The sequence below is a fragment of the Odocoileus virginianus genome, chromosome 29 (assembly GCF_023699985.2).
Source record: "Odocoileus virginianus isolate 20LAN1187 ecotype Illinois chromosome 29, Ovbor_1.2, whole genome shotgun sequence".
Classification (NCBI taxonomy): Eukaryota; Metazoa; Chordata; class Mammalia; order Artiodactyla; family Cervidae; genus Odocoileus; species Odocoileus virginianus.
Genome location: NC_069702.1, coordinates 39,968,523 through 40,040,611, shown reverse-complemented (window position 1 = coordinate 40,040,611; position 72,089 = coordinate 39,968,523).

The following is a 72,089-nucleotide window of genomic DNA, read 5'->3' as shown; positions in this document are numbered from 1 at the left end:
TTTACTAGGAAAGTACCTTCCCCATTTAATTGAAAAATTAGATTTCTCAATGTCATTTCAGATAAGCTCTCTGTTCAACTATACTCTTTTAAAATATTTCTTTGCTTCTGGGCAAAATTGCACCATTTGCACAACAATTTCAGTTTTGTGGAGGTAGTAGGAAGTTGCCTAGTATTCCTTTGCCTGAATATGATGCTGAATATTCATTCTATTCATATGTCTCTGGCACTGGTGACAGAATGGTTAACATCATCAGAAAACTTTGTGTTTCTTTAAGTTAGTTGGATAAGTACTTTGGTAGCTTTCAATTTCTCATACAGAGTAAGTTGCTTTGCTTTGCTTATTATTGGCATAATAAATTCAGTAGTAAAGGCAATATCCCTGCTTAGCCTTCTTTATTGTCTGTCCTAGTTTTCATTTTAGTACATAGAAAATACCATCCTTCTGTACATTCTGAATCTTTAATGCTACTTACAACATTACTATAGATAGATCCTTTTGGTTTTGCTTGTTCAAATGTTTCTGTACTGTACTTGGCACCAAGGCATCAAGCCAAGTGGTTTGTGATTTCTATTTAGTCATTTTATTAAGGGGAAGCATCTATGTATTGCTCTATGCCAGAAATCATACAGTGCAAATTTCTTCTAGTATTTACTTTGGAATGTGTGTAGTAACCACACTGAAATAGCCAATCATGTCCCTTTGCCCCTCAGTATTCATATGCTTATGTAGTTCCACCTCACAGTGAATTGGCCTGATATAGATGGCTGTCTTAGTTTAGGATATTAAAATAGCATAGACTGAGTAGCTTAGACCACAAGCATTTATTTTCTCATAGTTTTGGAGGCTGGATGGTTCAAGATCAAAGTGCTGACAGAGCTCTAGGAAGAGCTATTTTCCTGCTTTGCAGTTGCCAACTTCTTGCTGGATTCTCACATGTCAGAGGAGAGTTCTAGTCTTTTTCTTTACTTTTAAGAACACTAATCTCATGACTTTGGTGATGGTGGCTTAGTTGCTAAGTCGTGTCTGACTCCTTGCGACCCCATGGACTATAGTCTGCCAGGCTTCTCTGTCCATGGAATTCTCCAGGCAAGAATACTGGAGTGGACTGCCATTTCATTCTCCAGGGGATCTTCTTGACCCAAACCTAGGTCTCCTGCATTGCAGGCAGATTCTTTACTGACTGAGCCACCAAGGAAACCCTCTCAAGACTTCATCTAAACCTAATTGCTTCCCAAAAGTTCTACATTCAAATACTATCATACTGGGATTAGAACTTCAACATACAAATTTTTGAGAGACATATTCAGTTGGACATGACTTAGAGACTAAATCATTACCATCATACAGTCCATAGCAATAACCATTAAGACATTGCAGAAATTGTTAGTGTGACCTCTGAAGGTAGGTCATAAAAGATGTGGCAGCTTCTGTCTTGTATTTTGAGAAGCAAGCTGCCATTGTTTCTAGGATATCCAAGCAATTTTGTGGAAAAGCCCATGTGATAAGAAACTGAGACAGTCTGTCAAAAGGCCATGTATTTGGGTCATTTTGGAAGCAGACCCTCTAATCCCAGTCAAACCTTCCCATTACATTGGCCTCAACCCACATCTTGACTGTAACATCACAAAAGACCCTGAGCCCTAACCACCTGCCTATCACATTTTAAGCTCCAAACCCACAGAACTGGAGATTAAAAAAAAAAAAGTTTGTTGCTTTAAGATATTAAATTCCAGGGTTCCTGTTCCAGAGCGAATAGGTGACTAATACAGATGAATCACTTAGATATATGCTGTTATGATTTTTCTGTTTGGCTTGAGAAAGAAAGAAGTCTTCCTCTTACACCAGGAAAATGATGTGATACAATATCTGCACCTTGGTTTTGTTAGAAGTTGGCCTGGCACCCACAGATGGGCTGTAGTGTTCTCCTATTGTACCTGAACAAACTCATAGAGCAAGAAAAAAATTTAAAAGACAGTCTTAAAAAAAAAAAGATGAAATTAATTGAAAAACAAAGTCACTCTGTAGTTTTGTCTAAGTACAAAAAAAGCAAGGTCATCATATAAAGTGCTAAAGTACCAAACTATCCCTATCTGGATAGAAGAGTGACTACCACTTCTTTACTAACTGTAAACTTAGCTTTTAAACATTCCCCTTGTCTTATAGAAGATACAGTTTAAGACATGAAATTTCACCTGTTGCCTAACATCCAGAGTAAAGAGCATAATGCCAATCTGTAGCAATTTTTGTGATGCCCTGAAACTGAGATGACCACGGTTCCCCATAGTTTATGGTCTCCTCATTTAAGCAAGAAATAAACTCAACTTTGTTTGATTACAGGTGTATACCTAGTTATCTTTTTCCTGGAGTCCATTGACAAGATCTTAGAAACAGCCGTCTATTCAATAATAATTAGCATTTGCCTTTACTCATTACATTGATGGATAACTTGGCTTCTTAAGCCCAGAAGTGAATATTCTATGAATAAGTGATTAATGATACTTTTCGTAAGGGCTTCCCCAGGGGCTTGGCAATATAATCCACCTGCAATGCAGGAGCCACCTGATATGTGGGTTCCATCCCTGGATCAGGAAGATCCCATGGGGGAGGAAATGACAACTCACTCCAGTATTATTGCCTGGAGAATCCCATAGACAAAGGAGCCTGGCAGACTATAGTCCATAGAGTTGCAGAGTCAGACATGACTGGAGTGACTTAGCACACACTCACGTACACACTATTTTCAACAATGAGTATAGGTTTTCCCTTTTCCTTTTTTTTTAAAATATGTTTTTTGAGGGCCAGTGGGGGGGAAAATATCTTGGTATAAAAAGTACACCAAATTGTATAGAAAGTAAAAATGAAGTTGCCCAGTCGTGTCCGACTCTTAGCGACCCCATGGACTGCAGCCTACCAGGCTCCTTCATCCATGGGATTTTCCAGGCAAGAGTAAGGGAGTGGGTTGCCATTGCCTTCTCCAAAACTGTATAGAAGGACCCATTAAATATTCAAGTTAGGATATTGAGACACCTACATTCTTGTTATCAATTGCTTTACTATTGCTAACTCTCTTCAAAAAATATAATCTTGTTAAGAAATACTCCACAAAATATTATCATTTTAGCCTTTTAAAAGTCATTATTCATTGACTAGTCTCTCGTTTTCACTATTATTTAGTATTGAATATTAATTATGTCTCCTTTTTTGTTAAATTACACTGCTAGTAATTATGTTTCATAATATTCATTGACTGTATTTATGTGGTGTGCTCCACTTTAAATGCTAAGTTAAAACATCTTATAAATTTTATGAAGTATTATTAAAGTTACACAGTTGAGTAAACTGAGGGATATAACATTTAAAAGCATTATACAAGTACCTGAAGGTATGAGTCAGAGCTTAAACTTGTGCAAGCTGGTATACTTTAATCACTGTAACCTATACAGCTTCTTCCTGGTTCTAATGTTTTCGAAGAATTAGCCATTGCAATTCTGGCTGTTAATTCATCTTGATTGGTTGCATATTTATTCTTTCTCTACTTTGAATAACTCTACATTTTAAAAGGTTACAGGTAATGTGTTTTCATCTGTCTACAATTATTCATATCTCAGCCATTAAATGTCTAGTTAAAGGATTGGTGAATTGAAGAAACTTGAATCATGAAAAAATTAGGTCATCATTTATTTTTGATGTTTTAAATGCATCAAGTAGACCAAAATAGAGGTTGTGAAAGTTAGAAGATTGTCTTATATAGGTAATACTTTAAGAAAAGTAATATGAAAATATCCTGTTTTTTTATTATACTCTGTTCAATTATCAGTCTACAAATTAGAAAGAATATCTCTACCTCTCAAAATGTGTTTGGGGAATATTTTTTGTGTTATTATCACCCTTTCAATGGAAAGTCTACCTAAAATATGTTTACCTTGGGTAAACTAATACTCTAGTATTCCTTTGAGCTATTAAACTTTTAAATGTTTATAGAGATTGTGTGTGTGTGTGTGTGTGTGTGTGTGTGTGGTGTAATAACATTTAAAATAGGAGATGGCCACAGAAAACTGTTGGTCTCATCATCAAGAAACGTTTCAATATTTTGCACATTTCAGGAATGTCCACAGAGTTTTGTACTCATTCAACTACAATTTAATTTGGATACTAGTGCGTACCACTCTTTACTATCAAAAATATACCAGAGAGTTCCAAAGAATCAGTAGCAAATCACTATTCTGGTACCAAAAGCAAAATTAGAAGTGTTCTTTCATTCATTCTTGCCTTTCTTACCCAAGAACCTATGCTATCTAACAGATTTAGCAATTGTAAGAATGGACATGAATTTCTTTCATATAGTTTATTTTTCCCTAAAAATTTCTGTTCATTCATTTGTTTTCCTTATTGCTTTTCAACAACTTGACTCCAGAAATTACAGGGATGCTTTGGGGAGTTGACTCCTGCTTATATTCTAGCAACTAGCCAGTGGCTTTGGGTCAATTGTTGTACCTGTCCATGTTCTAATTCTTCATTTATAAATTCTAATATAGTAACTCTTTACTAAAATAATTACTGTATGCATTAAACACTTGAATTCATACATAACCCTTATACCAAGCATTTGATAAATACCTAATGAACTCTTAGATAATTTGTCCACTTTGCCCTTTGATGGCCTTAAAAAGTACCTTCAGTTCAGTTCAGTTCAGTTGTTTAGTTGTGTCCTACTCCTTGCGACCCCATGATTCGCAGCACACCAGGTCTCCCTGTCCATCACAAACTCCCGGAGTTTACTCAAACTCATGTCCGTCGAAGTGGTGATGCCGTCCAGCCATCTCATCCTCTGTCGTCCCCTTCTCCTCCCGCCTCCACTCCCTCCTAGCATCACGGGCTTTTCCAATGAGACAACACTTCACACGAGGTGACCAAAGTATTGGAGTTTCAGCTTCAGCATCAGTCCTTCCAATGAATACTCAGGACTCATCTCCTTTGGCATGGACTGGTTGGATCTCCTTGCAGTCCAAGGGACTCTCAAGAGTCATCTCCAACACCACAGTTCAAAAGCATCAATTTTTCTGTGCTCAGCTTTCTTCACAGTCCAACTCTCACATCCATACATGACCACTGGAAAAACCATAGCCTTGACCAGATGGACCTTTGTTGGCAAAATAATGTCTCTACTTTTTAAAATGCTATCTAGTTTGGTCATAACTTTCCTTCCAAGGAGTAAGAGTCTTTTAATTTCATGGCCGCAGTCACCATCTGCAGTGATTTTGGAGCCCAAAAAAATAAAGTCTGACACTGCTTCCACTGTCTCCCCATCTATTTCCCATGAGGTGATGGGACCAGATGCCATGATCTTAGCTTTCTGAATGTTGAGTTTTAAGCCAACTTTTTCACTCTCCTCTTTCACTTTCATTAAGAGGCTCTTTAGTTCCTCTTCACTTTCTGCCATAAGGGTGGTGTCATCTGCATATCTGAGGTTATTGATGTTTCTCCAGGCAATCTTGATTCCAGCTTGTGCTTCCTCCAGCCCAGCGTTTCTTATGATCTTCTCTGCATATGAGTTAAGTAAGCAGGATGACAATATGCAGCCTTGACATACTCCTTTTCCTATTTGGAACCAGTCTGTTGTTCCATGTCCAGTTCTAACTGTTGCTTCCTGACCTGAATACAGGTTTCTCAAGAGGCAGGTCAGGTAGTCTGATATTCCCATCTCCTTCAGAATTTTTCACAGTTGATTCTGATCAACACAGTCGAAGGCTTGGTGTAGTCAATGAAGCAGAAATAGATGTTTTACTGGAACTCTTTTGCTTTTTTGATGATCCAGCCGATTCTGGCAATTTGATCTCTGGTTCCTCTGTCTTTTCTAAAACCAGCTTGAACATCTGGAAGTTCTTGGTTCATGTATTGCTGAAGCCTGGCTTGGAGAATTTTGAGCATTACTTTACTAGCATGTGAGATGTGTGCAATTGTGCGGTAGTTTTAGCATTCTTTGGGATTGCTTTTCTTAGGGACTGGAATGAAAACTGACCTTTTCCAGTCCTGTGGCCACTGACGAGTTTTCCAAATTTGCTGTCATATTGAGTGTAGCACTTTCACAGCATCATCTTTCAGTATTTGAAATAGCTCAATTGGAATTCCATCACATCCACTAGCTTGGTTCATAGTGATGCTTTCTAAGGCCCACTTGACTTCACATTCCAGGATGTCTGGCTCTAGGTTAGTGACCACACCATTGTGATTATCTGGGTTGTGAAGATCTTTTTTGTACAGGTCTTCTGTATATTCTTGGCACTTCTTCTTAATATCCTCTGCTTCTGTTAGGTCCATACCATTTCTGTCCTTTATTGAGCCCATTTTTGCATGAAATATTCCCTTTGTATCTCTAATTTTCTTGAAGAGATATCTAGTCTTTCCCATTCTCTTGTTTTCCTCTATTTCTTTGCATTGATCGCTGAGGAAGGCATTCTTATCTCTCCTTGCTATTCTTTGGAACTCTGCATTCAAATGGGAATATCTTTCCTTTTCCCCTTTGCTTTTTGCTTCTCTTCATTTCACAGCTATTTGTAAGGCCTCCTCAGACAATCATTTTGCCTTTTTGCATTTATTTTCCATTGGGATGGTCTTGATCCCTGTCTCCTGTACAATGTCATGAACCTCCTTCCATAGTTCATCAGGCTCTCTATCAGATCTCTTCCCTTAAATCTTGCACTTCCACTGTATAATCATAAGGGATTTGATTTAGGTCATACCTGAATAGTCTAGTGGTTTTCTCTACTTTCTTCAGTTTACATCTGAATTTGGCAATAAGGAGTTCATGATCTGAGCCACAATCAGCTCCCAGACTTGTTTTTGCTGACTGTATAGAGCTGCTCCATCTTTTTTGCAAAGAATATAATCAATCTGATTTCAGTGTTGACCATCTGGTGATGTCCATGTGTAGAGTCTTCTCTTGTGTTGTTGGAAGAGGGTGCTTGCTATGACCAGTGTGTTCTCTTGGCAAAACTCTATTAGCCTTTGCACTGCTTAGTTCCATACTCCAAGGCCAAATTTGCCTGTTACTCCAGGTGTTTCTTGACTTCCTACTTTTGCATTCCAGTCCCCTATAATGAAAAGGACATCTTTTTTAGGTGTTAGTTCTAAAAGGTCTTGTAGGTCTTCATAGAACCGTTCAACTTCAGCTTCTTCAGTGTTACTGGTTGGGGCATAAGCTTGGATTACCATGATATTGAATGGTTTGCCTTGGAAATGAACAGAAATCATTCTGTTGTTTTTGGGTTGCATCCAAGTACTGCATTTCACACTCTTTTGTTGACTATGATGGCTACTCCATTTCTTTTAAGGGATTCCTGCCCACAGTAGTAGATATAATGGTCATCTGAGTTAAATTCACCCATTCCAGTCCATTTTAGTTCGCCGATTCCTAAAATGTCAACATTCACTCTTGCCATCTCCTGTTTGACCACTTCCAATTTGCCTTGATTCATGGACCTAACATTCCAGGTTCCTATGCAATATTGCTCTTTACAGCATCGGACCTTGCTTCCATCACCAGTCACATCCACAACTGGGTGTTGTTTTTGCTTTGGCTCCATCCCTTCATTCTTTCTGGAGTTATTTCTCCACTGATCTCCAGCAGCATATTGGGCACCTACCGACCTGGGGAGTTCCTCTTTCAGTGTCCTATCATTTTGCCTTCTCATACTGTTCATGGGGTTCTCAAGGCAAGAATACTGAAGTGGTTTGCCATTCCATTCTCCAGTGGACCACATTCTATCAGACCTGTCCAACATGACCCGACTGTCTTGGGTGGCCCCTCACGGCATGGCTTAGTTTCATTGAGTTAGACACGACTGTGGTCCTGTGATCAAGTTGGGTAGTTTTCTGGGATTTTGATTTTAGTGTGTCTGCCCTCTGATGCCCTCTCGCAACACCTACTGTCTTACTTGGGTTTCTCTTACCTTGGACGTAGGGTATCTCTTTATGGCTGCCCCAGCAAAGCGCAGACACTGCTCCTTACCTTGGATGAGGGGTATCTTCTCACAGCCACCCCTCCTGACCTTGAACGTGAAGTAGCTCCTCTTGGCCCTCCTACACCTGCGCAGCAGCCGCTCCTTGGTTGTGGGGTAGCTGCAATCAGTATATAGGATGGATCAGGGCGTATCTATGCAACTTAAGCATGCATTTTAAGAGCTAAATCGGACTGGCCAATATTGCCCTTAGGGATAGATCTTGAAATTATCAAACTCATAATAAATGGATAACTCATCCTACTTTAATCATTATTAGAGAATGAATAAAATTCATCTTAATCATTTTTTGCAAAGAAATGGAATGAAACATGTGCCAAATCCCCTGGGTATTAATTGATTAGATGTTGTAAGTGTATTTCACTAAAATGTAATTCAGATTATAGCAATTACTGAAAATTTCCTTGTTCTGTTTTTATACATGTCTATGTGTGTAAGGACACTTGCCTCGGTTTTTACAGCAAGACAGCATTTTATGCCTTAAACACAGAAGATGAATCTCTAGGGGAGAAGGGACCTATCATTAATTAATCTAGTACTTCCCAGAGTGAATTATCTCTCATTGGAGTTCTTATACTTTGGTATCCTGTACTACAACATTAAGGTATCCCATTTTCACTCTATAATTTTACCTTATAAATTTGTACCCCAATTCTACTCTTAGTTCAGATTTAGCTCAGCACAAGTAGCCTATAAAGGTAAATAAATAAACAAATTCATGCTTTAATAAATATTAAGAAAGCAAGGCAGAAATCAAAGAGAGTATAAAAATATAGACTGGCTTAAAAAATACAAATGTGATGACTGTACCACCACAGAGAGCTTGTCTCAGGTTGAAAGGTTAGGTTATTTTTCTTATTGGGACAGAGTAACTTTGTTGGTGCCTCATAGAGCTGTCATAGCCTCCTAAGTGTCTTTTAAAGTTTCTTTTGCCTAGGTTCTGTCGCGTCTCTTTGCCCTCTCCCTTGATGGGTTTGGGTTTGTAACACACATTCAAAGAGTTAATTTACCTGGGTGCAGCCTGACTAGACACTCCCTCTGAAAACCCTGCTTCTCTTTCAGGTAACTGATACACAGTGAAAGTTCTCACCGCTTCAGATGAACCCCTGTGCCACACCAAGTGATGTAACTCAAACTCTATTTTATGTAAAAAAAAATTAACCTAAGCATTCATCTAATGGATATCCAGAAATAAACACTAGATTGTGAATCCCTGAAGAAAACAAAGCATTATACCCTTCATAGTGCCTTCAATTTATTTGAAACCCAGTGCAATTTTGAGAATGAAATGTTTAATCTGTTTTTAACTTTCTGCCCAAAAGATTCAGTGGCACCCTGTGTCAGCTCTGAGCTGTGGTTCCAGGTGTTAATTGGCAAAGTTACTCTGTACCAGCCACAGCTCAGTGTCTAAACATACAGTGCAGGGACCTTTTCATGTCTCCATCTCTGCAGGCTCCAATATGAAAGGACATGCAGTAAGAGAAACCAGTAAATCAGATTAGAAATAAAAAAGGTATACAGTGGTCTCAACTCTCAGTTTGAAGCCAGTTTCTCACTGGTGACTCCAGCTCAAATGTACATATTAAAAGTAGTAAGAACTAAGATAAATATTACAAGAAATAAATCATCCAGGAAAAACACAAAAAAAGGAAATGGACAAATGAGTAAACTTATAAGATGTATTCCATTAGAGAAATGATCAAGACATAAAATGAGCTGCTAGTGTCCTCCTTATGAAATGACACATTTTAAGGCAGAAACTAACCACAGTAGTCCAAGGATTAAGAAATGAGGTATCCTTATCCATAGCCAGTGGGATTATAAATAGGTGTGTAATTTTCTAGAGGCAATTTATTGATATTAAGCCTTATCCCTGAGTCCTTTCTTCTGCCTTGCCATCTCCCTTAGGTCATGGGGCCCCAACCTCCAGGATCGAGTGCGTGATGATCTGAGGTGGAGCTGATATAATAATAGAAGTGGAGCACACAATAAATGTGATGTGCTTGAAACATGCCTAAACCACCTCTCTCCTTGGTCTGTGGAAAAAGTGTCTTCCAGAAAACTAGTCCTAGGTGTCAAAAAGGTTGGGGACCACTGGTAGGTGACGCCAGTAGAGATGGCAGCTAGCTTTATCTAGCCTCACTCTTGTCTCCAGACATGGCACACAGTCATAAATCATGAACAGGGGGAACTCAAGTGTTCACCGTAAATCACATTGATACGAGAAAATAAAGAAAACTTACAGGAAAAAATTATGTGCAGATAACATGTAGAGGCAGATTGTTTAATGGGAGAGAAAAATAGCCAAACCAAATAGTATGATAAGAGTCAAACCTTACTGTAGAAAAATTGCTCAGATATTTCTCCTAAAAAAAAAAACAAAAATAAACAAACAAACAAACAAAAACACAGTTCTCTCTTGGGCTTTGATTATGGGCTCCTGTCATCTCTTTGAGGGATTCCCTGGTCGTTCATTGGTAAAGAACCCGCCTGCCAATACAGGAGACACACGTTCTATCCCTGGGTCAGGAGATTCCCTGGAGAAGGAAATGGCAACCCACTCCATTATTCTTGCCTGGGAAATCCCATGGACAGAAGAACCTGACAGGCTATAGTCCATGGGGTCACAAAAGTCAGACATGATTTAGCAACTAAAAAACAACAACCATCTCATTAGGTTTCTTCTTCGTGTCTTTGGATGTCGTTATTGTTGTTTAGTCATTATTTGTGTCTGACTCTTTTGCGATACTCCATGATCTTCTGTCCATGGGATTTCCTAGGCAAGAATAATGGAGTGAGTTGCCATTTCATTCTCCAAGGGATTGAACCTGCATCTGCTTTGGTAGGCAGATTCTTTACCACTGAGCCACCAGGGAAGCCTGTCTATGGATATAGAATATCTCTTTTTTTGGTAGGTCCCAATCTTATTTATCGATAGTTATACAGTAGTTAGCTGTAATTTTTGTTTTCTTGAGAGAGGAGTTGAGCTAAAGGCCACCCCGAAAGAAGGAAGGAAGAGTCTGCTGCATTTTTTCCTTTTTCTTCTCGTTAAATATGTTCTCTTTTGCATGGCTCACAGGTACTAATTGAGGGTGTAGACAGGAGGTCAACAACATTTCATAGTAAGCATCTCTTGAATTTCTAGCCCAGAGTATATACATTTCTCATTGCTTTGTGTGCTTATGCATATATTTCTTGATTCCCGCCCCGCCCCCCCATCACAGTATGTTTAACCAGGTATGAACCCAGAACTCATTCTAGGCCAATTTAATTTTTTCCCTTGGAAATTTGGATTCAGAGATATGTCAGGTTACTATCTTTTAATCTCTCAAAATAAAACTGGTATTCTGTGAATCCTTATGTATTTAAAAATGTCATATTTATGGAATATATATTTTTATTTTAGCAAACACACATATCACACTTGCTTATGCCAGTCAGTATTCTAAGTAAGCATGTGGAGAACGAAGAGATAAAGAAACCATACCAGTTCAGAGAGAAAGAGATAAATGACATGGATAGCTATTTGGATTCTTGAAATATTTCAATTTCAGTGTCTAGTTTCTCTTGGGCCTTGAATTCACCAAATAAAGTTTCTGCTATTGTTTTCAATGACACATCCTTTATATTTATAATAAACTTCCTTGATATCCCTCTTTCTCAGTTATTTATTTACTTTACTTGAGCAGGTTTATTTTACCAAAACAATGTTTAAAGACTCTAAAATGGGCTGAGAAGATGTTTCAGCTCTATACTTAAAAGTTGCTCATTAGTTTTGGGATTAAAAAGTATGTCAATATTTACTATATAAGCAGTGAAATACACCTCTTTAATAGCATAATTCTTTCTTGAAATTACTAAAGCAGGATTTGCACATAATTAACTATTATTTAGCAAGCTGAATTTCCTCAAACTAATTAATAAGAAAATAATTTTAAGAAAGTGCTATGAAATAGCATTTGGGAATTGTAAGCATTGCTTTAAATAACATTTCAGGTGATCTTAGTTATGCCTTGACAACCATGAAAGTGCCACTTTTTTGGCTGCTAAAGGTGATGTGTAATTAGTACTTTACCACATAGTTATTTTATAATAACAAAAGGAATTTAAATGAATTTGTATTTGGAAATTTTTCTTTAAGAAAGTTTGTGAAAAACATGATGATTAAATGTCAAAATGTTTTTAATTTAGTTTTCATTTGACAATTTTTATCATATACTTAAAGCCCTCAGAATTTTCTTCATTGTACAGAAAATAAAACTAAAGGCAATAAACTGTAAAGAAGTTACTCAAATTCATGCAGAACCAAGTTCAAATTAATCCAATTTCATAGTACAAAATTTCTTCATGATGTCTTCTTGGTTGATATGGAGCCAGTACTGTATTCCAGAGGAAAAAAAATATATTTAATAATGAAAAAACCTTTCATTTATATAAGTACTTAGAGTTTAAAGAAATATCACTACAACATTTTCTAGTTTAAAATAATTTCAGTAAATCTGATTGAATATGAGGAGTTTTTCTGCTCTTCTGGAATGTGTAATTTCTAAAGATCAGTAGGATTCAAAACACACATATTAGCTCCTAACCAGAGCCCCAGATCCTGAAAACCCAGTGAGCAAAACTTCTGTAGGCAAGTCAAAGTTCCTGAAAGGCAAGGCTTGCTGAAAGGGCTATGAAAAACTGGGTTCACAAATTGACAGATACTGGTTTATTATTAAGAAAGGAGGTAGAAAGAAACTGTTTTGAATGTGTTGCTCATTTTTTACAGATTGGAAATATTTTAGAGATAGTGGAAGAAAAACACTCTATAAGATAACATTCCAAAGATTTAATATAGCATTACTGATTTCTAGTAACCAAATGCCACATTAATGATGACAACAACAAAAACAAGTATTTCAAATTGTGCTTACTTTAGCTGGAAATACGCCTTTGGCCAAAAAGTTGCCTTTCATGCTTCTACATGCAGTTATCTTAGGCATTCTTTGGCAGTCTCCATACACTCTGATACACTCATTACATAGGCACAGATTCTGTGTCCCAAAACACAGAGAATATTGGTAATCTTGAATACAGTGATCAACACATACAATTCAACACATCCTAAACTCTGATTGGATTCATTAATCCCATATGCTCTCTGATGGATTTATCTCTATCCCATCTGGTTAAAATCTACCAGAACCTCCCTTTAAAACACTCTTTAAGTGTTTTACGTTTTAACTTTATTATAGGCTTTTCTATTTTTAATCACTACATATGTTTTTAATATTTCATTTTTCTGCAACATTGTATTCCATTTATATTTCATTATGATTCCCATCTGTCTATCTTCAAATCATGTCACTGTTTCCTACAGTACTCTCCGTCTGCCTTTTATTGAAGTGTCAATGAATATTCTTGCTATATAAAATTTTGTCATTTATTACAACAAACTCCGATTGCACATACCTATTTTTCTAGATTGGAGAAGGCAATGGCAACCCACTCCAGTACTCTTGCCTGGAAAATCCCACGAACGGATGAGCCTGGTAGGCTGCTTTCCATGGCGTCGCTGAGAGTCGGACACGACTGAGCGACTTCACTTTCACTTTCATGCATTGGAGAAGAAAATGACAACCCACTCCAGTGTTCTTGCCTGGAGAATCCCAGGGATTGGGGAGCCTGGTGGGCTGCCCTCTATGGGGTTGCACAGAATAGGACATGACTGAAATGACTTAGCAGCAGCAGCAGCAGCAGCATTTTTCTAGGTATCATTCCTCTATCAATCTTCCAGAATATATCTTATCCTACATTTGTTCAGAAAATAAGTTTAAATGCAATGATATGTATATCTTCCTACAGAATACCATTTTAACAGAATATTTTTAAAGGCTTTTCCCCCAAATAATAAAGGTGGAAAAAAATTTCTAAAGAGGCTGCATAGTAGAAAATGCATTTTAAAAAATACTCTGGTTTAAGAAATGGTTTTCAAAGAAATAAAGTTCATTATGAAAAAAATATTACATTTAGTCAAATAATGCTGTCATTTATAGCACTTGGGTAATTACTGCATATGTAATAAGTTAAAATATTGGTAGAGACGTCTGACAGCATGTGGTCCACTGGAGAAGGGAATGGCAAAGCACTTCAGTGTTCTTGCCTTAAGAACCCCATGAACAGTATGAGAAGGCAAAATGATAGGATACTGAAAGAGGAACGCCCCAGGTCATTAGGTGCCCAATATGCTACTGGAGATCAGTGGAGAAATGACTCCAGAAAGAATGAAGGGATGGAGCCACAGCAAAAACTATACCCAGTTGTGGATGGGACTGGTGATAGAAATAAGGTTCAATGCTGTAAAGAGCCATATTGCATAGGAACCTGGAATGTTAGGTCCATAACTCAAGGCAAATTGGAAGTGGTCAAACAGGAGATGGCAAGAGTGAATGTCGACATTCTAGGAATCAGCGAACTAAAATGGACTGGAATGGGTGAATTTAACTCAAATGACCACTATATCTACTACCGTGGGCAGGAATCCCTTAGAAAAAAATGGAGTAGCCATGATAGTCAACAAAAGAGTCTGAAATGCAGTACTTGGATGCAATCTCAAAAATGACAGAATGATCTCTGTTCATATCCAAGGCAAACCATTTAATATCACGGTAATCCAAGCTTATGTCCCAACCAGTAACACTGAAGAAGCTGAAGCTGAATGGTTCTATGAAGACCTACAAGACCTTTTAGAACTAACACCCAAAAAAGATGTCTTTTTCATTACAGGGCACTAGAATGCAAAAGTAGGAAGTCAAGAAACACCTGGAGTAACAGGCAAATTTGGCTTTGGAGTACAGAATGAAGCAGGGCAAAGGCTAATAGCGTTTTGCCAAGAGAATGCACTGGTCATAGCAAACACTCTCTTCCAACAACACAAGAGAAGACTCTACACATGGACATCACCAGATGGTCAACACCGAAATCTGATTGATTATATTCTTTGCAGCCAAAGATGGAGAAGCTCTATACAGTCAGCAAAAACAAGACCAGGAGTTGACTGTGGCTCAGATCATGAACTCCTTATTGCCAAATTCAAACTTAAACTGAAGAAAGTAGGGAAAACCACTAGACCATTCAGGTATGACCTAAATCAAATCCCTTATGACTATACAGTGGAAGTGAGAAATAGATTTAAGGGACTAGATTTGATAGACAGAAAGCCTGATAAACTATGGACAGAGGTTCATGACATTGTACAGGAGACAGGGATCAAGACCATCCCCATGGAAAAGAAATGCAAAAAGGCAAAATGATTGTCTGAGGAGACCTTACAAATAGCTATGAAAAGAAGAGGAGCAAAAAGCAAAGGAGAAAAGGAGAGATATTTCCATTTGAATGCAGAATTACAAAGAATAGCAAGGAGAGATAAGAAAGCCTTCCTCAGCGATCAATGCAAATAAATAGAGGAAAACAACAGAATGAGAAAGACTAGAGATCTCTTCCAGAGAAGACAATGGCATCCCACTCCAGTACTCTTGCCTGGAAAATCCCATGGATGGAGGAGCCTGGTAGGGTGCAGTCCTTGGGATCCCTAAGAGTCTGACACGACTGAGCAAATTCACTTTCACTTTTCACTTTCATTCGTTGAAGAAGGACATGGCAACCCACTCCAGTGTTCTTGCCTGGACAATCCCCGGGGCGGGGGAGCCTGGTGGGCTGCCGTCTATGGGGTCGCACAGAGTCAGACATGACTGAAGTGACTTAGCAGCAGCAACAGCAGAGATCTCTTCAAGAAAATTAGAGATATCAAGGGAAAATTTCAGGCAAAGATGGGTTCGATAAGGGACAGAAATGGTATGGACCTAACAAAAGCAGAAGATATTAAGAAAAGGTGGCAAGAATACACAGAAGAACTGTACAAAAAAGATCTTCACAACCCAGATAATCACAATGGTGTGGTCACTAACTTAGAGCCAAACATCCTGGAATGTGAAGTCAAATGGCCTTAGAAAGCATCACTACGAACAAAGCTAGTGGAGGTGAAGGAATTCCAATTGAGCTATTTCAAATCCTGAAAGATGATGCGTGAAAGTACTGCACTCAGTATGCCAGCAAATTTGGGAAACTCAGCAGTGGCCATAGGACTGGAAAGGTCAGTTTTCATTCCAGTCCCAAAGAAAGGCAATGCCAAAGAATGTTCAAACTACCGAACAAGTGCAATCATTTCACATGCTAATAAGGTAATGCTCAAAATTCTCCAAGCCAGGCTTCAGCAATACGTGAACCGAGAACTTCCAGATGTTCAAGCTGGTTTTAGAAAAGGAAGAGGAACCAGATATCAAATTGCCAATATCCGCTGGATCATCAAAAAAGCAAGAGAATTCCAGAAAAACATCTGTTTCTGCTTTATTGATTATGCCAAAGACTCTGACTGTGTGGATCACAATCAACTGTGGAAAAGTCTGAAAGAGATGGGAATACGAGGTCACCTGACCTGCCTCTTGAAAAACCTGTATGCAGGTCAGGAAGCAACAGTTAGAACTGGACATGGAACAACAGACTGGTTCTAAATAGGAAAAGCAGTATGTCAAGGCTGTATATTGTCACCCTGCTTATTTAACTTATGTGCAGAGTACATCATGAGAAAAACTGGGCTGGATGAAGCAAAAGCTGGAATCAAGATTGCCGGGAGAAATATCAATAACCTCAGATATGCAGATGATACCACCCTTATGGCAGAAAGTGAAGAGGAACTAAAGAGCCTCTTGATGAAAGTGAAAGAGGAGAGTGAAAAAGTTGGTTTAAAGCTTAACATTCTGAAAACTAAGATCATGGCATCTGGTCCCATCACCTCATGGGAAATAGATGGGGAGACATTGGAAACAGTGTAAGACTTATTTTGGGGGGCTCCAAAATCACTGTGGATGGTGACTGCAGTTATGAAATTCAAAGATGCTTTCTCCTTGGAAGGAAAGTTATGACCAACCTAGATAGCATATTAAAAAGCAGAGACATTAGTTTGCCAACAAAAGTCCATCTGGTCAAGGCTATGGTTTTTCCAGTGGTCATGTATGGATGTGAGAGTTGGACTGTGAAGAAAGCTGAGCACTGAAAAATTGATGCTTTTGAATTGTGTTGTTGGAGAAGACTCTTGAGAGTCCCTTGGACTGCAAGGAGATCCAACCAGTCCATGCTAAAGGAGATCAGTCCTGTGTGTTCATTGGAAGGACTGATGCTGAAGCTGAAACTCCAATACTTTGGCCACCTCATGTGAAGAGTTGACTCATTGGAAAAGTCCCTGATGCTGGGAGGGATTGGGGGAAGGAGGAGAAGGAGACGAGAGAGGATGAGATGGCTAGATGGCATCACCGACTTGATGGGCATGAGTTTGAGTAAACTCCGGGAGTTCGTGATGGACAGGGAGGCCTGGTGTGCTGCGATTCATGGGGTCGCAAAAAGTCAGACACGACTGAGTGACTGAACTGAACTGAACTGAATGATATAGAGCAGATTTTGTTCCTTGTCTGTAACAATTTAGAGTATTTTGGATGAATTCAATATTTTCTAATTATGTTTTCATGAAATTAGTACAAAAGTGACAAGCAAAAATATTAAGCTATATGTCATTCTCTTCTTCCATCCTCTTTATTACTATCTCTTACAATGTGAAATTGTATCTATCATTAGTTATTCATAAAACATACTATCTAAGTAAACTACATAAACTTTAGTACAGAAAATGTGCTCCACTGGAGAGAGGAATGGCAAGCCACTTCAGTATTCTTGCCTTGAGAACCCGATGAACAGTATGATTAGCAAAAAGATAGGACACTGAAAGATGAGCTCCTCAGGTTGGTAGGTGCCCAATTAACTACTGGAGACCAGTGAAGGAATATCTTCAGAAAGAATTAAAAGAGAGAGCCAAAGCAAAGACAGCACACAGTTGTGGATGTGACTGGTGATGGAAGTAAAGTCCAATACTGTAAAGGTCAATATTGCATAGGAACCTGAAATGTTAGGTCCATGAATCAAGGCAAATTGGAAGTGGTCAAACAGGAGATGGCAAGTGTGAACATCGACATTCTAGGAATCAGCTAACTAAAGTGGACTGGAATGGGTGAATTTAACTCAGATGACCATTATATCAACTACTGTAGGCAAGAATCATTTGAAGAAATGACGTAGCCCTCATAGTCAACAAAAGATTCTGAAATGCAGTACTTGGATGCAATCTAAAAAATGATAGAATGATCTGTTTCCACAGCAAACCATTCGATATCACAATAATAAAAGTCTATGTCCTGACCAGTAACACTGAAGAAGCTGAAGTTGAATGGTTCTATGATGAACTACAAGACCTTCTAGAACTGAAACCCCAAAAATATACACTTTTCATTATAGGGAACCGGAATGCAAAAGTAGGAAGTCAAGAAACACCTGGAGTAATTGGCAAATTTGGCTTTGTAGTACGGAATGAAGCAGTGCAAAGGCTAATAATGTTTTGCCAAGAGAACACACTTGTCATAACAAGTACCCTCTTCCAACAACACAAAAGAAGACTCTACACTTGGACATCACTAGATGGTCAACACCGAAATCAGATTGATTATATTCTTTGCAGCCAAAGATGGAGAAGCTCTATACAGTCAGCAAAAGAAAGACTGGGAGCTGACTGTGGCTCAGATCATGAACTCCTTACTGCCAAATTTAGAATTAAATAGAAGAAAATGAGGGAAACCACTAGACCATTCAGGTATGGCCTAAATCAAATCCCTTACAATTATACAGTGGAAGTGACAACTAGATTTAAGGGATTAGAACTGATAGACAGAGTGCCTGAAGACCTATGGATGAAAGTTTGTGACATTTTACAGGAAGCAGTGATCAAGAACATCCCCAAGATAAAGAAATGCAGAAAGGCTAAATGGTTGTCTGAGGAGGCCTTAAAAATAGCTATGAAAAGAAGAGAAGTGAAAGGTAAGGAGAAAAGGAAAGATATAGCCATTTGAATGCAGACTTACAAAGAATAGCCAGGAGAGATAAGAAACTCTTCCTCAGTGATCAATGCAAAGAAATAGAGAAAAACAACAGAATGGGAAAGGCTAGAGATCTCTTCAAGAAAATTAGAGATACCAAAGGAACATTTCATGCAAAGATGGGCACAATAAAAGACAGAAGTGGCATGGATCTAACAGAAGCAGAAGATATTAAGAGAAATGGCAAGAATACTCAGAATAACTATACAAATAAGAACTTCATGATTCAGATAACCATGATGCTGTGATAATTCACCTGTTCTAGATCCTAGAGGCTGAAGTCAAGTGGGTCTTAGGAAGTATTACTATGAACAAAGCTAGTGGATGTGATGGAATTCCAGTTGAACTCTTTCAAAACCCCAAAGATAATGCTATGAAAGTGATGCACTCAATATGCCACCAAATATGGAAGGCTCAGCAGTGGCCATAGGACTGGAGAAGGTCAGTTTTCATTCCAATCCCAAAGAAGGCAACACCAAAGAATCCTCAAACTACCGCACAATTGCACTCATCTCACATGCTAGCAAAGGAATGATCAAAATTCTCCAAGACAGGCTTTAACCGTACATGAACTGTGAACTTCCAGATGTTCAAGCTGGATTTAGAAAAAGCAGAGGAACTAAAGATCAAATTGCCAACATCCATTGGATCATTAAAAAAGCAAGAGAGTTCCAGAAAATCATCTACTTTTGCTTTATTGACTATGCCAAAGTCTTTGACTGTGTGGATCACAACACACTGTGAAAAATTCTCAGAGATGGAAATACCAGACCACCTGACTTGCCTATTGAGAAGTCTGCATGCAGGTCAGGAAGCAACAGTTAGAACTGGACATGGAACAACAGACTGGTTCCAAATAGGAAAAGGAGTAAGTCAGGGCTGTATATTGTCACCCTGCTTATTTAACTTACATGCAGAGTACATCATGAGATATGCTGGGCTGGATGGGACACAAGCTGGAATCAAGATTGCTGGGATAAATATCAATAACCTTAGATATGCAGATGACACCACCCTTAAGGCAGAAAGCAAAGAACTGAAGAGCCTCTTGATGAAAATGAAAGAGGAGAGTGAAAGAGTTGGCTTAAAGCTCAACATTCAGAAAACTAAGATCATGGCATCTGGTCCCATCACTTCATGGCAAATAAATGGGTAAACAATGGAAACAGTGACAGACTTTATTTTTTGGGGGCTCCAAAATCACTTCAGATGGTGACTGCAGCCATGAATTAAAAGATGCTTGTTCCTTGGAAGAAAAACTACGACCAACCTCATTTCAGTTCGTTCTCTCAGTCATGTCTGACTCTTTAGGATCCCTTTGACTGCAGCATGCCAAGTCTCACTATCCATCATCAACTCCTGGAGTTTATGCAAAGTCATATCCATTGAGTTGGTGATGCCATTGAGCCACCTCATCCTCCATCGTCCCCTTCTCCTCCCACCTTCAATCTTCCCCAGCATCATAAAACTGACTACTATAAATGAGTGATCAGGTGGCCAAAGTAGCTTTGACTAGATGGACTTTTGTTGGCAAAGTAATGTCTCTGCTTTTTAATATGCTGTCTAGTTTGATCATAGCTTTTCTTCCAAGGAGCAAGCATCTTTTAATTTCATAGCTGCAGTTACCATCTGCAGTGATTTTGGACCACCCACCATACCCCCCCCCCCCAAAAAAAGTAAAGTATTTCTCTGTTTCCATTGTTTCCCTATTTATTTGCCATGAAGAGATGGAGCTGGATGCCATGATCTTAGTTTTCTGAATGTTTAGCTTTAAGCCAACTTTTTCACTCTCCTCTTTCACTTTCATCAAGAGGCTCTTTAGTTCTCCTTCACTTTCTGCCATAAAGGTGGTGTCATCTGCATAACTGAGGTTATTGATGTTTCTCCCAGCATTCTTGATTCCAGCTTGTGCTTCTTCCAGCCCAGTGTTTCTCATGATGTACTCTGCATATAAGTTAAATAAGCAGGGTGACAATATGCAGCCTTGACGTACTCCTTTTCCTATTTGGAACCAGTCTGTTGTTCCATGTCCAGTTCTAACTGTTGCTTCCTGACCTGCATACAGGTTTCTTAAGAGGCAGGTCAGTTGGCCTCATATTCCCATCTCTTTGAGAATTTTCCAGTTTATTGTGATCCACACAGTCAAAGGCTTTGGCATGGTCAATAACACAGAAATAGATGTTGCTCTGGAACTCTTTGCTTTTTCCATGATCCAGTAGATGTTGTCAATTTGATCTGTTTCCTCTGCCTTTCCTAAAACCAGCTTGAACATATGGAAGTTCATGGTTCATGTATTGCTAAGCCTGGTTTGGACAATTTTGAGCATTACTTTACTAGCGTGTGAGATGAGTACAATTGCTCAGTAGTTTGAGCATTCTTTGGCATTGCCTTTCTTTGGGACTGGAATGAAAACTGACCTTCCCAGTCCTGTGGCCACTGATGAGTTTTCCAAATTTGCTGGCATATTGAGTGCAGCACTTCCATAGCATCATCTTCCAGGATTTGAAATAGCTCAACTGGAATTCCATCACCTCCACTAGCTTTGTTCATAGTGATGCTTCCTAAGGCCCACTTGACTTCACATTCCAGGATGTCTGGCTGTAGGTGAGTGTGAGTGATCACACCGTCATGATTATCTGGGTCATGAAGATCTTTTCTGTACAGTTCTTCTGTGTATTCTTGCCACCTTTTCTTAATATCTTCTCCTGTTAGATCCATACCATTTCTGTCCTTTATTGAGCCCATCTTTGCATGAAATATCCCCTTAGTATCTCTAATTTTCTTGAAGAGATCTCTAGTCTTTCCCATTCCATTGTTTTCCTCTATTTCTTTGCATTGATCGCTGAGGAAGGCTTTTGTATCTCTCCTGGCTATTCTTTGGAACTCTGCATTCAAATGCTGATAGCTTTCCTTTTCTCCTTTGCTTTTTGCTTCTCTTCTCTTCACAGCTATTTGTAAGGTCTCCTCAGACAGCCATTTTGCTTTTTTGCATTTCTTTCTCTTGGGGCTGGTCTTGATTCCTGTCTCCTGTACAATGTCATGAACCTCCATTCATAATTCAATAGGCACTCTGTCTATCAGATCTAGTCCCTTAAATCTGTTTCTCACTTCCACTGTGTAGTCATAAAGGATTTGATTTAAGTCTTACCTTAATGGTCTAGTGGTTTTCTCCACTTTCTTCAATTTAATCTGAATTTGGCAATAAGGTGTTTGTGATATGAGCCACAGTCAGCTCCCGGTCTTGTTTCTGCTGACTCTATAGAGCTTCTCTATCATTGACTGCAAAAAATATAATCAATATGATTTCAGTGTTGATCATCTGGTTATATCCCTGTGTAGAGCCTTCTTTTGTGTTGTTGGAAGAGGGTGTTTGCTATGACCAGTGCGTTATCTTGGCAAAACTCTGTTAGACTTTGCCCTGCTTCATTCTGTACCCCAAGGCCAAATTTGCCTGTTACTCCAGGTGTTTCTTGACTTCTTAGTTTTGCATTCCTATCCACTATAATGAAAAGGATATCCTCTCAAGGTGTTAGTTCTAGAAGGTATTGTAGATCTTCATAGAACTGTTCAGCTTCAGCTTCTTCAGTGTTACTTGTCAGGGCATAGAGTTGGATTATCATGATAGTGAATGTTTTGCTTTGGAAAGGAACAGAGATCATTCTGTCATTTTTGAGATTTCATCCAAGTACTGCATTTTTAACTCTTTTGTTGACTATGATGGCTACTCCATTTCTTCTAAGGGATTCCTGCCCACAGTAGTAGATATAATGGTCATCTGAGTTTAAGTATGTATGCAGGGTCAGTATGTACTTATTGTGAGGTCTCTATTCACATTTTTAGTAATTTTCTCATCAGCTCATGTGAAAATTATTTATAGTAGGTACCATATCTTCCCATTCAGGTCCAGGAACCATCTCTTCATGTTCTTTCTCTATTGTCAAATATGTGTTTCTTGTCTGATGTCTTATTTCTTCCTGTGAGGAATAATTAGCAAGTCCATTGCTACAGTTGCTCTTTTTAAATTTACTTCCATTGAGTTTTATTAATTTTTTTCATTTTGTTTCAGTCAAAGCAGCAAAACATTAGCAACATTAAATTCAAAGAATTCCAAAGGAGACATCTGGGAATGGCAGGACCTTGCTGTAGGGTACATTCCTCACTATGAATCTTTAAAAAACTTGTCATGATATTTCTTCTAAGTCTGGAGAGTTTTTAAATATATGCAACTCTTAAAAATTATTTGTAATTAATTTTTTATTGGAGTGTAGGTGCTTTACAAAGTTCTGTCAGTTTCTAGTATACAGCAAAGTAAATTAGCTATACATAAACATACATCCCCTCTTTTCTGGATTACATTCCCATTTAGGTACCCCAGGGAGCATTGAGTAGTGTTTCCTGTGCTATACAATAGGTTTTCATTAGTTATGCATTTTATTCATAACAGTGTGTATATGTCAAACCCAGTCTCCCAGTTCATCCCACCCCCACTTCCTCCTTTGGTATCCATGTGTTTGTTCTCCAGATATATGTGTCTCAGTTTCTACTTTGTAAATAAGTTCATTGGTATCATTTCTCTAGATTCCACATATAAGTAATATTATACAATATTTGTTTTTCGCTTTCTGACTTACTTCACTCTCTATGACAATCTCTAGGTCATCTCTGCAAATGACACTAATTCATTCCTTTTTATGGCTGAGTAACCTTCCATTCTATACATGCATCCATTCCTCTGTTGACAGATACATAGGTTAACTCTGTGTCCTGGCTATTGTAAATAGTGCTGCAATGGACATTGGCATTGCATGTATTTCTTTTTAAATTGTGGTTTTATCAGGGTATACGTCCAAGAGTAGGCTTCCCAGGTGGCACTAAGTGATAAAGAGCCCATCTTCCAATGAAGGTGAGGAGATGTAAGAGATGCAGGTTTGATACCTGGGTGGGGAAGATCCTCTGGAGGAGAGCATGGCAACCCACTGCAGTATTCTTGCTTGACGAATTCCATGGACAGAGGAGCCTGGTGAATTATAGTCCATAGGGTTGCCAAAAGTTGAACATTACTGAAGCAATTTAGAATGCTCAAGAGTGGGAGTGCTAAGTCATATGGGAGTTCTATTTTCAGTTTTTTTAAGGAACCTTCATACTCTTCTCTGTAGTGATTTGTATCAGTTTATAATCCCACCAACAGTGTAAGAGGGTTCCTTTTCTCCATACCCTCTCCATCATTTATTGTTCGTAGAGTTTTTGGTGATGGCCACTATGACTGCTGTGAGTGATACCTCATTGCAGTTTTGATTTACATTTTGCTAAAAATCAGTGACGCTAAGCATCTTTCAGACTTTCTTGGTAGCTCATGTGGTAAAGGATGTGCCTACAATGCAGGAGACCTGAGTTACATCCCTGGGTAGGGAAGATTGTTTGTTTTTTTGATATTGAGCTCCATGAGTTGTTTGTATATTTTGGAGGTTAACCCCTTGTCAGTTGCTTTGTTAGCAAATATTTTCTCCCATACTGAGGTTTGTCTTCTATATTGTTCATGGTTTTCTTTGCTGTGAAAAGGTTTTTAAATTTCATTAGGCCCTGTTTGTTTATCTTTGTTTTTATGTTCATTATTCTAGGAGGTGGGTCCAAAGAGATCTTGCTGCAATTTATGTCAAAGAATATTCTGCCTGTTTTCCTTTAACAGCTTTAGAGTTTAGAGTCTTACATTTACGTCTTTAGTCCAGTTTTGAGTGTATGTTTGTGTGTAGTATTAGGGAGTAGTTTAATTTCATTCTTTTACATGTAGCTCTCCAGTTTTCCCAGCACCACTTGTTGTCCACCATTTTTGTGCAGAGAATCAAGATTTGAAGGCGTCCTGAAGGCACTGTGAGTCCCAGGTCTCATAGTAGCTCATGATCTAAGCTCAGGGTGACTGCTTGAATGGAACTGCCATCCTGGCCAATCCTAGCACCAGAGGGAGACTTGCAAAGAACTTTATAAGGAAAGCACTCCAAGTTCAGGCCCTAGAAGTGTGAACCCTGGAACCATTTCTGAACCTTTTCACTTCATGAAACACCATCATCTCTTGATGCCTACAGTGTTTTTCTAACTCTCGTATCAAAGTCACATCTACCAACTCTTATTCCATTATCTTCATTTCAGCAAGAATGAGATATCTGACATAATCATTCAATTCTACTTTATTTTTAAAGCCCTTCAATTTCCTGCTTTTCTCAGAATTAAACACCCAGACCCTTAAGCTAACTTGTAAATATCTCAGCTGTTGTTTATTGTTTTAATGTTGTCTAATTCCTCTCTTTCTCTCCCTTGCTTTACCCACCATACCATATTTCTCTGTATTATTTAATGAAGCATGCTTTTAAATATATACTTTTTTAAAACAGGATTTTCCTAGAAGCATTAAATCTGTCCACCACCCACTGCTCCTTTATCTGCTCTTGCAAGATCTTCCTATAGGCATCTCCTCCTGGAATTTTTACTTTCCCTCTGGATAAGGCAGATTTAACTGTTACACTCATTTATAGTAGCTGGCATTTTATTCAGACGCCTTATAATTACCTGGGCAGTGTCTATCATCCCCTTTATACAGTAAGCCCCATGACAGCAAGTACTGAATCATACCTGTTCACTGTACAACCCCCATGGATAGCACAGAACCCAGCACACAGTACATGGTTAGTTAATGAATAGTTGTTGGCTAAATTATTTTTTCATATATAACTTATTATTGGGTATACTCTACCTTCATGTTACTTTTTAATTAATTTAAACATATGGAAATGTATAAGGGAATTATGTTGGACACCGAATTCCCATCACCTATCTAACAATTGGTCACTATATTTTATATTTGTTTCAGCTTTTTTACTCTGCATGCCAAGTCACTTCAGTTGTGTTTGACTCTTTGCAAACACACAGACTATAGACCGACAGGCTTCTCTGTCTATGGGATTCTCCAGGCAAGAATATTGGAGTGGGTTGCCATGCCTTCCTCCAGGGGATTTTCCCGACCCAGGGCTTGAACCCGTGACTTTTATGTCTCCTGCATTGGTAGGTGGGTTCTTTACCACCAGCACCACCTGGGAAGTGCTAGTGGTAAATATTAAATATTTCTTATTTTAACATTTAAAAACAATCTTATATTATCTACTCCAAAATACTTTCAAAAGAATATTAAAAATCAAAGACATTCTCTTATATAAATTAATCAGAATGACATTTAAGAAAATAATAATTCATTGGTATCATCTAACTCCCAGTGTATATTCTTATTCCTCCAGAGTTTCTTAAAATACCTTTCTCAGTTTAGTTGTTCAAATCAGTATTTGACAAAATCTATACATTACATTTGACTATTATGTCACTGAAACCCTTTTGATAGAAACAGTACCTCATTTTTTTTTATGATTAAGCTTAATGAAGAAAAATAATCCATTTTTCTTGTTGAGAGTCCCACATTTTGAATTTGTCTGATTGATTTCTTGTGTCTTTTAAATTGTTCTTATTCTCTTGCATTTAACGTGGATTGGAGGTTAGATCTAAAACGCTGGTTAGACTCAAGTTAAATGTTCTCTTAAGAATGTCATAGGTGATGTTGTACCTTCACTCTTCAGTATATTAATTTGCTTAATGTCTAATTGTGCTACTATTATTAACCCCAAGATAGATCAGTGGGCAACGAACTGTTCCAGTTTTCACACCATATTTCAGAGGAGGTAGAACATTAGGATAAAGTATACAACTTAAAATAATTTAATGAACTTCTTGAAAATTTACTGAATAAATTTTGTTTAGCTTTCTTATTTTCCATTGCAAGTCTATTTGAAGTGTTGACTTACAAAAATTGCACAGTGTGAGAGTGCCAATTAAGTTTTACTGGGACAAAATAAAGACTGTAGCCTGGGAGGTATAACCTCAGATAGCTTTGAGAAACTGCCCCAAAGAGGTTGGTGGGGAAAGTCAATATATGTGACTTTGGTAAAAGGGGAGTTCATGCAATCAAGTGCTTATATTTGCAAAAGTTTTGTGTTACTTGCAAGAAGTTGGTGTCACCATGAAGGGTTTGAGTGCTTTTCTAGATATGTGAAGATAGAAGGATTGGGCTCATAAAATCTGCTCCTGAAAATACCTATCTGAAGACTTGTTCTGCCAATTCTGCTTGTTCTCAGAGCACAGTTCAGTTCAGTTCAGTTCAGTCCTTCAGTCATGTCCGACTCTTTGCGAGCCCAAAACCGCAGCACACCAGGCCTCCCTGTCCATCACAAATTGCCTGAGTCCACCCAAATCCATGTCCATTGAGTCAGTGATGTCATCCAGCCATCTCATCCTCTGTCTTCCCCTTCTCCTCCTGCCCTCAATCTTTCCCAACATCAGGGTCTTTTCAAATGAGTCAGCTCTTTGAATCAGGTGGCCAAAATATTGGAGTTTCAGCTTCAACATCAGTCCCTCCAATGAACACCCAGGACTGATCTCCTTTAGGATGGACTGGTTGGATCTCCTTGCAGTCCAAGGGACTCTCAAGAGTCTTCTCCAACATCACAGTTCAAAAGCATCAATTCTTCAGCACTCAACTTTCTTTATAGCCCAACTCTCACATTCATACATAAACAATGTAAATATGATAGCCTTGACCAGACAGACCTTTGTTGGCAAAGTAATGTCTCTAATTTTTAATATGTTGCCTAGGTTGGTCATAACTTTACTTCCAAGGAGTAAGCATATTTTAATTTCATGGCTGCAATCACCATCTGCAGTGATTTTGGAGCCCAGAAAAGTAAAGTCAGCCACTGTTTCTCCATCTATTTGCCATGAAGTGATTAGACCGGATGCCATGATCTTAGTTTTCTGAATGTTGAGCTTTAAGCCAAAATTTTCACTCTCCTCTTTCACTTTCATTAGGAGGCTCTTTAGTTCTTCACTTTCTGCCATAAGGGTGGTGTCACCTGCCTAACTGAGGTTATTGGCATTTCTCCTGGCAATCTTGATTCCAGTTTGTGCTTCCTCCAGCCCAGTGTTTCTCATGATGTACTCTGCATATAAGTTAAATAAGCAGGATGACAATATATAGCCTTGACGCACTCCTTTTCCTATTTGGAACCAGTCTGTCATTCCATGTCCAGTGCTAACTGTTGCTTCCTGACCTGCACACAGATTTCTCAGGAGGCAGGTCAGGTGGTCTGGTATTCCCATCTCTTTCAGAATTGTCGACAGTTTATTGTGATCCACACAGTCAAAAGCTTTGGCATAGTCAATAATGCAGAAATAGATGTTTTTGTGAAACTCTCTTGCTTTTTCAATGATCCAGCAGATGTTGGCAAATTGGTGTCTGCTTCCTCTGCCTTTTCTAAAATCAGCTTGTAAATCTGGAGGTTGATGGTTCACATATTGCTGAGCCTGGCTTGGAGAATTTTAAGCATTGCTTTAGTAGCATATGAGATGAGTGTAATTGTGCGGTAGTTTGAGCATTCTTTGGCATTGCCTTTCTGTGGGACTGGAATGAAAACTGACCTTTCCAGGCCTGTGGCCACTGCTGAGTTTTCCAAATTGGCTAGCATATTGAGTGCAGCACTTTCACAGCATCATCTTTCAGGATTTGAAATAGCTCAAATGGAGTTCCATCACCTCCACTAGCTTTGTCCATAGTGATGTTACCTAAGGCCCACTTGAATTCACATTCCAGGATGTCTGGCTCTAGGTGAGTATGAGTGATCACACCATCATGATTATCTGGGTCATGAAGATCTTTTTTGCACAATTATTCTGTGTATACTTGCCACCTCTTCTTAATATCTTCTCCTTCTCTTAGGTCCATACCATTTCTGTCCTTTATTGAGCCCATCTTTGCATGAAATATTCCCCTAGTAGCTCTAATTTTCTTGAAGAGATCTCTAGTCTTTTCCATTCTATTGTTTTCCTGTATTTCTTTGCATTGACCTCTGAGGAAGGCTTTCTTATCTCTCCTTGCGATTCTTTGGAACTCTGCATTCCAATGGGTATATCTTTCCTTTTCTCCTTTCTCACTTCTCTTCTTTTCACAGCTATTTGTAAGGCCTCCTCAGACAGCCATTTTGCTTTTTTGCATTTCTTTCTCTTGGGGCTGGTCTTGATTCCTGTCTCCTGTACAATGTCATGAACCTCCATTCATAATTTAGTAGGCACTCTGTCTACCAGATCTAGTCCCTTAATTCTATTTCTAACTTCCACTGTGTAGTCGTAAAGGATTTGATTTAGGTCCTACCTTAATGGTCTAGTGGTTTTCTCCACTTCCTTCAATTTAATCTGAATTTGGCAATAAGGTGTTTGTGATCTGAGCCACAGTCAGCACCCGGTCTTGTTTTTGCTGACTGTATAGAGCTTCTCCATCGCTGGCTGCAAATAATATAATCAATCTGATTTCGGTGTCGACAATCTGGTGATGTCCATGTGTAGAGTCTTCTCTTGTGTTGTTGGAAGAAGGTGTTTGCTATGATATGTGTGTTCTCTTGGCAGAACTCTATTAGCCTTTGCCCTGCTTCATTCTGTACTCCAAGGCCAAATTTGCCTGTTAGTCCAGGTGTTTCTTGACTTCCTACTTTTGCATTCCAGTCCCCTCTAATGAAAAGGATATATTTTTGGAGTCTTTTTTTCTAGAAGCTATTGTAGGTCTTCATAGAACTGTTCAACGTCAGCTTCTTCAGCATTACTGGCTGGGGCATAGGCTTGGATTACCGTGATATTGAATTTTTTGCCTTGGAAATGAACAGAGATTATTCTGTCGTTTTGAGAGTGCATACAAGTACTGCATTTTGGACTCTTTTGTTGACTATAATGTCTACTCCATTTCTTTTAAGGGATTCCTGCCCACAGTAGTAGATATAATGGTCATCTGAGTCAAATTCACCCATTCTAGTTCATCTTAGTTCGCTCATTCTTAGAATGTTGATGTACACTCTTGTCAGAATACTTCTTTCCTATCCTCCACCCTGAACTCCCTTCAGGGAGTGTTGAAGGTCAGAAGCACATGATTTAATCCTTGTAGAGATGGATAGCAAGTGCCCATGGCCAGTGACCATTTGTACTTGACATAAATATCCGACTGAGATTATTTGTTATAGAAATGTTTGGAATATTTTGATAAGACTCACAGAGGCTGATGGAGGAATGTTAAAACCATAAGTTATAAAATATGGATTCAAGAAGTAAATGGCCAAAATTCCTATGATAAAAGTTGAGAGTGTACATAACTGACAACATATTTCTAGTCAATGACTGACTACATATTATGCATTCAGGCATATGCTTAAGGCTTATTACTATACAACTGGCTTTAGAGATCACAACAAACTAACACAGTCATAACAGGTTTATAATCTAAATCACAGCACTCTTAAAATGGTCCAATGCTAATCAAGCAGTTTATCTTTGATGCTTATTTCCCTTATACTCAATACAAAACTAAAACTTGGATTCCAAGCAAATTAATTAACCCTCTTAGTTACTTAGTTACCCTTTCAGTTCCATTAAGCTGAAGTAATCATATCACCTCATTCTGAAAGCCTTGGAAAGATAAATTTAAAGGCCTTCAACTGTGAAGAGACAGAAACAAAACTCAGTGGAGAGATAGGATCTAATAGTCGAGTCGTTTTGATTAGGCATGAGTTACTTGGGAGCTTCCCCATGAACAAAAAATTCTTGGATAATACTATAATTCCCCTGGAGGAGGGCATGGCAACCCACTCCAGTATTCTTACCTGGAGAAATCCCATGGACAGAGGAGCCTCCCATCCACAGGATTGCAAAGAGTCAGACATGACTGAGGGACTAAGCACAGTATATCTACATATACACAAGAAAATATTAGTACTAGTGGCCATTTGCCATAGTCTTGGACTCAAAATCAGGACTGATAGACCTCTTCCTCCTCCTCCCTCCTCTTATTCTTCCTTCTCCATTTTCTGAAACAAAATAAGTAAACAAACAAAACCATATCTTCCAGTTTGATCTGTAATGTGAGATTCATATGCACTTTTGTTTTATAACTCTTTGCCACAAATTTATTAATCATTACTGGTATTCAGATTTTACAGATGAGGAAACTGAAGCTCTTTGGAGTTTTAGGTTAAAAAATAAGATTCCCAAGACGACCTCAAGGTGATATAGCTACAGAGGATTGAGACTAGACTCCAACTCTGAAAACAAAGACCATGTTCTTAAGTATTCCTTAGGGAACTGATGGAGAAGGCAATGGCACCCCACTCCAGTACTCTTGCCTGGAAAATCCCATGGACAGAGACTGGTGGACTGCAGTCCATGGGGTCACTGAGAGTCAGACATGACTGAACGACTTCACTTTCACTTTTCACTTTCATGCATTGGGGAAGGAAATAGCAACTCACTCGAGTGTTCTTGCCTGGAGAATCCCAGGGACAGGGAAGCCTGGTGGGCTGCCGTCTATGGTGTCACACAGATTCGGACAAGACTGAAGTGATTTAGCAGCAGCAGCAGCAGGGAACTGAAGGAAATAAGATGGTCCAGTCTTTACTCTCCATGCACCTTGAAACAAACAAACAAAAAAGCAATGGTGGAGTGGTTTGCAACCAATTATGCATTGTTATTATGCCAGGATGCATCTATGAGTACTTCCTGTCATTGCAATAAATGCAAAAAAATTAATGATAATGCATACATTTTAAATCTTACTCTGTCTTCCAATTATATCCTTTGTCAACTAAATTCTCTTAAGAGTCTACCTTAATAAATGTAAGATATTTGGGGAAATTTAATATACATGTCTACCACTTGTATTACATTTAGAATTAGAATTAGTTTTGTCAACTCTCAATATTTTATACTGTTTGCCACCTTAAAAATTTCACCATCTAGTCTTATTTTAGAAATTTGGAATGGTTTAAAAACAAAAACAAATAGATGAAAATCAGAAATAAGCCTCTTAAAGAGCAAAAATTTTAAAAGCTATGAATAAGAAGGTGAAAAAGCGCTAGTGTTAAGAATGAATGCACATGGCCCCTTCACACTTCAATTAGAAAACTAGAAGCACTTAGTTAAGGCATTCAAAAGAACAAGTGTCAGCTTCATAATTAGTTATAATCAGCCTGCTTGTGCTATCAACGTTGCCTAGCTGCTCTTATTTGTCTATAATAGGAGAGACATCTATGATGTTTTTTGCATTGACATCTCAATTGTGTAACATTATGCCCCTTCAAAGAGAGATGGCTCTGTTGTAGGAAAAAGATGGCTTGTATTGAAACAGGGCACCCAGGTGACTAGCTATGTGAGCTTGAATGGGTGAAGTAAATATCCTAAAGCTTAGTAACCTTACATTTAAAGTATGAATAAGGAAATATACCTCAGGATGTTCTTTTGTGGCTAATGAGTATTTTATTTGCTGGTACATAGCAAGAATTTAGTAAGTAAATGTTAAGAGTAGTTACATTTTAAGAGGTTGTAACAGAAACAGTTTAGCCTTTATTTTATAATTTTTCCATCAATTTCCAATTATTACAATCATCACATGCTTTAATTAATATCTATGTAGCAACCAGTCAAGTTCCATCAACACATAACCTGCCATACCAGACCACTGAAGCCCACTTAGAAGTCCATGCCTAATAGAAATTTTCATCCTGTCCTAAAATGTGCTTAGTTTCCCATTAATGTCCAACATTCTGTGACCCCATGGACTGTGTCCCACCAGGCTCCTCTGTCCATGGGATTCTCCAGGCATCAATACTGGAGTGAGTTGTCATTCTCTTCTCCAGGGGATCTTCCTGAGGGACAGAACCCAGGTCTCCTGCATTGCAGGTGGATTCTTCACCATCTGAGCCACCAGGGAAGCCCTAATGAGCAGATTTAATCCCAAATGCTGTTGACACATACTACTGAATGCCCAGAATAGCTACCTTTTTGGATTCCTGAAAATGATTTTATTTCATTCTCTCATGTTACATTCATCACCTCATAAGATTTTTCATATTCTATTTCTCCGTTTTGTGAATTTGATACTTCTGATCTGCTATGGACTGAAAGCCACATAAATGATGTGGTACTTAATATAAGAACCCATAGAGTAAATACACTGTGAGTAGAGCCCCAAAAGACATAAAGAATATACTCGGGATTTTTGTTTGCACCTTTTTTTTTTTTTTTAAACATCTGCACTAGACAAAATTCCAAGAAAGTTGTATAAGATTTCTGTTTCTTAATGAGACCTAATAAGAAGCTAAGTTCTAAAAGTCTAGCTAAATCATACCCAGACACTTGACTCAAGAAAACTGAGATAAAATAAGTTTATGTGGTTTTATTTACTTTGCTAAATTTGTGTTAACTTGGTATGGAGCAGTGAAAAATGAATAAACTTTGATCACATGACCAAGGCAGTTTTTATCAGGTTTCCCCACTAAAGTTAATCTTTTAATTTAATCTCTTTAAATTAATCTTTTTTAATCTCACTTTGCATATTTTTTTCTTTGGAAGGAAGTCGCTTTGCAGAAACATTTAAAGAGTGAGCACTTATGCTCCATCCTTTACTTGAAGATTTTTTTTTCAATCATTTGTTTATGTTAATCAGTAAATATGGAAGCATTGATTTTATACTTTGTACATTTATACTTTGGGTTCCAGTCTTCGTGGCTTAGATGGTTAAGAATCTATGTGTAATGAAGGAGACCCAGGTTCAATCCCTGGGTCAGGAAGATCCCCTGGAGAAGAACATGGCAACTCACTCCTGTAGTATTGCCTGGAGAATCACATGGACAGAAAAGCCTAGTGGCCTACAGTCCACAGGATCACAGGGAGCCAGACACAGCTGAAGGAGCTTAGCATATGTGGTCAATTACTTATTGCTTGAAATATTCCAGCTTTAGCCTTTGGGAGATTTTTCAGTTGGTTTCTATGTCTCTTGGAATACCTCTGTTCTTAGTTCTTAGTGTTTTGTTTAGTTTTTTTTTTTTTTCTCTTTGCATTTCAGTTTGTGAAATTTCTGTTTACAGACTCACTGATTCTTTCCTCTTCTGTGTTTGATCTACAGGATATATGCGTATGTGCTCAGTCACTCAGTTGTTTCTGACTCTTTGTGACCTCGTGGACTATAGCCCACCAGGCTCCTCTTTCCATGGTATTCTCCAGGCAAGAATACTGGAATGGGTTGCCATGCCCTCCTTCAGGGGATCTTCCTGACCCAGGGATCAAACCCATGTCTCTTGTGTCTCTTGTATTGACAGGTGGATTCTTAACCACTGAAGTCTATTCAAGTTGCAGTGTTTTTGGTTTCTAACATTTCTTTTGATTCTTCATTAGACTTGCAAACTCTCTGCTTATATTATGATCTGTTTAACATGTTGTCTACTTTTCCCATCAAAGTTCTTAACCTATGAATCATAGTTACTTTAAATTTCCTCCATGACAATTCCAACATTCATGTACTATCTTATGTCATTCTGATGCTTGTTTTATCGCTTAAGACCATGAGTTTTCTTATGTTTTGACATGTATATTTTTCTAATAAAAAATACTGTGTAGAAAACTATTATATCAGGTAAAAGATCTTAGGTAAAAAGGCCTAGTTTGAGGATTTATGTTACTCAAGCTAGGGGTCTGGGATATAAGTGACTGTAAATTCAGATTTCTCTTCAGTTCAGTTCAGCAGCTCAGACTCTTTGTGACCCCATGGACTACAGCATGCCAGGTTTCCCTGTACATCACCAACTCCCATAGCTGACTCAGAAACATGTCCATCAAGTCGGTGATGCCACCCAAACATCTAATTCTCTGTCATCCCACTCTCTTCCCACCTTCAATCTTTCACAGCATCGGGGTCTTTTCCAGTTTTTTGCATCAGGTGGCCAAATATTGGACTTTCAGCTTCAGCATCAGTCCTTTCAGTGAATATTTAGGACTGATTTCCTTTAGGATGGACTGGTTGGATCTCCTTGCAGTCTAAGGGACTCTCAAGAGTCTTCTCCAACACCACAGTTCAAAAGCATCAATTCTTCAGCACTCAGCTTTCTTTAGAGTCCAACTCTCACATCCATAGGTGACTACTGGAAAAACCATAGCTTGCTCTTATATCCTTGTGTTTGTCTTTCTTTTTGACCTTGAGCTTCCCTGAGTATGCTTCCTCAGACAGTGTGTATCTTACAGATCTTGCATTTATATTCCATTGCTATTTTAGTGGAGACCTATTGGTTTGTGGTAGGGTATTGGGTAGGAAAATAAGAATAATGGTTAAATTTTAGTCTTTTGATTGGCCTGTGTCCCTGAGCTGAAACTTTCACAGGTACTTCTTAAAGACTCCATAAGTATTTAGGTTTCTCACACCTTAAGTTGAGAAAGGGAGGACAGAGAGGGTAGGATAGTAGAAATGTACTATGACAAGTTTGGAGAAGGTTCTGGTAAATTCTAGAGACAGACATCCAGGAATGAGAAGTCAAGTAGGCCTTAGGGAGCATCACTACAGACAAAGCTAGTGGAGGTGATGGAATTCCAGTTGAGCTATTTCAAATCCTAAAAGATGATGCTGTGAAAGTGCTTCACTCAGTATGTCAGCAAATTTGGAAAACTCAGCAGTGGCCACAGGACTGGAAAATATCAGTTTTCACTATTTCACTATTGCACTCATCTCACATGCTAGTAAAGTGATAACCAAAGTTCTCCAAACCAGGCTTCAACAGTACGTGAACCAAGAATTTCCAGATGTTCAAGCTAGATTTATAAAAGGCAACACAAGGGGATTCCCATAAGGATAGCAGCTGATCTTTCAATAGAAACTCTTTAGGCCAGAAGGGAATGGCAGGACATACTTAAAGTAATAAAAGAGAAGAACCTACAGGCCAGATTACTGTACCCAGCAAGGATCTCATTCAGATATAAAGGAGAATTCAAAGGCTTTACAGACAAGCAAAAGCTGAGAGAATTCAGCACCACCAAACCAGCTCTTCAACAAATGCTAAAGGATCTTCTAGACAGGAAACACAGAAAGATTGTATAAACGTGAACCCAAAACAACAAAGCAAATGGAAATGGGACCATACCTATCAATAATTACCTTAAATGTAAATGGGTTGAATGCCCCAACCAAAAGACAAAGACTGGCTGAATGGATACAAGAGCAAGACCCTTATATATGCTGTCTACAAGAGACCCACCTCAAAACAAGGGACACATACAGCCTGAAAGTGAAGGGCTGGAAAAAAATTATTTCACGCAAATGGAGACCAAAAGAAAGCAAGAATGCAATACTCATATCAGATAAAATGGACTTTAAAATAAACACTGTGAAAAGAGACAAAGAAGGACACTACATAATGATCAAAGGATCAATCCAAGAAGAAGATATAACAATTATAAATATATATGCACTCAACATAGGGCATTGCAATATGTAAGGCAAATGCTAACAAGTATGAAAGGGAAAATTAACAATAACACAATAATAGTGGGAGACTTTAATACCCCACTCACAGCTATGGATAAATCAACTAAACAGAAAATTAACAAGGAAACACAAACTTTAAATGACACAATGGACCAGCTAGACATAATTGATATTTTTAGGACATTTCACCCCAAAACAATCAATTTTACATTTTTCTCAAGTGCGCACGGAACCTTCTCCAGAATAGATCACATCCGGGGCCATAAATCTAACCTTGGTAAATTAAAAAAAAAAATTGAAATCATTACAGTCATCTGTTCTGACCACAATGCAGTAAGATTAGATCTCAATTATGGGGGGGAGGAGGACATTAAAAATTTCAACGTATGGAGGCTAAAAAACACGCTTCTGAATAACCAACATTTCATAGAAGAAATCAAAAAAGAAATCAAAATATGCATAGAAATGAATGAAAATGAAAACACAAAAACCCAAAACCCATGGGACACTGTAAAAGGAGTGCTAGGGGAAGGTTCATGGCAATACAGGCTTACCTTAAGAAACAAGAAGAAAGTCAAATAAATAACCTAACTCTACACCTAAAACAACTAGAGAAGGAAGAAATGAAGAACCCCAGGATTAGTAGAAGGAAAGAAATCTTAAAAATTAGGGCAGAAATAAATGCAAAAGAAACAAAAGAGACCATAGCAAAAATCAACAAAGCTAAAACCTGGTTTTTTGAAAAGATAAATAAAATTGACAAACCGTTAGCCAGACTCATCAAGAAACAAAGGGAGAAGAACCAAATTAACAAAATTAGAAACGAAAATGGAGAGATCACAACAGACAACACTGAAATACAAAGGATCATAAGAGACTACTACCAGCAGCTCTATGCCAATAAAATGGACAACCTGGAAGAAATGCAAAAATTTCTAGAAAAGTATACTTCCAAAACTGAACCAGGAAGAAATAGAAGATCTTACCAGACCCATCACAAGCATGGAAATCGAAACTGTAATCAGAAGTCTTCCAGCAAACAAAAGACCAGGACCAGATGGCTTCACAGCTGAATCCTACCAGAAATGTAGAGAAGAGCTAACATCTGTCTTACTCAAACTCTTCCCGAAAATCACTGAAGAAGGTAAACTTCTAAACTCATTCTATGATGCCACCATCACCCTAATACCAACATCAGACAAAGATGCCACAATAAAAGAAAACTACAGGCTAATATCACTGATAAACATAGATGCAAAAATCTTTAACAAAATTCTAGCAAACAGAATCCTACAACATATTAAAAAGATCATACAGCATGACCAAGTGGGCTTTATCCCAGGAATGCAAGGATTCTTTAATATCTGAGTATCAATCCAATGTAATACACCACATTAACAAATTGAAAGATAAAAACCACATATAATTACCCCAAAAAATGCAGAAAAAGCCTTTGACAAAATTCAGCATCCATTTATGATAAAAACTCTCCAGAAAGCAGGAATAGAAGGAACATACCTCAACATAATAAAAGCTGTATATGACAAACCCACAGCAAACATTAACCTCAATGGTGAAAAATTGAAAGCATTTCCCCTAAAGTCAGGAACAAAACAAGGGTGCCCACTCTCACCACTACTATTCAACATAGTTTTGGAAGTGTTGACCACAGCAATCAGAGCAGAAAAAGAAATAAAAATATTCCAGATAGGAAAAGAAGTGAAACTCTCACTGTTTGCAGATGACATGATTCTCTACATAGAAAACCCTAAAGACTCTACTAAAAAATTACTAGAGCTAATCAATGAATATAGGAAAGTTGCAGGATATAAAATTAACACACAGAAATCCCTTGCATTCCTATACACGAACAATGAGAAAACGGAAAGAGAAATTAAGAAAACAATGCCATTCACCATTGCAGCAAAAAGAATAAAATATTTAGGAGTATATCTACCTAAAGAAACCAAAGACCTATATATAGAGAACTATAAAATACTGATGAAAGAAATCAAAGAGGACACAAATAGATGGAGAAATATACCGTGTTCCTGGATTGGCAAAATCAATATTGTGAAAACGAGTATACTACCCAAAGCAATCTATAGATTCAATGCAATCCCTATCAAGCTACCAACCGTATTTTTCACAGAACTAGAACAAATAATTTCACAATATTTATGGAAATACAAAAAACCTCGAATATCCAAAGCAATCTTGAGAAAGAAGAAAGGAACTGGAGGAATCAACATGCCTGACTTCAGGCTCTACTACAAAGCCACAGTCATCAAGAGTATGGTCCTGGCACAAAGACAGATATATAGATCAATGGGACAGAATTGAAAGCCCAGAGATTAATCCACGTACCTATGGACACCTTATCTTCGACAAAGGAGGCAAGAATATACAATGGAAAAAATGCAACCTCTTTAGCAAGTGGTGCTGGGAAAACTGGTCAACCACTTGTAAAAGAATGAAACTAGAACACTTTCTAGCACCACACACAAAAATAAACTCAAAATGGATTAAAGATCTAAATGTAAGACCAGAAACTATCAAACTCCTAGAGGAGAACATAGGCAAAACACTCTCTGACATAAATTACAGCAAGATCCTCTATGACCCACTCCCAGAATAATGGAAATAAAAGCAAAAATAAACAAACCGGACCTAATGAAACTTAAAAGCTTTTGCACAACAAAGGAACCTATAAGCAAGGTGAAAAGACAGCCTTCAGAATGGGGGAAAATAATAGCAAATGAAGCAACAGACAAAGGATTAATCTCAAAAATATACAAACAACTCCTGAAGCTCAATTCCAGAAAAATAAATGACCCAATCAAAAAATGGGCCAAAGAACTCAACAGACATTTCTCCAAAGAAGACATACAGATGGCTAACAAACACATGAAAAGATGCTCAACATCACTCATTATCAGAGAAATGCAAATCAAAACCACAATGAGGTACCATTATATGCCAGTCAGGATGGCTGCTATCCAAAAGTCTACAAGCAATAAATGCTGGAGAGGGTGTGGAGAAAAGGGAACCCTCTTACACTGTTGGTGGGAATGCAAACTAGTACAGCCACTATGGAAAACAGTGTAGAGATTGTTTAAAAAACTGGAAATAGAACTGCCATATGACCCAGCAATCCCACTCCTGGGCATACACACCAAGGAAACCAGAACTGAAAGAGACACATGTACCCCAATGTTCATCACAGCACTGTTTATAGTAGCCAGGACATGGAGGCAACCTGGATGCCCATGAGTGGATGAATGGATAAGGAAGCTATGGTACATATACACAATGAAATATTACTCAGCCATTGAAAAGAATACATTTGAATCAGTTCTAATGAGATGGATGTAACTGGAGCCCATTACACAAAGCGAAGTAAACTAGAAATATAAACACCAATACAGTATACTAATGCATATATATGGAATTTAGAAAGATGGTAACTATAACCCTATAAAAAAAAAAAAGACAGAAAAAGAGACACAGATGTATAGAACAGACTTTTGGACTCTATGGGAGAAAGCGTGGGTGGGATGATCTGAGAGAATAGCATTGAAACATGTATATTATCAAATGTGAAACAGATCGCCAGTCCAGGTTGGATGCATGAGACAAGTGCTCAGGGCTGGTGCACTATGATGACCCAGAGGGATGGGATGGGGAGGGAGGTGGGAGGGGATTCAGGATGGGGAACACATGTAAATCCATAGCTGATTCATGTCAACGTATGGCAAAAACCACTACAGTATTGTAAAGTAATTAGCCCCCAACTAATAAAAATGAAGGGAAAAAAAAAGAAAAGGCAGAGAAACCAGAGATTGAATTGTCAACATCTACTGAAACATCTAAAAAGCAAGAGAATTCCAGAAAGCCATTTATTTCTGCTTTATTGACTATGCCAAAGCCTTTGACTGTGTGGATCACAATAAACTGTGGAAAACTCTGAAAAAAGTGGGAATACCAGTTAGAACTGGACGTGGGACAACAGACTGGTTCCAAATAGGAAACGGAAAATGTCAAGGCTGTATATTGCCCCTCTGCTTATTTAACTTATATGCAAAGTACATCATGAGAAATCCTGGGTTTGAGGAAGCACAAGGTAGAATCAAGATTTCTGGGAGAAATATCAATAATCTCAGATATGCAGGTGACACCACCCTTATGACTGAAAGCAAAGAAAAACTAAAAAGTGCCTTCATGAAAGTGAAAGAGGAGAGTGAAAAAGTTGGCTTAAAGCTCAACATTCAAAAAACTAAGATCATGGCATCTGATCCCATCACTTCATCCAAATAGATGGGGAAACAGTGGAAATAGAGACAGAATTTATTTTTGGAGGCTCCATAATCACTGCAGATGGTGACCACAGCCATGCAATGAAAACATGCTTACTGCTTGGAAGAAAAGTTTTGACCAACCTAGACAGTATATTATAAAGCAGAGACATTACTTTTCCAACAAAGTTCTATCTAGTCAAAGCTATGGTTTTTCCAGTAGTCACTTATGGATATAAAAGTTGGACTATAAGGAAAGCTGAGTGCCAAAGAATTTATGCTTTTGAACTCTGGGGTTGGAGAAGACTCTTGAGAGTTCCTTGGACTGAAAGGAAATCCAACCAGTCCATCCTAAAGGAAGAACTGAGTCATTTGAAAAGACCCTGATATTGGGAAAGATTGAATGTGGCAGGAGAAGGGGATGACAGAGGATAAGATGGTTGGACAGCATCACTGACTTGATGGACTTGAGTTTGAGTAAACATGAGTTGAGTTGGTAATGGACAGGGAGGCCTGGCATGCTGCATTCCATGGGGTTACAAACAGTCAGACACAACTGAGCGACTGAACTGAACTGAAGAGTAAGACTTTGTTATGGAGAATGCTCTAATTACTTTTCTCTCCCCTGAAACAGGAGTCCTGACATGGAGGAACCCTAAATGATTCTTCACCATGAGAACCTTGTTGGGTTCTTGGAAGTAAAAAAACCTCAAAAGTGTGGTGATCTCCCTAAAACTACCACCCCTGGAATTTTCCCACTTTCACAGTGATCTATAGTTTCCAGCAGTTCATTAAGGTAATAAAAAATATTTGTTTTTCATATGGTTAGAACTTATATCAGTTTGTTACATATAACAAATACTTAGGTTTTGTTAGAAAATGAAAAGAAATAAGCAATTTTTTTCAGGGTGCTTAGATAAGAAAGAAAGAAAAGGAATACAGATTAGAAAAAAAGAAAAGTAAAACTACATTTATTTGAAGATAACATGGTCCTGCATAGAGAAAATCAGGGAATATGCCAAAAATGAAAAAAGAAAAGGAAATTTTTAAAATTAATCAATGAGTACAAAATATAAGATAAATGTGTAAAAATTATTGGTACTGTGTGTGCTGCAATGAAGAATGTGAAAATTAATGAAATTAAAATAAATTTTTATAGCATAAAAAAGAATAAAATATTAAGGAATAAATTTAACAAAGAAGTGTAATATTTCTATACTGAAAATATTTTAAGAAATCAGTGCTCCCCAGATAAATCTACAGATTCAATGCAATCCCTATCAAAATTCCAATTGGCTTCTTGGCAGAAAATTGGCGTTCTGATCTTAAAATTCATATGAGCATGTTAAAGACTCATTTTGCATAGCCAAGAATCCATTGAGAAAGAAGAAAAAAAATGGAAGATTATGGAGCTCTGATTTCAAAATCCACTGTCAAGAAATAGCAGTATAAATCTGTATGACACTGACATGACCAACATACAGGCCAATGGAATAGAAATAAACCCATATATCTGTGGTTAGTTGATTTCTAAGAATACTAGTATAAATAAGTATATATAATGGGAAATAGATGGGGAGATAGTGGAAACAGTGTCAGACTTTATTTTTTGGGGCTCCAAAATCACTGTGGATGGTGACTGCAGCCATGAAATTAAAAGACGCTTACTCCTTGGAAGGAAAGTCATGACCAACCTAGACAGCCTATTAAAAAGCAGAGACATTACTTTGCCAACAAAGGTCCATCTAGTCAAGGCTATGGTTTTTCCAGTGGTCATGTATGGATGTGAGTTGGACTGTGAAGAAAGCTGAGCACCGAAAAATTGATGCTTTTGAACTGTGGTGTTGGAGAAGACTCTTGAGAGTCCCTTGAACTGCAAGGAGATCCAACCAGTCCATGCTAAAGGAGATCAGTCCTTGGTGTTCATTGGAAGGACTGATGCTGAAGCTGAAGCTCCAATACTTTGGCCACCTCATGCAAAGAGTTGATTCATTGGAAAAGACCCTGATGCTGGGAGGGATTGGGGGCAGGAGGAGGAGGGGGCGACAGAGGATGAGATGGCTGGATGGCATCACCGACTTGATGGGCATGAATTTGAGTAAACTCCAGGAGTTGGTGATGGACAGTGAGTTCTGGCATGCTGCAATTCATGGGGTCGCAAATAGTCGGACACGACTGAGCGACTGAACTGAAATGAACTGAGAGCTTCCCTGATGACTCAGATGGAAAAGAGCCTGCCAGCAATGCAGGAGACCTGGGTTCAATCCCTGGATCAGGAAGATCTCTTGGAGAAGGAGATGGCTACCCACTCTGTGTTCTTGCCTGGAGAATTCCATCGACAAAGGAGCCTGGCAAGCTGCAGTCCATGGGATCACAGAGTCAGACATGACTGAGCAACTACATTCTCACTTTCAATGGGTAAATAATATATTTTTAACAAACAGTATTGATACAACTATATATTCCTATAGAAATAAATGAATTTGGACCAAATTCACTTCATGTACAAAAATTAACTCATCATATTGTACCCCTAAATATAAGAGCTAAATGATAAAAATCTTAGAAAAATGTATAAAAGCAAACTTTCATGACTTTAGATGGGAATTGTTTAGGTATAACAACCAAAGTAAAATATAAGAAGTGAAAGAAAAACATAGATATATTGGATTTCAAAAAATTAAAAATGCTTTTGTTACAAATAATACCTCAAAAGAGGTGAAAATGTAACTTATATAATACAAACAAAATTGATATCCAAAATACAAAAAAAAAAAAAAAAAAAAGCATTTACAATGCAGTTTAGAAAGACAACCTGATTAAAAATAAGAGATGGAAATCAAACCACTATGAAATATTACCTTGACACCTACTTAGAAAGCTGCAATCAGAAAGACAGATAATAGCAAGTGTTGGTCTGGATGTTGGAAATCAAAATTCTCATTCATTGCTGGTTGGAATATAAAATAGTTTAGCTACTTGGAAAAAAGTTTGACAGTTTCTACAAATATTAAACACAGTTACCATGTGATCTAGGAATTTTACTCCTTGTTATATAGAAGAAGGAAACCATATATCCATATAAACTCTTATACATGAGTTTGCCTAGCAGCAGTTTTCATAATAACCCAAACATAGACTCCAAATGTTCATCACCTGATGAGTGGATTTAAAAAAAAGTGCTATAACTGTACAACTGAATATCACTTAACCATGAAAAGTAATGAAGTGCTGATACATTTTACAACATAGATGGACCTTGAAAACATTATTCTATGTGAAAGAAAACAATCACAAAAGATCACATATTGTATGCTTTCATTTATATGAAGCATCTAGAAAAGGCTGATCTACAGAGGTAAAAAAGAAGTTAGTAGATGCTTTGGGGAGAGGCAATGAAGAGTAGCTGCTAATGATTATCAGAGTTACTTTTGGGAGGTGAAAAATTGGCTTAAAATTTAAGTAGCTGCGATTGCCAAGTTTTGTGGCTATATGAACATATTATTTAATTGCACACTTTAAACAGGTGAATTTTCTGACATGAATTGTATCTTAATCAAGCTATTAAAAAATAAAAAGAAAGTAACAAAGGAAGGAGGAAGAAAAGGAAGTAACAGAAGATGGTTGTTTTTGAAGCACATACCAGGGACAAGATAGTATGCTGGACTTTTCACATGCATTGATTTTTGTAATGCTCATGACAAACAAGATAGGTTTTGCTTTCTTTCAGTTTATATAGAAATAAATTGAATCTTAGAAAACTTAAATAACTTTCTAAAGGCTATCAGAATATGATAAAATTGTGATTCACACCAAAGTTCATTTGACAACAGAACCCATGGTCTTTCAATACACCAGGATAAAAAAAATTTAAAGAAATTAATTTTTCTTCCAGATCTTTTTTTTTTAATCTTCCACAGGTTAGAACATATTTGATTCACTGAAAAGTTTTAACAAATAAAATCAAAAATTGTGGAGATGAGAGGAAATATTGGATCAGCTCATTAAGTTAGACATGTATGTTTAAGCAGCACTTTGATTTGCACAGTGCACAATGATCATTTTGTCTGGGGTATCATGAATGAAAAATAACCACATAGTTTTCTGGGATCGAACTCTTGTTGATTCTAAGAATTCTAACTATCAGAAATATCCATTTCAAATTCAGAAACATGCTTATAGTGAAAAGACAATATTGGTTGAACCAGGCAAGCCTTTGAAAATATTATTCTAATTTCATTTTTGTAAGAAGATTTAAAAAATACACTATGTTGCTCATTTAAAACTTTGTGTCTCAATAAAGTTAATTCCTACTTTATTCTGTGAAAAATAATGTACTGTTTTTTAAAAAGTTTGTAAACCTGAAAAAAACATATGAATGAAAAGTGATATTATCATCAATGTGCCAGGTGTTAAATAATTATACACTGAATTCAATTTATGATAACATATGATAAATGTTGAGTATATCTTCCACTAGCTCTGTCTTCAAAATTATTTTCCTCATTAGTTCACTTTTTATGTTACTATATTCTCTACAATCAATTGAAGATAAAATTAAAAGGAAATACTTAAATCACTTTGTCAGAATAATTTATTACTTAACTCTAATATTTTTTCATTTATTGAAACTTACAAATCTTTGAAATACAGGTGGTTTGACTTGATAGACCAACAAGGAGTTAATTAAAGGGAACATCTGGTTGTTTATAACTGTCTAGTGTGAGAAAAAGGGGATCCATATGCTTGCATAATTCATCCCTATATCTCTCACTGGTTTATAATAAAAATATCTTTTCACTATATATATAAGCAAAGATTCAGTATTGTCGGGCTTATATATGCCTAACAGAAATTTATGCATACTTGTTTTCTTAAATTTCTCAAATTAGGAGTGTGCACGAACCTACTGTATATATGTATATAGATATGAATTCTTACTGCAACTCTGAAAAACATTTATTGCAGTTACTTTGTCCACTGTAGGCAAGATACATGTGATAGGCAGATTTCCAAGATGGGTCCCAAAGTCTCTACCCTCTGGTATGCATTCTCCAGTTAATCCTCAAACAACACTGGGTTTGAACTGTGTGGTTCCACCTCTATAGGGATATTTTTTGATATATATATATATATATAGTCGGCCCTCCATATCTGCATGTTCTACAACTGAGGATTCAACCAACCACAGATGGTAAACTTAATACACGGTCCTGGGTTGGTTGAATCCAGTGATGTGGAATTTAAGAATAAGGAAGGCTGACTATGGGACTTGAGATTCTTGTAATTTGACATCCTTGGTGAGTCCTGGAACCACTTACCCGAAGGCATCGAGGGATGATTGGAAGTCCCTCCCCTGGAGTGTGGAAGTGAACTGTAAATTTGATAGATGCCACTCCTATGATGAAAAGTGAAAAGTCAAAGTGTTAGTTGCTCCATCATTTCCAACTCTTTGTGACCCCATGGACTAAAGCCCACTAGACTCCTCTGTACACGGAATTCTCCAGGTAAGGATACTGGAATAGATAGATAGTCATTTCCTCTTCCAGGGGATATTCCCAACCCAGGGATTGAACCTGGGTCTCCCTCATTGTAGGCAGATTCTTTACTGTCTGAGCTACTAGGGAAGCCTCACTCCTATGATAGGTTGCATTATTTGGCAGATGTGAAGGAATTTCGTAGATAGAAGGCTAATTTGGCTAACTTTAATCAAAAGGAAATAATCCCTAGCAGGCCTGACCTAATTAGCTGAGCTCCTTATAAAAATTTAAAGCAGGAGAGGAAGCTACCCTACTAGCCTTGAAGAAGAAAGGTATGAGGAGATATACAGCTTTGAGAAAATTGATTCTGCTTAGAATGATGAAAGCTGGGGAAAGGACCCTGGACTGCAGGTGAGACATGTAACACCTTGGTTGCAACCATGTTGATCCTAAGCAGAAGACACCACTAAGTTATTCTCTGATGTCTATTCCATGGTAGCCAGAGGATAATTATATGTAAGCTGTTTCAAGCTGCTAAATCTGTGGATGTTTTACTGCACAGCAATGGAAAAATAATCTAGTACATATATCACAAGGCCTTAAATTTAATAGTGCATTCAGCAATGCTCCTATCATGAATTTTAGCCTAACAAACTAGAGTTAATTTCAAAAACTTTCCATAATATCAAGGATTATTTTCTGTCCTGGTGCTAATATGAGGTTCATTAGGAGAAACTTTTTAAGTGTGACAGCCACAGGTAAATCTCAAGCATACATATTCACAGCTAAGATTGATTTAGGGTATATCCTTCAATATAAAAGATATTTTTTCTATAAACAGACTAAGAAAGAAGATTATTGTATTACATTGAAAAATAAAAGAGATTTACAGCATAACCAATTGAAGTTTAGCTGTTAATGCTAGGAATATTTTCCAAGTTGACTGGATTTGAAAGACTGGGGTGAAAAGTGGCTTACAAAATAAAAAGATGTTTTGTTTTCTTTTGTTTTCAAGACACATGATTACAGAGGGAGATCTGGAAGGAAGTACTGTGAAAGGATGTGTTCTTTCATAAGCACTGTTTAGCTTTGCAACAATGCTTAAGAAATTTTCAGAAACTGTCTCCTAAAGGAGGAATAGAAGAAACAAATGACATTTTATTTCAATTTTTCCTTATTTTTTTTTTTTTAGAAATAGAATAGTGAGCAAGAATTCCTTTCTATTACTTAATAGAAAACTTGACATAGTATCACAGTCACTTAATCAAGTTCAAAACACAGGATGACAAAAAAGGAATGTATGTAAAATCATTTAGCATCTTTGCATGAAAAGAATCATGGTCATAGAAATGGCAAGTATTCAGAAGACCAATTACAGAAGAAATAAGCTACAGAATTACTTGAGATCAGCTTAGAAGCATCCATTCCTGGTGGTGGGGCAAGATATGAGCAAGGCAGTTATCACTTTTATGTAATTGGAAAATAAATAGAAGAGTCGTGTTATTGTGAATACCCATTAACTATTGCAAGTTGTATTAAATAATTAAGAAGTACAATGAATAACCAATGAGTTTATTATGTTCATAATTGCCAGAGCAATGTCTTTAATAATACAGAGTTTATGAGTTTACAATTTATTTCCCAAAGTTTCAATATTTGTGATTTTGTCTGAACCTTGATGAAGAGTCGGATTTTATCTATGTCCTTGCTTGTAATTACCAATATTTCATTTTGTGTATCCTTCTTCTTCACTAATAAATATTCTAGTATCTGGTCCTCTGAAATTTATCATGTGTTATATACTTAATTCACTTAAAATCACTGATTAGACAAAGTATAAATAAATTCATACAGGGCACTATAAAATTTAACATCACAGTCTGTGAATTTGTTTGTTAGAGTTTCTTAGTAGGGGTTAATTTTTTTAGTGTAAATTCCTCTGATTTGTAGCATTATTTTGTTAGGGTTTTCACATCAGGCTTATGACTGATTGTAAGTATAGAAAGTTACACATTTCTAGAAAAGTCCTTCTTGGCTTCCTTGTAATGTTTTGTATTCTTATGTGTTAGTCTTTAGTTCTACACATTTTATGTGCAATTCCCTAAGAACACACTTACATTGTAATACTTACATTGTTGTTGTTGTCTAGTCGCTAAATCATAGTAGACTTTTTTGCAATCCCATGGACTATAGAGTGCACCAGTCACCTCTGTCCATGGAATTCTCCAGGCGAGAATACTGGAGTGAGTTGCCATTTACCTCTCCCAGTGATCTTCCAGACCCAGGGTTCAAACCCACATCTCCTGCATTGGCAGGCAAATTCCTTACCACTGAACCACTAGGGAAGCCACCCTTCAGTAACTATTCCTCCTTCAAACTCACCCAGTTACTCTGACTGTTTTACATGAATCTTCCTGAATTGTTCCTCTCAAATAATTTCAACTTCTGAAACTATTTGTTCTATCTGTCTTGATTCTTAAGGATTGGTTCCCACATAGTATAACCATGGATATTTGATCTGCAGTTTTAAGAAAATACTTCTCTCCCACCAAGAAACTGGTTCCCTTTGATGTTAGTTTATAAGCCAGTTCTCTGACATCTTATTTATATTTTTATTAGGTGTCATTTTATTAGGTGACAACCATATCGTCATTAGGTATTTGTTTTCCCTTTCTGTTCTAGTAACAATAATAATATCTTTCTTTTCCTAATAGTTTAAGATTAGTTAGAAACCAGAGATTTTACTCAATTATTTCATTTTAATAACATTTTATTTAAAGAAATCATTTTTTACTTCATGTTTTATCACCCTACATTTCTTCAGTTTGTTTTAATTCTAGTACGCCTGTGCTTTTAAGTGTATATGTTTTTGAAGCATTTTTAAAATAAGGCGTACAGACCAATGTCCTGGTAAAGGTCTTTAAAGTTTGTCTTCTTCAACTTTAATTGTGCTCATTTTTTTTCACTTATTTTTCTACATCTACTTCCTAGGTGGCTTTACTGGTAAAGAACCCACCTACCAAGCCAATTCAGGAGACACAAGAGACAAGATGCAGGTTCCATCCCTAAATCAGGAAGATCCCCTGGAGGAGGGAATGTCAATTCAATATTCTTGCCTGGAGAATCCCATGAACAGAGGAACCTGGCAGGCTATAATCTATAGGGTCGCACAGAGTCAGAAATGACTGAAGCTACTTAGCATGCACCACTTAGTTTTATGGTTTATTCCCTTAAAAACAGTGGCCCTGCTTCTCTTTGTTTGTTTTTGATAAAATATATTGCACCTCTTTGTGTAAGGCCCAAAACTTGAGCTTCTGATATCTGAAATGTGATCAGGACTCATTTGATTAATGAAGTCAGGTTATGACATTGGTCAGTGCAAGAAATGAGAGTTGGGAATTTGCATATGGTACAACCCATCTAGGGCTTCCCAGGTGACACTAGTGTTAAAGAACCTGCCTGCCAGTGCAAGTAGATGTAAGAGATGTGGGTTTGATCCCTAGGTCAGGGAGATCCCCTAGAGGAGGGCATGGCATCCCACTCCACTATTCTTGCCTGGATAACCCCATGGACATAGGAGCCTGTCAGGCTACAGTCTACAGGGTTGCACAGAGTCCGACACAACTGAAGCGACTTAGCACACATGCATGCACAGCCCATCTTGTCTGCCTGCTTTATCGTTGGAAGACAAAGACTCTTTGTTTACTACAAAGACTCTTTGTAGTAAAGCCTAAATATATTAACATGCACACAAGAAAATTGAGAATAAAAGTAAACTAGTGATTTTATTTATGAAGGAATAGGAATTTAAGGTCGAACTCGTTTTTTTTCAGATTCAATTTAATAGCACTTAATTTTTTTTTTCTGTTTCACCATTTTTAAAGATGATGGCTTTTAGTTTGCTACTATAGTTTAATTTATACTATATGCTATAAAATCAAGTTTCTTCCTGATATTCCATTTAATTTTGAACAATAACACCTACATGCACAGTGTAATGTCCACTGTGGCATGTTGTACACAGTTATATTCTTATGTTTCCTGTTTCTCTGTTAAGAAAATAGAAATATGTTCTTCTGGGTACCTAGGAGTATTCCTCTTTCACCTCCATAATTTCCCAAGACTATACTCTGTTGACTGAAGAAATGTCACTAAGCTTACCTGGTGTCTGATGCCACAAAAACAAATCAAGGATTGTGCTCAGTCACTCATTCATGTCTGACTCCTTGTGACCCCATGAACTGTAGCCTGCCAGGCTCTCTGTCCATGGGATTTTCCAGGCAGGAACAGTGGAGTAGGTTTCCATTTTTTTCTCCAAGGATTAATTATATAGGAATTTAATGTAAAGCTGTTAAACTGTCCCTTTTTGGCTCCATTTGTTACTACTTGTTCTAGCTATTTCTTAAAATCACTCTTCACTTTTCTCCACTCTGCTGTGTGCCCTGGGGCAATGACCTTCCAGGGTTGTGTGAACAAGTACCTTCATTCTGGCTTCAGGTTAGGATAGGCCAGTGGTGAGCCCAGGCAGAGATGGAAGGAGAGAACATGGCGTGTGTGCTAAGTCGCTACAGTCATGTCCCACTTTTTGCAATCCTGTGGACTGTAGCCCACCAGGCTTCTCTGTCCATGGGAATTCTCTAGGCAAGAATACTGGAGTGGGTTGCCATGCCCTCCTCCAGGGGAATCTTCCCCACCCAGAGATTGAACCTGCAACTCTTACATCTCCTGAATTGGCAGCAGGTTCTTTACCACTAGCGCCACCTTAGCAGCCCCTGAGGACATGGTGAGATCAGGTTAATTATTCGCTGCACTAGTTCCCACACTGAGAGGAGGCCTGGCTAGTTCTCCCTTAAGGTAAGAGCTCTTCTCAATACTCTTTTCTCTATAGGACACTTTCCTTTCAGTTTCTAGGAACCACTGCTTTGGTGTTCCATGAAAAATTGCGGTACTATTTCCTTTATACCCAACCACGCTTTCCTAAACAGTTCCTTTGGAAACATGGTTGTAATAATCCTAATTTAATATGCCATCTATTTTATATAGATGCCCAGAAATGTACATCATACAGTGGGAAGGTCTGTCTAAAAGTGAGTAACTGCTTTTTGGAAAACCAGAATGTTTTCTGGTTTTAGGAAATGAAACAAATTTAGTGACATGTTGATAGGGAACATCTTTAGCTATTTTGTTGCAATCAATTGCATTTCTATAAAGGTAGCTTTTAGTATGCTCATACAGTCTTACTGGTCCCTTAGTTATTGAAGCTCTCCTCAAGGATAAGCATTTAAAGAACTCCAGGAGGGCATACTTCCTCATCCATCTCCATACCTGCCAAGGAAAGGCCTTTTCCTGAGAGCATTATAGTTATGTACGAGATGTTGTCTGATCAATATATTTCCACTTAAGGATGCCAGATACTTCAAGTGATGAGCTTCCAGACTCTACAATATTAGAATCCATTTCAGAGAACTTGAGCCATTTAAATAAAGAAAATCATTTACAAAACAACTTAAAGTGCAAGGTTAAAAAAAAATAGAAGAAAAAGATGTTGAATTAGTCAACCAGAATATGACAGTCACACTGCTCTCCTGAAAAGTGAAATCTAAATGCATTTATAAACCCTGATACTCATCTAGCACTCACAGACTATGCCATTTAAAAAGTCTGGAGCTTCTCAAAGACTAATACCAAACCATGCATCAGGAAAATATTGAAAAAAATAATGTCTTAAAAGTGAAATAACCAAGTTCAGCACTTGTTTATATTTACTGGAAGTTTTCCTCTTTTTTTGCTTTTTTTTTTTTTAATAGTCAAATAAATTCTCTTGAGGGAGCATTTGTAGAAGCCATGCATTTTGAAATAATATACCCTTTACACAAAGATCTTCATAATGGGTACATGCATTCAATCTGTTTTTCTTCTTGCTCTCCATAATTGGTTCTATCCTCCTTAAGAAAACTTCTGATGATAACCATTAGAGGCAGTCATATTACTCCCTCAACTCTCAATATTTCTAGATTATTAAAAATAAATCTGATTAAGTTGTGAACCATAGCATAATATTGCTCTGGGTTCTAAGAAAATAAAAGAGGAATGCTGGTATGTTTTTGTTCCTCTAGGAAACTGGTTTTAACCAGAGCCCTTGATAACAAGGCTCTAGGAAAAACCCTCCTAGGAAAAGAAACTTACAAGCTTAGATTTGAAGACACAGTCTTTGGCCTCATGTTTTTCCTTGTTGGGCAAGAAATCATCAAAAGACCTGAAGAAGGCTTTTTGTGAAATTCACTTTAAAAATAACAGTGATATATTTTTCTCTATTCTTCTAAAATTTAATTAAATAAATACATCTCTAATTATAAAATTAATTAGAACAAACAAAAATAGGAAAAGATTATGTACATATGAGTCAACAGTTTGAAATGGATTATTAATGAAATAAATTTCAGACCATCTGGTTTTCCAGTCTTGATTAAATTACAGTGTAATCCATATGAATGGATCAGCTGCAGAACACACAAAACTGTTCCATATAAATGAGTCATGCGTAATAATTGCCTACATATTTAAAATGAGAACTTTATGTACTGAACCACTAGAAAAGAAACTGATAATCAGATATCTGCTTCCTCAGTTCTTCAGTGCAAATTATCGTTAGAAATAGCCCATCACTTTACATTTGTAGAAATTTGTTTGCTTTTATTTTTTTCTTAGTTAAATACTTGTTGATACATTTTAAAAATTTTATTTATTTTTTAATTGAATGATACTTGCTTTACAGACTTTTGTTGTTTTCTGTCAAACCTCAACATGAATCAGCCATAGGTATACATATATCCTCTCCCTTTTGAACCTCCCTCCGTTCTTCCTTCCCATCCCACCCCTCTGCTAAGTCACTCCAGTCTTGTCTGACCCTGTGAGACCTCATAGACGGCAGCCCACCAGGCTCCCCCGTCCCTGGGATTCTCAAAGCAAGAACACTGGAGTGGGTTGCCATTTCCTTTTCCAATGTGTGAAAGTGAGAAGTGAAAGTGAAGTCTTTCAGTCATGTCTGACTCGTAGCAAGCCCATGGACTGTGGCCTACCAGGCTCCTCCATCCATGTGATTTTCCAGGCAAGAGTACTGGAGCGGGGTGCCATTGCCTTCTCCATCCCACCCCTCTAGCCTGAGACATTTTAAATTTCTTCTCCTTTTCCAGTGAGAGACAAAGATAAAAGAATGAGTTAGAGGCCTTGATCTCAAATAACTTGTAAAATTACTGGAGAAGGATATAGATAAACATGAAACAATTAGTGAATACTGTAAAACAATTCCAAACACATACTAGGAATTTGGTAATGATTAACGCCCTGTATAATTTACAGAGTTAAATGACCATTCATGCACAACATTAAATAAATGTATGTAGAGTTGCTGTTTTCTGTGAATCCTTAAAGCTACACCAGTATGACTCTAGACAAAAGTCTATGCATTTTTATTCTTATTGTAAGCATCTAGAAAGTATGTAGCAAATTATAGGTGTTCAATCAATATTTAACAAATGAAAAAAAAAAATGAGAGTGTGAATCCCTCTGAAGAAGACATCCTCCCATCCATCAAAGCCCTCTGAATTCTGAAGGCATCTGAAGTTATGTTTCCTAGTTGCCACGGTTGCTTATTGCTTAAGCTGCAGTATTGTTAACACTCTAAGTACTAATAGTAATAGTGTTTGTTTGACAGCCCCCATCAATCTCCTTTGTCAGAAGTCTCCAATATCTCCCTGAAACAGTCAGCACTGAGACAGCTGCCCAGAGAAACAGCACCAGAAAGGGTGTTCCTCCCCAACACTCTGTTTCTGTCTGTGCTCCAGGAAATGAGCTTCTGTTTTGTCTTTCCTGAAGCAGCTCCCCATCTACTCTGCCTCTTGTTTAGCTCAAACCAGTATCTAGGCTTCTTTGGCTATTTGAACCCTGTTCAGCTCCTGGAATCCCATCTTTGGAATCCTTTCTCTTATTTCTTCCTTGGTGCCATGCATTGAACTATTTCTATTTCTCCTTTTCCTTTATTTTTTTTTTTTCCTTTTCCTTTATTTAATCTTAATAATTGGCTGTGTTTTTAACTGACTTCACATGCAATGTTTTCAGTCTAGGCTCCATCCTCAATATATGTCTATGGATTCTAAACCAAGTCCTTAGCTAGTTTGGACTTGCCTCAACCAAGTCCTTACCCGGACGTTAAAGCTCCCCATCATCATAACAAACAGAAAAGTACGAGTAGAAAGAGACAAAATATCTCTAACTTAAGTGAAGGAACCTCAGTGTTCTTCATGGAGCAGAGCATTCCTTCAGTTCAGTTCAGTTCAGTTCCATTGCTCAGTCCTGTCTGACTCTTTGTGACCCCATGGATCACAGCACACCAGGGCTCCCTGTCCATTGCCAACTCTCGGAGCTTGCTCAAACTCATGTCCATAGAGTCAGTGATGCCATCCAACCGTCTCATCCTCTGTCGTCTCCTTCTCCTCCTTCCTTCAGTCTGTCCCAGGATTAGGGTCTTTTCAAGAGTCAGTTCTTCACATCAGGTGGTCAAAGTATTGGAGCTTCAGCTTCATCATCAGTCCTTCCAATGAATATTCAGGACTGATTTCCTTTAAGATTGACTCGTTGGATCTCCCTGCAGTCCAAGAGACTCTCAAGAGTCTTCTTCAACACCACAGTTCAAAGGTATCAACTCTTTGGCACTCAGTTTTCTTTAAGAATTCAGATTTAAGGTGTTTTCTATGCTTAATATGAATGGTTAGCAGATAATAACCAATTTCCTAAGATCATACTGGGAACAGAAAAACTCAGACTTCCTCATTTTTTTCTTCTCTTGCCATCACTGTCATCTACTCAGTAGCAAAGTGATTCTCTGTAAATAACTTATGATATAAAACTGTAGCTATACCCATGTTCCTGCTAATGACCTACAGTATAAAGGTTTTCCAAATTTTTTCTTACTTTTTAAAGTTTTTGGAATTTTATATGTCACTTAGTTTCACTAAACATTTCTTTCCTCAGAAGTGAAATGGGTTGTAGATGGACAAGTGCTAGCATCAAAACCTGTATCGTGAGTGTCAGTTGCTTATAAGTGATGAGAGAGAGCAGAGAGAAATGCTAGGCTGGTGTTAGCATGGAATAGAATACTATGCAAGGAAATGTGAGCAGTGATGACTGTACCAAACACTGAATCAGAAGTCTGATAAAAATGTATTTTAGGTATGGCTTAATCAATTATGCATTTATTTCCTTTTACATATTTATTCAATAATGGTTTCTGATTAAAGTATAAGTCTAAAGATTTTATAAAAATAAAGTGAAAATTAAGTAATTACTGTTGATTGTTTTATAATATATTGAGTTGACCAAAAATTAAGATATTTAAAAAAAAAAAAAAAACAAGCAAATATTTTGGCTAACTCAATATAAGTAATGTATAATATGTGTATTTATATGAGGTATATAATATACATATTACAATGAAGTACTTTATAAATACATATATAACTTATAAATACAAACATTTATAAAAATATATGTCTCTCCGTGACAGACTTTATTTTCTTGGCCCCAAATCACTGCAGATGGTGACTGCAGCCATGAAATTAAAAGATGCTTGCTCCTTGGAAGAAGAGCTATTACAAACATAGACAGCATCTTTAAAAGCAGAAACATTACTTTGCCAACAAAAGTCCTTATAATCAAAGTTGTGGTATTTCCAGTGTCATGTATGGATGTGAGAGTTGAACCGTAAAGGAGGCTGAGTGCCAAAGAACTGATGTTTTTGAACTGTGGTGTTGGAGAAGACTCTTGAGAGTCCCTTGGACTGCAAGGAGATCAATCCAGTCAATCTTAAAGGAAATCAACCCTGAATATTCATTGGAAGTGCTGATGCTGAAGCTGAAGCTCAAATATTCTGGCCACCTGATGCGAAGAGCCAACTCATTGGAAAAGACTCTGATACTGGGAAAGACTGAAAGCAGAAGAAGGGGATGACAGAGGATGACATGGTTGCATGCCATCACCAACTCAATAGACAAATTTGAGCAAGCTCCAGGAGACAGTGAAGGACAAGGAAGCCTGACATGCTGCAGTTCATGGGGCTGGAAAGAATCTGACATGACTGAACGATGACACAATAACAACATGTGTCTCTCTCTCCCTCTTTTTTGCACAATTTGTCATCTGAACTGGAGCTTCAGCTGCACATTCCATCACTCTGTAAGGCTTGCAGCTTCTGATTGTAAGTTATGCAATAGGATCATTAGGTTTCATGCCATACCTCTTTGTATTATAGGTGGATTCCTTAGTTCAAACAGATGTTATGCGAGATCACATCTTGGTGCATCACATACCAGCATGGATAGTGGTGCTGCTGACTGAGACTGAAAGAGAAATATGAATATACTTTCAAAATATATGTCAATCCTATTCATGATTAATTGTTATCTTTTCAAGTTTGGAAGGTGTCCAGTTTAATCTACTTGCCACCCCGTGGCTTATTGATCTACTTGAAGTATAGTGCCACATGAAGTTCTCAACTTTTGTGCCTGTTAGTGGAAGTTAGGCAGTATACACTTGCTGTAAAGTTACAGGGTCCCTCCTCCTGGGAATCTAGACTCCTGTTTCTTCAGTGGGTCTCAGGTCTAACAACTGGCTTAAACCCAGAATTTGGGTTAGGGATTGTGACTTTTTACTGGGGGCATTTTGTCATTTTCCTGATTACCCAATCCTTATTTATTTTGATTTTATGAATTGGATAATATCCTTATTTTCTGCTCAATTTTTTTTGCCCCTATTGATGATTATTTTCTTTATCATTCTAATTATCTGAAGATCAAGCTCTTCTAGCTGGCAGGGCATCTTTCCTGTCCTTTCTGAAAATCATTCCTGCCTTTTTCCGACACTTAGCCTCCCTTATTTGGCTTCTATTATATCATAGTTCTATTATCACCACTGCTCTTGGAAAACTCAGTTCTTTTATAGCTTTCCCTATCATTAGTTGACCAACAAGAGGACAACTGTTATTGAGCTTCAAGAGATCCCCACAATGTGACTGTCACCAGCATATGCTTTACAAATAACTTACAAAATGGAACGCCATCTGGGCTCTTTTGTGAAGCAGAATCTGTTGATGCATTTTCTAGGCTCCCAAAGTATGGGGACTCTCACATGTCTGTCTCTCTAAGCCTCGTAGCTCCATTTCCCACTGCATGTCAAGGTAACCAGTGGTGCAATTACTATGGTGCATTGATTTCTCCAGGATTCCAACAGGCCTTCTGGCAGTGTTAGCATCACATTTCCATGGTTTTAAATCCTGTATACTGGAAGAATACTCCCAAATCAGTAAGCTTTCCTTTCTCCATCCTTAATTTCCTACATACCTTACTATAGCTTTTGGGGAACCTGGTATTATATATACTTTTAGAGCTTCTTCCAAACTGTGTGGACTTGGTCCGGAAGCTCCTTGGAGTACAGATCCTTTCCTTTCTCAGAAGTTCCCTAGCTAGCTGCATTGGTATGGGCTTCCCTAGTGGCTCAAATGGTAAATCCACCTCCAATGAAGACCAGAGTTTGATCCCTGGGTTGGGAAGACCACCTGGAGAAAGGCATGGCAACACACACCAGTATTCTTTCCTGGAGATTTCCATGGACAGAAGAGCCTGGTGGATCAGTCGATGGGTTTGCAAAGAATCAAACTTTACTGATGTGGTTTAGCAAGCAAGCAATGTGACCATAGTTAACAGTCTAGAGATCGGGAAAGGAAAAGGAGTTAGGTCCTGAAGACTTTGCATCATCTCCAAGTAAAGGAATGCTAGCCTCTGAGAGCAGAGAAGGCAATGGCACCCCACTCCAGTACTCATGCCTGGAAAATCCCATGGACGGAGGAGCCTGGTGGGCTGCAGTCCATGGGGTCAGTAAGACTCAGACATGACAGCAAATTCACTTTCACTTTTCACTTTCATGCATTGGAGAAGGAAATGGCAACCCACTCCACTGTTCTTGCCTGGAGAATCGCAGGGACGGGGAAGGGGTTGCACAGAGTCGGACACGACTGAAGCGACTCAGCAGCAGCAGCAGCAGCCTCTGAGAGAAAAGAGGGGACCACCCCTGCCTGCTTAGTAGGTTCGTGGAGATATGGATTTTCAATGTTTTTGAGAATACCAAGTCAGATGTCCGTATCTCAGTCAAAGTGTCAGTGGCCCACTTCTCAAACTGACCTTAGCAGAGCAAACTGGCTGGAATAGAAAATTCATCTCTCTCTGGCACCCTGTTACCCCTATGTTCTTCTTCTAAATGCAAGATATAAGTTTGTCTCTGCATGCTGCCAAAGAGTCATTTTGACTTTTAGCCAGTATTGCTAAAGCAGCTATAATTGATGATTAATCACCCCCAGCCTTTCATTTTCTTCCTCCAAATCATCAGTGGCTCTCAACATAGCTGTCCAGTTCCATTATCCTTTTAATTAGAATTTCCTAAGCCTTTTAAAGGCCTAAGATATTGCAATGACCAGTATGTTTTGAGGCTGTCCTATATCCATTTTCCATATTTATTGATGTTATAACAATCTTACTGTATAGCATGCCAAGGGCTCCTTGGGCTCCGCCTACTACCAGTGATGAAGTCTTAATTTCCAGCCAGTCTTGAAAATATTCTTACAGACTGATTCATCAGATAATTGTTGGCACCAAATATATTAGTTCAAGTTCCCTGACAAACAGACTTTGAGATGGAGATATGCATGCAGGATTATTATGAAAGGGAAAGGGAAATTTGCTCAGTTGTGTCAGACTCTGTAGTCCATGGGATTCTCCAGGCAAGAATACTGGAGTCGGGTAGCCATTCCCTTCTCCAGGGGAAATTTCTAACCCAGGAATTGAACCCATGTCTCCCTCATTGCAAGTGGATTCTTTACCAGCTAAGCCACCAGGGAAGCACCCAAGATTACTATAAAGAAAGGCAATATTGAAGATTGCCACTGGCCTCAATACATAGTGGATGAGTAAAGAAATAGGACTGGGTAGACAGAGGCACTGAACTATGATACAGTTCACAAAGGCTTTAGCTAATCCCACGGGCAGTTGAGATGTCCTTTTAGATTGACCTACCTTGAAGCAAGGTTGTCACTGTCTTCTCACCTGCATTTTGCTTCCAAGAACCATCCTAGTTTCCTAGCAGTCTTAAGATGTGGGCTTCTCTGGAGAATGATTAGAAGCTCTTAGCTGGAGAATTTATGCCTTGGAGTATGTAGCTAGGTGGCCATCATCCACTAAACATGAGGCAGGTAGGTGATTCGAGGCTCAACCCATTAAACCAGGAATCCTCAACCTCTTGAATCTAATGCATGATGATCTGAGGTGCAACTGATGTAATCATAACAGAAATAAAATGAACAATAATTATGATGTGCTTGAATCATCCCCAAGCCATCCCCTGACCCCTGGTTCATGGAAAAATCTTCCACAAAACTGGTCCCTTCTGCCAAAAAAGTGGGGCCCACTGCCCTAAACTCCCTAAGACCTTTTGTCTCCTTCGCCTTGGTGCTTGCCTGGTTGGCACTGAAATGCTGTCCTTAGGCCTACTCTCTTTCTCCCAAGTGACTTTCTATTCTGCCCACAGCAATAACCACCCAGCTGCTGAGACTCGCATATTCACCCCCTCTTCTCTTGCTCCTGGATGGCGGAGTACTTCTGCAGCAGATGTAAAACTATGCAGACCTGTCCCAGTACAAATTCATGCTGGGCAACTGCAGTTACATTTTCACAATTATAAGCACAAACATATGAAATCACCTCAGGCAATGCTTTGACAGCTCCCTAGGGTATTGCTCAATTCTGAAGAACACTATAAAATAGCATAAAAAAATATGCTTGACTACCCAGCAGCAGAATACATGAACAGAACTAAGCCAGGCCTCAAGCAAAGTAAATTCCTTCCGCAACTGCTTGACAATGTTATGAAATGATTATGAAAATTTCAAATAACTAGCAAATTAAAATTCATACCTATTGAAATTTGCCAGTGTAAAAAAAAAATAGTGTTAAATTCGTGTAAAACTTCATGCACAAAGAAAAGCCATCTTTTATATTTCTATCTCCCTTTCCACTTGCAAAAACATCAGAAGAGAAGAATGTGAGAAGATATTTTAGTCATGAAATACTATTGAACACCTATTATGTGCTGGGCTCTATTCTAGAAATTGGAGGCACAGGAGTGAAAAATAGCACAGTAAGCAAACTCCTGAATCTTGCTGGAGTTGCAGTATTTTTCACTTATTGCCTCTCAGTTGTTCCTTCTCTCCTCCATCACCTCACCCCTGCACATACTTCTCTGTTATTATTGCATTGTTCAACTTACAAAAACCTATTTCTGCTCAAGGGTAACCTTCTCTTCTTACTCTTTCACCTTCTGTAGTAATTCCACGTTTTCATTTCTTCTTTTATTTTCCTCTTTTTCACCATCTCTTGTTTATAGTGATCAGAACAATCACGTTATTCTTTGTATCTCAAGCATATGATACAGTGAATTTTGACATGTTATGTCTTGAACATGCAAAAGAATTCATAGATGTTAATAGACTAAAAGGAGGAATATATGAACTGATATGCTAATAATTATAATTGTGTATCAGCTTTTGTGTGATAGTTTCTCAACAGGAAAGAAAATTGATCCATCTATAATAAGGACATAAAGTATATTTTATCTCACTTGCCTCTTTCAATAAATTGGTAATGATTTTCTGGAGTACTGACTTGAGAAAAAATCACAGCTGTGCTCAGGCTCAGAGGGAAGGGTTATCATGCCATTATCTAAGCCTACTATGAGCTCCAGAGAAGGCAGATAACTATTTCTGATCTTTCTCTCTCTTTCTCTTCCTTTCCCTCTTTCTTGATTATTTACTTCTAGCATTTTTCTGTGAAGTGCCGTAGTAAAAGAGAAAAAAGAAACACAATGTTTTTATGATGTAGTGTTCCCTCTTTGAACAATTCAAACAGACAAAAGCAAAAAATAGTTATGGTACAAAGTTTTAAAAGAACTCACGCATCTTTATATAATGGACATAAAGCCATGCAGTCAGAATTAACCATGTTTTTGTAGAAGGCAGAGACGTTTTCATCAATTAACTCTCCTTGGTCTTCTTTTCTCTAACATATTTTCTCTTCATTTTATTTCAGATGTCCTTACACACAGTCAAGCTCTATCACTAAGAACTTTATACCCCAGTATTGGACTTATTATCTCAGTCCACAGCCTACTATCCATCCAACAATCTCACTCTTCTACAGCTGCTGGTTTTAGTTATTTTCTATTTTGAAAGTCTGCCGCCCTTTTCTGACTTTATTTTCCTTCTTATTCCACATGGAACCATAACTTCATAGACACACTTATCTCTTTCCTTAATTTAATAGAGACAATCATGTATCTTTGCAAATCCTCTCCATTAGAAATATTTGAACACTAACAAAATATGGTCCACTTGGTTGAAGGCAACCTAATCCTATCCTTTCTTTCTTATTTTACATGTAACATGGTAGTAAATAAATATATGGCCAAAGACAAGTATATGGAATTTTTTGTGGAATAAAGAAAAGTCATGTAGAGAGTTTTAATCAAATGCCACATGGCATTAACATGACTCACACTATATTTTTACTTTAATATTTCATGTCTTCTTTTGAAGAAAAGTTATTGTTGAGTTTTTCACACTCAACAATATCCCAGATTTAGCATTTCTTATCTTAATGTTTAACCATCAATACCCCTCACTCTGTTTTCAACAAGGTGAACGATGTAGCACAGATGAGTGACTCAGTGCAGCTGATAACTTCCATCTTAACTCCAAAGATGATAGTTTAGGAGCAGATGTGATACTTATTAGGCTTCCCAGGTGGTGCTAATGGTAAAGAATCTGCCTGCCAATTCAGGAGACATGGATTTGGTCCAGGGGTTGAGATGATCATCTGAAGGAGGGTGTGGCAACCCGCTCCAGCACTCCTGCCTGGGGAATCCTATGGATAGAAGAGCCTGGTGAGCTACAGTCCATAGGGTGGCAGAGTCAGACACAACTGAAGCAGCTTAGCATGAATGAATGATACTCATTCTACAAATTCAGAGGTGCTAGAGATTTAGTTTTTGTAAAACTGAACTTAATCTCCCAATCAAGCCCTTATTTTGCTGGTCTAAAAACTTGAGTTTGGAAAGAATTTCTCCTTTTCTTTAGGCCACAGCTAAAAATGAGGGACTTACATTGTACAGAAGTCAGTGAGGGAGGAGGTCTGATAACCCTATTGTTGGACTGTCTGTGCTGTTAGCTGTTGGGCCTCAAGGGCTGTTTTATAAAATAAAATAGGGTGCCACATTCTGCCTTGTTCAGGCTTGTTTCTGTCTCAATATTTTCCTACCTTCTTAGATACAAAAGAAAGCTGTATTGCTGTCAATCTACTTGGGAGCTAAGGAAAGTGTGAAGTTGTATTAAGTTATTGATTACCTTCCTGTTCATCATATGGGCAGTGCTATGCAGTTCCCTGCTATTTATATCACACAAGGATGTGAATGAGTTCCAAGATAGATTTCTTAGTTCAGTTCAGTTCAGTCACCCAGTCGTGTTCGACTCTTTGCGACCCCAGGGACAGCAGCATGCCAGGCTTCCCTGTCCATCAACAGCTCCCAGAGACTACTCAAACTCATGTCCATCGAGCTGGTCATGCCATCCAACCATCTCATGTGTGTTGTCCCTTCTCTTCCCACCTTCAATCTTTCCTAGCATCAGGGAGTTTTCAGATGTCTTGGCATCAAGTGTCCAAAGTATTAGAGTTTCAGCTTCAGCATTAGTCCTTCCATTGAATATTCAGGACTTATTTGTTTTAGGATGGACTGGTTGGATCTCCTTGCCATCCAAGGGACTCTCAAAATTCCTCCCAAACCACAATTCAAAAACATCAATTCTTTGGTGTTCAGCTTTCTTTATAGTCAGACCCTCACATCCATATAGGACTACTGGAAAAACCATAGCTTTGACTAGACAGATCTTTGTTGGTAAAGTAATGTCTCTGCTTTTTAATATCCTGTCGGGGTTGGTCATAATTTTCTTCCAAGGAGCAAGCGCCTTTTAATTTCATGGCTGCAGTCACCATCTTCAGTGATTTTGGAGCTCCCAGAATAAAGTCTCTCACTGTTTCTGTTATTTCCCCATCTAGTTGCCATGAGGTGATGGGACCAGATGCCAAGATGATATTTTCTGAATGTTGAACTTTAAGTCAACTTTTTCACTCTCTTCTTTCACTTTCATCATGAGGCTCTTTAGTTCTTCTTCACTTTCTGCCATAAGAGTGGTGTTACCTGGATTTCTGTGGTTATTGATACTTCTCCTGGCAATCTTGGTTCCACTCTGTGCTTCATCCAGCCAAGAATTTCTCATGATGTACTCTGCATAGATGTCAAATAATCAGGGTGACAATATACAGTCTTGATGTACTCCTTTCCTGATTTGGAACCAGTCTGTTGTACAACATCCAGTGCTAACTCTTACTTCCTGACCTGCATACAGATTTCTCAGGAGGCAGGTCAGGTGGTCTGGTATTCTCATCTCTTTCTGAATTCTCCACAGTTTCTTGTGATCCACACAGTCAGATGCTTTGGCATAGCCAATAAAGTAAAAACAGATGCTTTTCAGGAACTCTCTTGTTTTTTGATGATCCAGCGGATGTTGGCAATTTGCTCTCTGGTTCCTCTGACTTTTCTAAATCCAATTTGAACATCTGCAAGTTCACAGTTCACATACTGTTGAAGCCTGACTTGGAGAATTTTGAGCATTATTTTGCTAGAGTGTAAGATGAGTGCAATTGTGTGGTCGTTTGAGCATTCTTCAGCATTGCCTTCATTGGGACTGGAATGAAAACTGACCTTTTCCAGTCCTGTGGCCACTGCTGAGTTTTCCAAATTTGCTGGTATATTGAGTGCAGCAGTTTCTTCTTCTTCTTCTTTTTTTATTTCTTTTTTGAGTGCAGCACTTTCACAGCATCACCTTTTAGAATTTGAAATAGCTCAACTGGAATCGCATCACTTCCACTAGCTTTGTTCATAGTGATGCTCCCTAAGACCCGCTTGACTTCAGACTCTAAGATGTCTGGCTCTAGGTGAATTATCACACCATGTGGTTAACTGAATCATAAAGATCTTTTTTGTATAGTTCTTCTGTGTATTCTTGCCCCCTCTCCTAATATCTTCTGCTTCTATCAGGTCCATACCATTTCTGTCCTTTATTGTGCCCATCTTTGTATGATGTTCCTTTGGTATCTCTAATTTTCTTGATGAGATCTCTAGTCTTCCCATTCTATTGTTTTCCTCTATTTCTTTGCCCTGATCACTGAGGAAGGATTTCTTATCTCTCACTGTTCTTTGGAACTCTGCTTTCAAATGGATATATCTTTACTTTTCTCTTTTGCCTTTCACTTCCCTGCTTTTCTCAACTATTTGTAAGGCCTCCTCAGACAACTATTTTGTCTTTTTGTGTTTCTTTTTCCCCCTTGGAGATGGTCTTGATCCCTGACTCCTGTACAATGTCATGAAGCCCTGTCCATAGTTCTTGAGGCACTCTATCAGATTTAATCCCTTGAATCTATTTGTCACTTCCACTTTATATCATAAAGAATTTGATTTAGGTCATACCTGAATGATCTAGTGGTTTTCCCTACTTTCTTCAATTTAAGTCTGAATTTGGCAGTAACGAGTTCATGATCTGAGCCACAGTCAGCTCCCAGTCTTGTTTTTACTGACTGTATAGAGCTTTTCCATCTTTGACTGCAAAGATCATAATCAATCTGATTTCAGCATTGACCATCTGGTGATGTTCATGTGTAGAGTCTTGTGTTGTTTGAAGAGTGTGTTTGCTATTACTAGTGCATTCTCTTGGCAAAACTCTGTTAGCCTTTGCCTGCTTCATTTTGTACTTCAAGGCCAAATTTGCCTGTTGCTCCAGTTATCTCTACTCTTCCTATTTTTGCATTCCAGTCCCCTATAATGAAATGGACATCTTTTTTGGGTCTAAAAGACCTTCTAGAAGGTCCATTCAACTTCAGCTTCTTCATCATTACTGGTCAGAGCATAGATTTGGATTGCTGTGATATTTAATGATTTGCCTTGGAAATGAACAGAGATCATTCTGTCGTTTTTGAGATTGCATCCAAGTACTGTGTTTTGAACTCTTTTGTTGACTATGATGGCTACTCTATTTCTTCTAAGGGGTTCTTGCCCAAAGTAGTAGATATAATGGTCATCTGACTTAAGTTCAACCATTCCAGTCCATTTTAGTTCGCTGATTCTTAAAATGTGGATGTTCACTCTTGCCATCTCCTGTTTGACCACTTTCAATTTGCCTTGATTCATGGACCTAACATTCCAGGTTCCCATGCAATATTGCTCTTTACAGCATTGCTTCCATCACCAGTCACATCCACAACTGGGTGTTGTTTTTGCTTTGCCTCTGTCTCTTCATTCTTTTTGGAGTTATTTCTCCACTAATCTCCACTAGCATATTGGGCACCTACCAACCTGGGGAGTTATCTTTCATTATCCTATCTTTGTGCCTTTTCGTACTGTTCATGGAATTCTCAAGGCAAGAAAACTGAAGTGCTTTGCCATTTCCTTCTCCATTGGACCACATTTTGTCAGAACTCTCCACCACAACCCATCCGTCTTGGGTGGCTCTACTTGTCATGGCTTATATAGTTTCACTGAGTTAAACAAGGCTGTGGTCCATGTGATCAGATTGGTTAGTTTTCTGTGATTGTGGTTTTAAGTCTGTCTGCCCTCTAATAGAGAAGTATAAGAGGCATAAGGAAGTTTCCTGATGTGAGAGACTGACTGAGGGGGAAACTGGGTTTTTTTTCTGATGGGCAAGGCCATGCTCAGTAAATCTTTAATCCAATTTTCTGTTGATGGGCAGGGCTGTGTTCCCTCCCTGTTGTTTGACCTGAATTCAAAATATGGTAGAGGTAATGAAGAAAATGGTGACCTATGATCAATAGATCCTATGCAGGCAATGATGTGCTCAGTGGCCCCAACCCTGCAGCAGGCCACCACCAACCCACACTTCTTCCAGGGACTCCTGGACACTCATGGGCAAGTCTGGGTCAGTCTCTTGTCGGACCACTGCTCCTTTCTCCTGGGTCATGGTGTGCACAAGGTTTTGTTTGTGCCCTCCAAGAGTCTGTTTCCTCAGTCCTGTGTAAGTTCTGGTGGTTCTATGGTAGGGTTTTTGGCAACCTCCTCCAAGAGGGCTTATGCCTTACCCAGGTCTACTGCACCCAGAGCTCCTGCCCCTGCAGCAGTCCACTGCTGACCCATATCTCTGCAGGAGACACTCAAACCCAGTTCTGGCTCAGCCTCTATGGGGTTTCTGGGTCCTGGTGCATATGAGGTTTGTGTGAGCCCTCCAACCATTTCTGGCAGGTATGGGGTTTAATTATGAATGCAATTTTGCCCCTCTTCCATCTTTTGGGGGTTTCTTCTTTGCCCTAGGATGTGGGGTATGTTTCCTCCATGGGATCCAACACTCTCCTGTCAATGGTTTCAGCAGTGAGTTGTAATTTTGAAGTTCTTACAGGAGAAGATGAGCACAGGTCAGATGAATTCCCTCAGGAATTAACAGAATTCAGTTAAGAATTAAGATTTCTGAATCCTGACACTATTGACATGCTGGTCTAGATAGATCTTTGTGATCCCATGCACTATGGGAAGATTAGCACTATCCCTAACCTATATGCACTAGAGTCCACCTGCTCCCCTACACAGGTCTTTATAATTAACAAGTTCTCAGACGTGGTAGTCACATCCAGTTGAGGACCACTGCACTTTTGAGGATGACTTTGATTTTTCTGCCTCTGATTCTCTATGGCTCCCCACAAGTTCAGTAACAAACTCTCTAAGACCTGGTCATGAACCTGAATTCTTCTCTGGGAATTGGGAGTATAAATCTCTCTGAACCCTCAAATCTCTCCTTTACCCTACTCTGTATTTGTGTTGGTAGGGCTTGAGGTTCTTAGAAATTAGGATTTCATGCCAAAGAGATATGCCAGGAACTAACTTTCAATTGAACTCCCTGCTTTTCCTTACCTTTTCTTCCCTTCCCCCCGGCCTTTCTGTCCCCTCTTATCTTCTTAGATATCAAACATTCTCAGTGATTTACATTATGTGTTTGATTTGAGGTTTGAATATCAGAGATCAAGTGTTTGACTCATTTGTTTCTTGAGATAAATGAATACTGTAGCTCAAACTGCCCAGTGGTGGAAAGAATTAAAGAAACAGAATACCAGTGAAGGAAGTATCCATTATTGTCTAAAAATGTAATGCCACTACAGACTCTGTAGCTTCATGCCCAGCAGATCTGACACATATTACCAGTTTTGATCTTATTTTAAAACTAAGAAACATCTGAGTGCACATAGATCAATTTTAGCACATGCATATATTGTGGTATAACTGGTAATTTGAAAGGGGAGATATTGGCATGAAAATCACTTTTTATCATGCTGGGAGTAATCGTACTGCCTTCACAAGGGCTCTTGTCAGTGATCCTTAATTATGTTGCAAGTAAGATAGTCAAAGTGAACCTTAAAAGAAACATTTGGGTAGAGAGGGAGGTGGGAGGAGGGATCAGGATGGGGAACACAGGTAAATCCATGGCTGATTCATGTCAATGTATGACAAAACCACTACAATATTGTAAAGTAATTAGCCTCCAACTAATAAAAATAAATGAAAAAAAGAAAAAAATAAAAAACATTAAGCCAAAATTGGTATACGTGTGTACACACATACAATGGTATTAAGTCAGTCCTTAATTTCCCTATTTTGAGAAACACATATGTTATGTTTATATTTATGTATGTTATATGTATGTTATATCTATTATCTATTGCTGAATAACAAACTACCTCAAAATTTAATAGCTTAGACACACAGATATAGTGAACAAACGAGGAGTTGCCAGTGGAGGTGGAGGGCAATGCAGGGGTGGGGATGTGGGAGGCACAAACCACTGGGTGTAAGATAGATTTAAGGATGTATTGTACTACACAGGGAATATAGCCAATATTTTGTGGAATAATTGTAAATGGAAACTAACTTTTAAAAATCGTATACATAGATAGAAAACTATACTTCAATTAAAAAAAAAAAAAACTTCAAACAAGAATCTATTCTTTTCCTCCATGATTTTTGTAGAGTGACTGACTGGGTTTGGTCCAGTAATTCCTTTGAGATAAGTGAAGTCAGATGAACTTAACTCATCTAAGCATTCAACTGGACTAGGTCATTCAAAATGGCTCACCTGTATGGCTCATATGGCTTTTGGCTGGGAGTTCATCTAAAGCTATCAAATATAGTTCATGGTTATGTTCCATGCTGTCTAGGTTATGACCAACCTAGACATATTAAAAAAAACAGAGACATTACTTTGCCAAAAAAGGTCCATCTAGTCAAGGCTATGGTTTTCCCAGTGGTCATGTATGGATGTGAGAGTTGGAGTATAAAGAAAGCTGAGCACTGAAGAATTGGTGCTTTTTAACTATGGTGTTGAAGAAGACTCTTGAGAGTCCCTTGGACTGCAAGGAAATCTAACCAGTACATCCTAAAGGAGATCAGTCATGAGTGTTCATTGGAAGGACTGAAGCTGAAGATGAAACTCCAATACTTTGACCACCTGATGCAAAGAGCTGACTCATTGGAAAATACCCTGATGCTGGGAAAGATTGAGGGCCGGAGGAGAAGTGGACGACAGAGGATGAGATGGCTGGATGGCATCACCGACTCAATGGACATGAGTTTGAGTAAACTCCGGCAGTTGGTGATGGACAAAGAGGCCTGGCATGCTGCACTCGATGGGGTTGTAAAGAGTCAGACATGACTGAGTGAGTGAACTGAACTGATGTTCCATGTAGGGCTTTCCTGATAGTTCAGTTGGTAAAGAATCTGCCTGCAATGCAGGAGACCCTGGTTTGATTCCTGGGTTGGGAAGATCCCCTGGAGAAGGGATAGGCTACCCACTCCAGTGTTCTTGGGTTTCCCTTGTGGCTCAGCTGGTAAAGAATCTGCCTGCAATGCGGGAGACCTGGATTCAACCCCTAGTTGGGAAGATCCCCTGGAGAAGGAAACAGCTACCTACTCTAGTATTCTGGCCTAGAGAATTCCATGGACTGGGTAGTCCATGGGGTCGCAAAGAGGGATACGACTGAGCAACTTTCACACTCACATACATATTCCATGTGGTCTCTTCATTTGGCTTGGGCTTCTCAGAGCATGCAGGCTGGACTTGAAGAGACAAGTGCAGAAGTTGCTAGTCCTATTAAGGCACAGGCTTGGTGTCCAGAATATTACTTTCACTGCATCCTATTAATCAAATCCATTCACAGTTTTTCAAAGAGTATGAATTTCTGGGGCCATCTTTGGAGATGGACAACCACACATTTTAATAACATTTATTAAAGTGTGTTCATGAAAAATTAAGCTCCATAACATTTATTTTCCCTTGAAACATATAATATTTCTTGATGGTGTCATTCTGTGAATTTATACCTACTCTATGACAATGTAAATGTGTGAAGTTAGATAGGAAAACATGATTTCTGATTACTAGTTAAGTAATGCTTCTTACTTTCTGGTGGATGTTGATTCATTTATAACAGAAATATGGCCTTGCTCTACTTTTCTCAAATTTAAAACATATTTGAATTGTTTCCAGTTTTTTGTTTGTTTGTTTTTTTCCAGTTTTAAAGTATCATAAATAAATTCTCATACATTGCTATTGGATGGAGTGTAATTTTATAAAACCGGCCAGAAAAAATGGCTGGCAATAGCAATCACATCTAAACATAAGCCTGTCCTGTGACCCAGAATTACACTCCCAGATATACTCAACACAAGCAGCATTTTTTTATCTCCTAAATTTTAAGCAGTCAGAAACAAGTGAAAATTTCATTTTTGGCCTATGAACTATCAATTTAATGAAATCTTAGTAAAAAATCTAAAATGTTTTTTATAAAATGATAAATACTTCCATTGTTGTACATTCTTCTCTTTGGCAAATTCACACTTTTTTTGCCATAGATATAGTTTGTCTCTTTTATGTTAAAGGAAAGAATAGAGATTTAATCATGTTAATGTCAGGAATTACAATGATAACTGTAACTATACGCTACTTACAAACTCACAGATTAGCCTTATATAGTTTCATGGATGCTGGCAGAATTCAAGACTCCTGAATCAAAGACAAAAAGAGTTGATTACCAGTGAACACTGATCATTCTGAGTTTTATGTTTTTATTAGTATATTTAGTATACGAGATTGTCAATGAACGTGCCATCTGCTCCAGTGTAAAACTATACAAACAACGCTAAAAGAAAAGCCCCAAAGCTATCAGTGCTATTGCTGTCAATGTATATAAACAGAAAGGGATTCATGGAAAATTACATACCAACAGATAGGTGATTACTTATTTGCCTTTTCTCTGTTCTAAAGTTATTAAAAATTTTGATTAATAAATGTCTTTAGTTATAGTGCCACATATTTTATAGGAGCATATAGAAGAATCTGCTGTTGATTCCTTTTTTACTAACTTTTATGGGATTATTTTATTTACTGAATAAGCTCATTGATTAATACCCTGTGAAGTCATATGCAGAACTGACAAGATATTCTTGTAGTGTATAGCAAGCAGTACCCCGACAAATGAACTGTGTTAATTATAGCAAAAATATTGAATATAATTTCAGGCTAATAAACAGGAACATAAATATTTTTATTAGTTTGATTTAGAGTGTTCTGGAAAGTATTTAAAACAGAGGTAGAAAGCCCCTGGAGAAGGCAATGTCATCCCACTCCAGTACTCTTGCCTGGAAAATCCCATGGATGGAGGAGCCTGGTAGGCTGCAGTCCACGGGGTCACGAAGAGTCAGACATGACTGAGCGACTTCACTTTCACTTTTCACTTTTATGCATTGGAGAAGGAAATGGCAACCCACTCCAGTGTTCTTGCCTGGAGAATCCCAAGGATGGGGTCGCACAGAGTCAGACATGACTGAAGTGACTTAGCAGCAGCAGCAGCAGCAGAAAGTCCCTAAATATGGAATTAGACAATATGTTTTTACACAATGTCTCTACCACTAAAAGGGTGACTTTTTGCTTTAGGTATTTGACTTATCTAATGCTTATACTTTATTTTGCAAAATAGAGGAGCATGACAATAATGATCTCATGTTTAGACTCTGGAATAAGTTGGCAAGGGTAGAATTTGATTCACTCACAACTGTTAATGATTTGACTTAGATAGCTTCTTAGTCTCATTTTTGCATTATTTCTCATCTTGTCGAAACTGTTAAAACAGCGTGCTGTTGTACAATATTAATGTGTTATAATATGCATTGCAAACTGAAAGTAGCATATGTAATGAGTGTTACATTGCCTTAATTCATTCTGAAGTGCTTGAGTATATAGTGTTCAAGATAAATGTGTATATGGTGACTTAATACTTCTCAAAGAGTTTACATGGTAGAATGCACACTCCAAAAATGGTGACTTGTTATTAAAGCAATTCTGACTTAGAATTCATACTTTCCCTTAGTCTCACTTATCTATTGTGGCAGGTTGTTGAGAAGGAAGGAGTGACAGAAGAGGAGCGGAGGCTGGAGTTGCAGGGAGGACCTCCTCTACCTTTTCTCTTTTGCTTTGTGTTAACTCACTCTACGAGGCTAGGACCTGGGGTAGTAGCAGCTGCCCAGAATAAAGAAGCAGAATGGGGTGGGGAGTAAAGTTAGAGAGGAAAAATGACCAATGACAGACAAAGAGAGGGAAGAGAGGGAAGCTGAAGTTTCTTCTGGACAGAATCCAAGGTCCA